Genomic DNA, 72089 nt, shown 5'->3' with positions numbered 1-72089 from the left:
TCTTCCCTCCCAGAATCCAAACAGAGCTTCTCTAAACTTCAAAGCCCATTTTACTGCATTTCTCTGTCTTCACAGGGAATGCCTGGATATTCCATGATTTAAGACCACTCTGAAAGAATTACTATTCGGAATGAATTCCAATTTCCACAATTCAGTCTGTTATTTTTCTAAGCCTGTAACACAGAGGCTGAATTCTTATCTCTTATGAGCTTGCTAACTTTTAACACAGAACAAAAAATTCAAAGCAGACAAACATACACAGACAGACACAGAGCTCTATTTTTCTTAACTTTTAAGCCTCTTTCTCTAAAGCTTTCTTTTGAGATCTTTTATAAAAGCTTATTCTTTAGAGAGTTGGGAACCCATGAATGCGGCAGATGGCATACTCACCATTCCCAGTCTTTTGATTGCTGAAGTAGGGGGGTTTGGCCAGACGGGTACATTCCTTCTCCTCGCCGATCTGCGGGCTGCCACGAATCTTCAGGTCGCTGTTCGAGGGTGCCAATTGACCCGACCTGCGGGTCTCGAACTAGGGGGGTCTGAAGCCGCGTGCCAACCTGTAAGCAAAGCTCGTAAGGCAACAACCTGGGAATGGGTGAAGAAAGCAAGAGGCGGAGACAACTCTGTGCAAGGCAGAATAGCTCATTTATTGAAAGAAAGTACAAGGCTTATATATGTTTCCAGAGTATAGGTTTGAAAAAACAGTTCTGTGACTATGTGACTAGGGGAACGTTTGATGATTAAGGAACATCTGGTGGTAGATATGTGTGACCTTGTGATATTTTATGGCAGGATGCTCTCAGGCTAAGAAAGAATGCTTTATTGCTAACACCTGGGCTTTATGACCTTCAAGGCAGGATGTTCTCATGCTTTCACTGTATTGCTTAATCAGTTCTTGGTATTTGGGGTGTGGGGCAGGGGCTCCAGCAATTAGACATATTTGTTTTACAGAGAAACTTCTCTCTCCTTATTGAAAAGTGGAAGGGGAAAGGCAAAAAGGGAAGGTGTAGGCTAAATAAAAGATAAAGAGAAATAGTAGGGGAAAAGATATAATCCAGGTTGAGGGACTATAAAGGGGAAGACTGCTTGAAAAAGTGGTGCTCATAAGTTAAATACTGGGGAGAAGGGAAAGGGGAAAAAGAAAGAGAAAATAATAATCTGGGGACAATAAAATGGAAAGCAATGGGTAAATGTGAATAGGTTAACTCTCCCATAAAGCAGAAACAGATAGCAGACTGGATTAAAAGTGAGAATCCTACAATATGTTGTTTAAAGGAAACATATTTAAAGCATAGTGATACATACAAAGTAAAGGAAAAAGGCTGGAGCAGACTCTATTATGTTTCAGGTGAACTGAAAAAAAAAAAAAAAGCAAGGACAGTCATCCTGATCTCAGATAAAGGAGAAGTAAAAAACTGATCTAAATAAAAGAGATAAGGAAGGAAACTATATCTTACCAAAGGGTACCATAGATAATAAAGCAATATCAGTGCTAAATATATATGCAACAAGTGGTATAGCATGGAAATTCTTAAAGGAGAAATTAAGAGAAATGCCAGAAGAAATAGACAAAAAACACTATAATAGTGAGAAATTTCAATCTTTCTGTCTCCAAACTGGATAAATCAAACCACAAAATGAATAAGAAAGAAGTGAAAGAGATAAATAGAATACTAGACAAGTTAAATATGATAGATATTTGGAGAAAACTGAAGACAGAAAAGAGTACACTTTACTTCTCAGTACACTTTTGCATACGTTCTCGTGGAACATATACAAAAATTGACAATATATTAGGACATAAAAATCTCAAAATCAAATGCAGAAAGGCAGAAATAGTCAATGATTTTATTCAGATAATGAAGCAATAAAAATTACACTCGATAAAAAACAAGGGGAAAATAGACCAAAAATAATTGGAAACTAAATAATCTCATCTTAAAGAATGAATGGGAGAGGCAGAACCAAGATCATGGAGAAGGCACAGTTGACTTTCTAAGCTCTTCTGATACCCTCATTACCCATTTTGGAAGTACAACAACTCAACAGTCGAAGATAATCTGGAATATCACTAGAAAAGGTTTGTCCTGAGGGGTAGGAAGGACCAGAACAGGCAGGGATAGAATCAGGAGCTTGGGGGGTGGGAGGGTAGGGTTGTCTCCAAGGTTGGAAGATTTACATAGAGTTCTCTGCCATAACCTGACTGCTTTGCTTTGGTCACAGAGTAGTGGACCATCAGAGAAATTTGAGTAGGGTAGAGGGTACTCTGAAGGATGCCAGAGCCTAACAGGGTCTGGCTATACCCACCCAAGACCAGAAGTGACTCAGTGCAGACAATAACACAGCTCTTCAGCTACATTCTGCAGCTAGGGGGTCTTGTTGGGAGGCAGGCACAAACCTGCACAGCAGGAGGCACAGCCCAAGGCAGCCTCTCATCTGCATAGTGCCAGGCTTGGCCTGGGGTAGTGGAATTTCCCCAGCTCAACTAAACTCCCCAGGCAGAGACACTTATGGTGCCTTGAGGTATAGAGCAACTGCTAATTTTCAAAGAAGGCTTTTGTGGGGGGCAGGGATACTTTCCCTGCTTAACCTCTAGCCCCAAGGCAGTTGCTAATCCTCACAATGGGGCAACTCCCAGGGCACATACACAGCCAGGCCTGTGATAGATACCCAGGACTAGTCAGTTCCAGTGTGGGGCTCTTCCCAGAGCACTCCCTAAGAGCAACCATTCCTTGCAGCACATTGAGAGGACAGCCAGTGTCCATATACACATCCTTGCTCTGCAGAGGAAGCTTGTAACCTCCTAGCCCTGAGGGCAGACCCTAAAGGCTTTAAAAATGAGTAAAAAAAAAATCAAAAGGACTATGCATAGCTTCTAAAAAGAAAGACATCAAGTTTTCAACCCCAAGGAGACTAATAGCAAACAACCTCCAGAAAATACCCCAAATAACACTCTACTAGAAGAGACTATGAGGTCCTGGGGCGGAGCCAAGTTGGAGGAGAAGATACACGGCACTGTGTAAGCTCCTTTCTTCCCTCACAACCAACTAGAATTAATCAGCCTCAGAAATAGCGTTGGACTGATAGAATCCACAAGGACTGGAAGCACGACTCACCAGCTGAAGAGAATCTGGAGTTTCAGCAGGAAAGGTCAGCTCCCAGGGGAGGAAAAAGAGAGGCCAGCACAGACGGTGGGGTAGTGGCACACTGCGCCAATCGCGCTGGGGAGGGCTCTGGAATCAGAGAAGCCACTGAGATAGAAGAATCTGGCACAGACTGTTAGCTCTTCTCTGCTTATAAAACAGCAGTTCAGAGGAGAAATATAAGCCACTTTAAAATTTAAAACTAGATTGGATCTTCCCGGATCCCAGGGGTGACTCAGCAGATCTCTGCACCAGTGGTGTGGCCAACATAGGCAATCCAGGCTTTTACCTCGGGGTAGTTAAGAGATTGAAGAGTGGGCGGGGCGGTAACTCATAGTGCCTGGCTCGGCTGGCTGGAGGCTGTGGAACGGAAGTCCCAGAGAAGCGGAACCTTTGAACTAGGGACCGCGGTTCCTGGCAGACACTTCCAGTTTGAGCACAGGGGCTTTTCACGTCACCTGCTACAGACATCCACGCCCCACCAGGACACATAGGCTAGGCTTTGAGTCGCCTTTACTGTTCAGTCTCAACCTCAGGGAAGCCGCTAAAATACAGAGCCCTCAGGGCACAGCAGTGCTGATCACCTCTGAGGCACTTCCAGGGAGGGGGTGGGGAACTCTCTCCCAGAGCTCTCTCTTAGCTCAGGTGCAGGGGCCGCTGCACCATCCAGTCTGGGAGGAATCTGGTAGAGAAATAAATAAATAATTTCCTACCCGAGGGACAGACCCCAAAAGATTTTTTAAGTATGAATAAAAAGCAAAGGAAAATGATCGACTCCTTCTACACAGAGAAAGAGCGGGTATCCAACCCCGAGGAAGTTAACAGCAGAGAGTCAACAGATAACAACCTAAAGGGGAACGATTCCTGCCCCCCATCACATAACTCTCTCCTTGAAGAGACTATTAAAAAGTTAAGAGAATTTGAAGAAAAATGGGTCAAGGAAAGAGAAGCTATGAAATTGGAGTTGGAAAAAATAAAGAATTCACAGGAGATGCAGGGAAACAAAATTAGTGAATTAGAAAAGGTAAAAAAATCACAGGAAAGTAGGATTTCTGAATTGGAGAAGATAAAAAAGTCCCAAGAAAATAGGATTTCTGAATTGGAAAAAGAAAATAATTCTCAAAAAAAAAAAAAAAAAATTAGGGAAATGGAAAAAAATTCAATAGAGCAAAATAACTCATTTAAAAATGAAATTGGGCATTTACAAAAAGAACTAAAAACTGTGAAAGAAGAAAAGAACTCCTTAAAAGTCAGGATGGAAAAAAGAGAAATGAATGACTCATTGAGAACCCAAGATTCAGTCAAACAAAACAAAAAAAATAAATAAATAAATAAATAAAAAATGAAAAGCTGGAGAATAACGTCAAATACTTATTGGGAAAATCTATAGACCTGGAAGATAGATCTAGGAGAGATAATCTGCGGATCATTGGACTTCCAGAAAACTATGACCAAAAAAAGAGCCTAGATTTTTTTTTACATGAAATTATCAAAGAGAACTGTCCAGAGATAATAGAAAGAGAGGGGAAAGTAGATGTTGAAAGAATTCATCGAACTGAAATAGACCCTAAAAAAAGAACACCACGGAATATTGTGGTTAAGCTGCAGAATTACCACACAAAGGAGAAAATCCTGCAAGCAGCTAGAAAAAAAAAAAAACAATTTAAATACCAAGGTGCCACAATAAGGGTCACACAAGATCTGGCTGGCTCCACATTAAAAGATAGAAGGGCCTGGAACCTGATATTCTGAAAGGCAAAAGATCAAGGATTGCAACCAAGAATAAACTACCCAGCTAAATTTAGCATATTTCTCCATGGAAGAAGATGGTCATTTAATGAAGGAATTCCATATGTTTCTACGAAAAAAACCAGACTTAAACAAAAAATTTGATCTACATCCACAAGACTGAAGAGAAACAGAAAAAGGTACACAGAACCCTTGAGAACTATATCTCTGTTATGGGTATATAGAAAGTACACATGGATAATTTGATTTTACTGATATAAAAGAAAAAAAAAAGGAGGGGGTGTAGTAAAGGGAAGGGGGTACTATCAGAAAAAGGGGAGGGAGTGATAAAAAGAGGGAAACTACATCCCAGGAAGAGGCATAGAAAATACACCATATCTGAGGGAATTTAGAGAGGGGGAGAATCATTGTGTAAATCTCACTCTCATCAGAAGAGGCTCAAAGAGTAAATAATTGTCATGTTTGTTTTTCAGAGAATTCTCTCTCACCTCATTAAAATGGGGGAGAGGAAAAGGGAAAAGGAAAAGGAGAATAAGGGAAGGGCCTGGAGGGAGGGGGGAGGGATACTAAAAAAAAAAGGGGGAGGGCTGTGCATCACAAGGGGGGGTCTATAAAATGAATATTGGGGATACAAAATAAATCCACATACATCCTCAGCATTTTTATATATCATCAACAAAATGCAACAGCAAGAGATACAAAGAGAAATTCCATTCCAAACAAATGTTGAGAGTATAAAGTATTTGGGAATCCATCTACCAAAGAATAGTCAGGAATTATATGAGAAAAATTACAAAACACTTGCCACAAAAATAAAGTCAGATTTAAATAATTGGAAAGACATTCAGTGCTCTTGGATAGCCCGAGCGAATATAATAAAGATGACAATACTCCCCAAACTAATCTATTTCTTTAGTGCTATACCAATCAGACTCCCAAGAAACTATTTTAATGACCTAGAAAAAATAACAACAAAATTCATATGGAAGAATAAAAGGTCGAGAATTGCAAGGGAACTAATGAAAAAAAAGTCAGAGGAAGGTGGTCTAAGTGAACCTGATCTAAAGCTATATTATATAGCAGCAGTCACCAAAACCATTTGGTACTGGCTAAGAAATAGACCGGTAGATCAGTAGAACAGATTAGATACAAAGGACAAAAAAGGGTACATCTATAGCAAACTAATCTTTGACAAACCTAAAGATACCAACATTAAGGACAAAAATTCATTATTCGGAAGAAACTGTTGGGAAAACTGGAAATTAGTATGGCAGAAATTAGATATGGACCCACACTTAACACCATATACCAAGATAAGATCAAAATGGGTCCAAGATTTAGGCATAAAGAATGAGATCATAAATCGATTAGAGGAACAGAGAATAGTCTACCTCTCAGACTTGTGGAGGAGGAAGGAATTTATGACCAGAGGAGAATTAGAGATTATTATTGATCACAAAATAGAAGATTTTGATTACATCAAACTAAAAAGTTTCTGTACAAACAATACTAATGCAAACACGATTAGAAGGGAATGTTGGAGGGGATGTGGGAAAACTGGGACACTGATACATTGTTGGTGGAGTTGTGAAAGAATCCAGCCATTCTGGAGAGAAATTTGGAACTATTCCCAAAAAGTTGTCAAACTGTGCATACCCTTTGACCCAGCATTGCTGTTATTGGGATTATATCCCAAAGAAATACTAAAGTGTGGAAAGGGACCTGTATGTGCCAAAATGTTTGTGGCAGCTCTTTTTGTTGTAGCTAGAAACTGGAAGTTGAATGGATGTCCATCAATTGGAGAATGGTTGGGTAAATTGTGGTATATGAAGGTTATGGAATATTATTGCTCTGTAAGAAATGACCAGCAGGAGGAATACAGAGAGGCTTGGAGAGACTTAAATCAACTGTTGCTGAGTGAAATGTACACAACCAGAAGATCACTATACACTTCAACAACAATACTGTATGAGGATGTATTCTGATCGAAGTGGAAATCTTCAACATAAAGAAGATCCAACTCATTTCCAGTTGATCAATGATGGACAGAAATAACTATACCCAGAGAAGGAACACTGGGAAGCGAATTTAAATTGTTAGCACTACTGTCTATCAACCCAGGTTACTTATACCTTCGGAAGCTAATAATTAATGTGCAACAAGAAAATGGTATTTACACACCTATATTGTATCTAGGTTATATTGTAACACATGTAAAATGTATGGGATTACCTGCCATCAGGGGGAGGGAGTGGAGGGAGGGAGGGGATAATTTGGAAAAATGAATGAAAAATAAAAAAAAAGAAGAGACTATGAAAAATCTCAAAAGAGAGTTATAAGACAAATGGGGAAACAAAAGAGAAGATATGCAAAATAGTAACAACCTCCTGAAATGTGAATGGGAAAAGGGAAAGAATTCCCAGGAAGTGCAGGGAAACAGAATTAGTGAATTTGAAAAGGTGAAGAGGGGCAGCTAGGTGGCACAATGGATAGAGCACCAGCCCTGAATTCAGGAGGACCGAAGTTCAAATCTGGTCTCAGACACTTAACACTTCCTAGCTGTGTGTGACCCTGGGCAAGTCACTTAACCCTAGCCTCAGGGAAAAAAAAAGAAAAGAAAAGAAAGAAAGAAAAGGTAAAGAAATCACAGGAAAGTAGGATTTCTGAATTGGAGAAGATAAAAAAGTCCCAAGAAAATAGCATTTGTGAATTGGAAAAAGAAAATAACTCACTAAAAAAAATGGTGAAATGGGAAAAAAAATAGTGCAAAGCAATTCATTTAAAAATTAAATTGAATATATACAAAAAGAAGTAAAAAAAAAAGGTAATGAAGAAAATAACATTAAAAATCAGAACTGAACAAATAAAAATGAATGATTCATTGATACATCAAGAATCAGTTAAGCAAAACCAAAAAAAAAAAAAAAATGAAAAACTAGAAAAAAGTTAAATATTTACTAGGAAAAATGACAGACCTGCAAAACAGATCTAGGAGAGATAACCTGAGGATTATTGGACTTCCCACAATTATGATGAAAAAAAAAGAAGTTAGATGCTATTTTATAGGAAACCATTCAAGAGAAATGCCTAGATATAATAGAATCAGAAGGTAAAATAGGCATTGAAAGAATTCATTGAACACCTTCTGAAAAAGATCCTAAAATAAAAAACTCCTAGAAATATTGTGGCCAAATTTAAGAACTATCAGACTAAGGGAAAAAAATATATTACAAGCATCCAGAAAAAAAAAAAAAAAAAAATCATGGTGCCACAATAAGGATCACAGGATCACTCAAGATCTGGCTGCCTCCACATTAAAGGATCGAAGGGCGTGGAATCTGATATTCTCAAAGGCAAAAGAAATTTGAATGCAGCCAAGAATAAACTAACCAGCTAAGCTGAGCATTTTCTTCCATGGAAGAATATGGACATTTAATGAAACAGATAAATTCCAATTGGTTCTTAAGAAAAAATCAGATCTGAACAAAAATTTTGAACTCCAACCAAGATCTCTCAAGAAAAGCAGAAAAGGTAAAAGGAATTCTGGAGAACTATATTTCTGTTGTGGATATACATAATGACTACATGTATAATTTGATTTTACTGATATAACATAAAAAGGGAAGTAGAAATGGAAAGGGGATAGTGTTAAAAAAAAAAAAAAAGGGAAAGGGGGAATAACAAGAGGGAAACTACATCCCATGAACAGTCAAAGGAAAACTGTCATATCTGAGGTAATTTAGAGGAGAGGAGGAACATGGTGTGAATCATACTCTTATCAGAGTTGGCTCAAAGAGTAAAATTTAATATATTTGTTTTACAGAGAATTTTCTCTCACCTGATTAAAAAGGGGAAGAGAAAAATGGAAAAGGAAAAGAGTAATGAGGGAAGGGTACAAGAAAGGGGAAGAGATTTACAGGAGAAGGGAAAGACCCCAAAGAGGGCCCACACAAGTGGGGCCCATAAATTTAATACTGGGAAAGAGGGTTAGGGGGGGAAAGAAATAGAAAAAGGATAATAAGGGGATAATAAGATGGCAGGAAATTCAGAATTACTAATTTTAACCATGAATGTGAATGGAATGAACTCTCCCATCAAGCAGAGCTGGACAGCAGACTGCATCAAAAGTCAGCACCCTACAATATGTTGTCTACAGGAAACACATTTAATCCAGGGAGATACTTACAAAGTAAAGGTAAAAGGCTGGAGCAAAATCTATTATGCTTCAGGTGAAGTCAAAGGTGCAGCCATCCTTATCTTAGATCAAGCAAAAGAAAAATATGATCTAATCAAAAGAGATAAGGAAGGAAACCATATCTTGCTAAAGGGTAGCATAGATAATAAAGCAATATCATTACTAAATATATATGCACCAAGTGGCATACCATCTAACTTCCTAAAGAAGAAGTTAAGAGAGTTGCAAGAAGAAATAGAAAAGAAAACTATAATCGTGGGAGATCTCAAACTTTTCACTCTCAGAATTAGATAAATCAAACCACAAAACAAATAAGAAAGAAATTAAAGAGATAAATGGAATATTAGAAAAATTAGGTATGATAGATCTTTGGAGAACACTGAATGGTGACAGAAAAGACATTCTTCTCAGCAGTTCATGGAACCTATACAAAAACTGACCATATATTAGGACATAAAGATCTCAAAATTAAAGGCAGGAAGGCAGAAATATTAAATGCTTTCTTGTCAGATCACAATGCAATAAAAACCACATTCCACAAAAATTTAGGGATAAATAGATCAAAAAGAAATTGGAAACTAAATAATCTCATCTTAAAGAATGATTGGGTGAAACAGCAATTTATAGACGCAATTAATAATTTCACTCAAGATAATGAGACAGTATACCAAAATATGTTTAATTCAACTAAAGTGGTAATAAGGCTTACTTAAATAAAATAGAGAAAGAGAAGATCAATGAATTGGTCTTGCAACTAAATAAATTAGCAAAACATAGGATATTTTACCTCTCAGACCTGTGGAGGAGGAGGAAATTTATTACCAAAGAGAACTAACGATCATTACTGAACACAAAATAGAACATTTTGATTATGACAAATTTAAAAGTTTTTGTACAAACAAAACTAATGCAGATAATATTAGAAGGGAAACAATAAACTGGGAAAACATTTTTACAGTCTAAAGTTCTGATAAAGGCTTCATTTCAAAAATATATAGAGAATTGACTCTAATTTATAAGAAACCAAGCCATTCTCCAATTGATAAATGGTCAAAGGAAATGAACAGACATTCTCAGCAGAAGAAATTGAAACTATTTCTAGCCATATGAAAAGGTGTCCCAAGTCATTAATCAGAGAAATGCAAATTAAGAACTCTGAGATACCACTACATACCTGTCAGATTGGCTAGAATGACAGGGAAAGATAATGTGCAATGTTGGAGAGAATGTGGGAAAACAGGGACACTGATGCATTGTTGGTGGAATTGTGAATACATCCACCCATTTTGGAGAACAATTTGGAACTATGCTCAAAAAGTTATCAAATTGTGCATACTCTTTGAGCCAGCAGTGTTACTACTGGGCTTATATCCCAAAGATATTTTAAAGAAGGGAAAGAGACCTGTATGTACAAGATTGTTTGTGGCAGCCCTCTTTGTAGTATCCAGAAACTGGAAACTGAGTGGATGCCCATTATTTGTAGAAGGGCTGAATAAATTGTGATATATGAATATTATGGAATAAATTGTTCTGTAAGAATTGACCAACAGGATGATTTCAAAAAGGCCTGGAGAGACTTACATAAACTGATGCTGAGTAAAATGAGAAAGACCAGGAGATCATTATATACTTCACCAACAATACTATAGGATGATCAATTCTGATGGATGTTGCCATCTTCAACAATGTGATGAACAAAATAATTTCCAATAGAGCAGTAATGGACTGACCCAGCTTACACCCAGTGAAAGAATTTTGTGAGATAATTATGAACCACTACATAGAATTCCCAATCCCTCTATTTTCTTTCTGGCTGTATTTTTTATTTCCTTCACAAGTTAATTGTACACTATTTCAAAGTCTGATTCTTTTTGTGCAGCAAAATAATTGTTTGGACCTGTATATGTACATTGTATTTAATTTATACTTTAACATATTTAACATGCATTGGTCAACCTTCCATCTGGGGGAGAGGGTGGGTGGAGGAGGGGAAAAATTGGAACAAAAGATTTGGCAATTGTCAATGCTGTAAAATTACCCATGCATATATCTGGTAAATGAAAATATGATTAATAATAAATAAGAAAGAATGGGTCAGACAGTAAAAGATAGACACAATTAATAATATCATCCAAGAGAATGACAATAATGAGATAACATATGAAAATTTGTGGTATGCAGCCAAAGTGGTAATAAATGGAAATTTTTTATCTCTAGATCTAAAGTACAGGTTAGCTTCCTGGAGGGCCTCGAAGTCAGCCAGAGTCAGGATATTTTTTTTTTTTTTTTTTGCTTTTTACTTACAATATATATGCATGGGTAATTTTTCAGCAATGACAATTGCAAAACCTTTTGTACCAATTTTCCCCTCCTTCCTCCCACCCCCAACTGGGTAAGACATAGACTAGTTGATCAGTGGAATAAGTTAGATCCATAAGACCAAATAGTTAATAACAACAGTAATCTAGCATTTGATAAACCAAAAGACCCCAGGGATTTTTGGATAAGAATTCAGTTTTTGGAAAAAAACTGCTGGAAAAATTGAAAATTAGTATGGCAGAAACTAGGCTTTAGCCCATACTTAATGCCATACAGCAAAATGAGATTAAAATAGGTACATGATTTAGGCATAAAGAATGAGATTATAAATAAATTAGAAGAAAATAGGATAACTTACCACTCAGACCTTTAGAGGAGGAAAGACTTTTTCACCAAAGAATAACTAAAGATCATTTTTGGTCACAAAATAGATAATTGTGATTATATTTTAAAATTAATTTTATTATTATAATTTTTTGACAGTACATATGCATGAGTAATTATTTTTTACAACATTATCCCTTGTATTCACTTTTCCAAATTTTCCCCTCCCTCCCTCTACTCCCTCCCCTAGATGACAATCAATACAACATTGATCAACTGGAATTGAACTGGATTTTCTCTATGTTGAAGATATCCACTTCAATTAGAATATATCTTCATGCAATATCGTTGTTGAAGTGCATAGTGATATGTACCGTATACCATAATTTACCCAACCATTTGATTATATTAAATTAACAAGTTTTTTGTACAAACAGAACTAATGCAGACAAGATTAGAAAGAAAACAATAAACTGGGAAAATATTTTTGCATCCAAAGGCTCTGATGAAGTCCTCATTTCCAAAATATGTATAGCTAATTGACTCAAATTTATAAGAAATCAAGCCATTCCGCAGTTGATAAATGCTCAAAGAATATGAACACACAATTTTCAGATGAAGAAACTGAAACTATTTCTAGTCATATGAAAAGGTGCTCCAAATGACTATTGATTGGAGAAATGCAAATTAAAACAACCACTATTCACCTCTGAGATTGGCTAAGATGACAGAAAAAGATAAAGATGATGTTACAGGGGAAGTGGGAAAACTGGGACCCTGATACGTTTTTAGTTAAACTGTGAAAGAATCCAACCTTTATGGAGAGCAATTTGGAACTATCCTCAAACATTATCAAACTATGCATACTCTTTGTCCCAAAGGTGTCATTACTGGACTTCTATCTCAATAGATCTTAAAGTAGGGTTAGGGGCCCAAATGTGCAAAAATGTTTCTGCCTGTCCTTTTTTTAGTAGCTAGAAACTGGAAACTGAATGGATGCCCATCAATTCAAGAATGGGTGAATAAATTACGATATATGAATGTTATGGAATATTATTGTTCTGTAAGAAACGACCAACAGCATGACTTCAGAGAGGGTTGGAGAGAATGTTGTGTTGTGATGTTAAATGAAATGGGCAGAGCCAGGAGATCATTACACATGGCAACAATAAATCTATATGATGATTAATTCTGATGGACATTGCTCTCTTCAAAAATGAGTTGATTCAATCCGGTTACCATTGTTCAGTGATGAAGAGAGCCATCAATATCTAGAGAGAGGACTATTGGGGATTGAATGTGGACCAAAACATAGTATTTTCATTCTTTCTGTTATTGTTTGCTTGCATTTTTGTTTTCCTTCTCAGGTTTTCTATTTTTCTTTCTAGATCTGATTTTTCTTGTGCATCAAGATAACTGTATAAATATGTATACATATATTGGATTTAACATATAATTTAACATATTTAACAAGTATTGAACTACCTGCCATGTAGGACAGGGGTGTGGGGAAGGAGGGGAAAATTTGGAACAGAAAGGTTTTCAAGGGTCAATGTTGAAACAAATTACCCATGCATACATTTTGTAAATAAAATGATGTAAAATTAAAAACAGTAAAAAATACTTCAACCTGCATTCAGATACCATCAGCTCTTTTTCTGAGGATGGATAGCATTTTCCATCATAACTCTTTTGGTGTAGTCTTGAATCATTGTATTGCTGAGAATAGATAATTTACACAACTAATCATCTTACAAAAACTGTTGTTACTTTATAAAAAATACATTTTACTTTGCATCAGCTCATGGAAATCTTTCTATTTTTTTTTCTGAGAGCATCATGTTCATCGTTTCTTACACTATAATAATATTTTGTAATCACTACATAGGACAATTGTTTAACCATTCCCAAATTAATGGGGTATCTCCTCAGTTTCTCATTCTTTGTCACCAGAAAGGAATATTTAAGTATATATGACTACTTTTCCTTTTTCTTTTTTAATCTATTTTTTGTACACATTTCTGATAATGGCATAGGTAGATCAAAGGTATGCATGAATATATAGTTATTTGGGGATAATTACAAATTTCTTTATAACATAATTGAACCAGTTCAGAACTCTACCAACAATTAATTTATGTCTCATTTTTTCTTATATCCCTTCTAAGATTTTCCTTTTCTGACATAGTAACCAATCTAATAGGAATAAGGTATTACTACAAATTTGTTTTAAGTTGCATTTCTTCAATCAATGGTCATTTAGGGCACTTTTTTCATATGGTTATCAATTATTTATCAGAAAACTGCCTCTATCTTTTGATCATAAGTTCTTAAGTTTATAAATTGGAATCAAATGTCTATGTATTTGAGAAATGAAAAATTTATCAGAGTAACTTCTTTCAAAAATTTTTCCCACTTTTTATGACTTATATAATCATTTCTCTCTCTTTTCACTGTCACACCTCTAAATTGTATTGCTTCTCTGAATCCTCTGCATTCTGCCATCAATTATGTCTATTTCCCTTTTTCACTTTTCTCTACTGCTTTTCTGTAGGGTAAGATAGATTTCTACACTCAACTGAGTATGCAAAATATTTACTCTTTTTTAAACAATTCTGATGAAAATAGGGTTCATTCACATTAGAAAAACTAGGTATGATAGACCTTTGGAGAAAACTGAATGGCAATAGAAAGGAATATACTTTCTTCTCAGCAGTTCATGGATCCTATACAAAAATAGACCATATATTAGGACATAAAGATCTCAAAATTAAATGTAGGAAGGCAGAAATAATAAATGCATTCTTCTCAGATCACAATGCAATAAAAGCTACATTCAGTAAAAAGTTAGGGGTAAATAGATCAAAAAGTAATTGGAAAATGAACAATCTCATCTTAAAGAATGACTGGGTGAAACAGCAAATTATAGAAACAATTAATAATTTCACCCAAGATAATGTCAATGATGAGACATCATACCAAAATATGTGGGATACAGTTAAAGCAGTAATAAGGGGAAATTTTATATCTTTAGAGGCTTATTTGAAGAAAATAGAGAAAGAGAAGATTAACGAATTGGGTTGGCAACTTAAAAAGCTAGAAAAAGACCAAATTAAAAACCCCCAACCAAAAATTAAACTTGAAATACAAAAATTAAAAGGAGAAATCAATGATATTGAAAGTAAAAAAAAAACTATTGAATTAATAAATAAAACCAAGAGTTGGTTTTATGAAAAACCCAATAAAATAGATAAACCTTTGGTAAATTTGATCAGAAAAAAGAAAGAGGAAAATCAAATTGTTAGTCTTACAAATGAAAAGGGGGAATCTTTCCACCAATGAAGAGGAAATTAGAGAAATAATAAGGAGTTACTTTGCCCAACTTTATGCCAATAAATTTGATAACTTAAGTTAAATGGATGACTTCCTCCAAAAATATAGGCTCCCTAGATTAACAGAGGAGGAGATAAATTGCTTAAATAGTCCCATTTCAGAAAAAAGAAATAGAACAAGCTATTAATCAACTCCCCAGGAAAAAATCCCCAGGACCAGATGGATTCACATGTGAATTCTACCAAACATTTAAAGAACAATTAGCCCTAATGTTATGTAAATTATTTGAAAAAATAGGGGATGAAGGAGTCCTATCAAACTCCTTTTATGACACAGACATAGTAGTGATACCTAAACCAGGTAGAGCGAAAACTGAAAAAGAAAATTATAGACCAATTTCCTTAATGAATATTGATGCTAAAATCTTAAATAAGATATTATCAAAAAGACTTCAGAAAATCATCTCCAGGATAATACACTATGATCAAGTAGGATTTATTCCAGGAATGCAGGGCTGGTTTAATATTAGGAAAACTATTAGTATAATTGACCATATTAATAATCAAATTAATAAGAACCATATGATCATCTCAATAGATGCAGAAAAAGCATTTGACAAAATCCAACATGCATTCCTACTAAAAACTCTTGAGAGTATAGGAATAAATGGACTATTCCTTAGAATAATCAGGAGCATATATTTAGTGCTATACCAATCAGACTCCCAAGAAACTATTTCAATGACCTAGAAAAAATAACAACAAAATTCATATGGAAGAATAAAAGGTCGAGAATTGCAAGGGAACTAATGAAAAAAAAAATCAGAGGAAGGTGGTCTAAGTGTACCTGATCTAAAGCTATATTATATAGCAGCAGTCACCAAAACCATTTGGTATTGGCTAAGAAATAGACCGGTAGATCAGTGGAACAGATTAGATACAAAGGACAAAAAAGGGTACATCTATAGCAATCTAATCTTTGACAAACCCAAAGATACCAACATTAGGGATAAAAATTCATTATTTGGAAAAAACTGTTGGGAAAACTGGAAATTAATATGGCAGAAATTAGATATGGATCCACACTTAACACCATATACCAAGAGAAGATCAAAATGGGTCCATGATTTAGGCATAAAGAATGAGATAATCAATAGATTAGAGGAACAGAGGATAGTCTACCTCTCATACTTGTGGAGGAGGAAGGACTTTATGACCAGAGGAAAACTAGAGATCATTATTGATCACAAAATAGAAGATTTTGTTTACATCAAACTAAAAAGTTTCTGTACAAACAATACTAATGCAAACAAGATTAGAAGGGAAGTAACAAATTGGGAAAACATTTTTAAAAGCAAAGGTTCTGACAAAGGTCTCATTTCCAAAACATATAGAGAACTGACTCTAATTTATAAGAAACCGAACCATTCTCCAATTGATAAATGGTCAAAGGATATGAACAGACAATTCTCAAATAAAGAAATTGAAACTATATCCACTCATATGAAAGAGTGTTCCAAATCACTACTGATCAGAGAAATGCAAATTAAGACAACTCTGAGATACCATTACACACCTCTCAGATTGGCTAAGATGACAGGAACAAATAATGATGAATGTTGGAGGGGATGTGGGAAAACTGGGACACTGATACATTGTTGATGGAGTTGTGAAAGAATCCAGCCATTCTGGAGAGCAATTTGGAACTATGCCCAAAAAGTTATCAAACTGTGCATACCCTTTGACCCAGCAGTACTACTACTGGGCTTATATCCCAAAGAAATACTAAAGAGCGGAAAGAGACATATATGTGCCAAAATGTTTGTGGCAGCTCTTTTTGTTGTAGCTAGAAACTGGAAGATGAATGGATGTCCATCAGTTGGAGAATGGTCAGGTAAATTATGGTATATGAAGTTTATGGAATATTTTTGCTCTGTAAGAAATGACCAGCAAGAGGAATACAGAGAGGCTTGGAGAGACTTACATCAACTGATGCTGAGTGAAACGAGCAGAACTAGAAGATCACTGTACACTGCAACAACAATACTGTATGAGAATGTATTCTGATGGAAGTGGAAACCTTCAATATAAAGAAGAGCCAACTCACTTCCAATTGATCAATGATGGACTGAGGTAGCTACACCCAGAGAAGAAACACTGGGAAGTGAATGTAAAATGTTAGCACTATTATCTTTCTGCCCAGGTTACTTATACCTTAGGAATCTAATGCTTATTGTGCAACAAGAAAATGGTATTTACACACATGTATTGTATCTTTGTTATATTGTAACACATGTAAAATGTATGGGATTGCCTGTCATCGGGGGGAGGGAGTGGAGAAAGGGGGGGTAATTTGGAAAAATGAATAAAAAAAAAAAAGAAAATAGGGTTCATTCATGCTTGTATCACTGTAAAAAAATGTACTACCAATTTTGCATGTCACGGTTTACTCCATTCTATCCCTGCCGTTCCCTTTATTCCAGAGCATTCTTCTTTCCCATGCCTTAATTTTATTTTTATATACAATCTCATCATATTCAACTCACACTTGGATCTAACACTCCTAATAAAAATAAAGTTTTTTTTTTGTTTTTTTATGGATTACAAATATCATCTTCCCAGGTAGGAATGTAAACAAATTAAACATTACAAAATCTCTTATGATTATCTTTTCCTTTCCCTATTTACCTTTATATGATTCCCTTGGATCTGACATTTAAAAGTCAAATTTAATAACAGAGCGGATAAAGAGATGAAATCATTGAGAAATAAAATTAGTGAGCTGGAAAAAAAAAGCAGCTCTCTAAAAAAATAAAATGGATAAAAAGGAAAAAAAATCCATAGAACATAAAAACTCAATTGGACAATTACAAAAAGATATAAAAAAGTGAGTGAAGAAAATGTATCATAGAAAATTAGAATGGAAAAAGTAGAAATGAATGACTCAAAGAGAAACCAAGAAGTCGTCAAGCAAAACCAGAAAAAATGAAACAATTGAAAAGAATGTCAAGTACCTTATTGGAAAGACAGCACACCTGAAAAAAAGATCCAGGAGGGACAATTGAGAATAATCGGACTCCCTAAAAAATGTGAGAAAAATAGAGCCTGGACACTATTTTCCAGGAAATTGTCAAAAAGAACTCCCCAGATGTTTTGGAAACAGAGCGTAAAATAGATATTGAAAAAATTCATCGATCACCTACTAAAATCAAAACACCAAGAAATATACTGGCCCAGTTCAAGAAGCATCAGGCAAAGAAAAAAATATTGGAAGCTTCTAGTATAAAGCAATTCAGTTATGGAGGAGCCACATTAAGGATAACACAGGATCTAGCAGTGTCCACATTAAAAGAAGAAAGGACCTGGAATATGATATTCTGAAAGGTTAAGGAACTTGGCATGCAGCCAAGAATAACTTAGCCAGCAAAAATGAGCATCGTTTTCCAGAGAAGAAGATAGACATTTAACAAAATAAATAAATTCCATTTTTCTCAATGAAGAACCCAGATCTATAAAAAATGTTTGATCTTCAAATACAGAATTCAGGAGTTTTCTAAAAAGGTAAAAAGAAATCATGAGAACTATATTTCTGCCATAAAGATATGTAAAGAACACATGTATAATTTGTCCTAGAAACTAGAGGTGGAAAGGAAATTATATCATAAAATAGGGTAAAGTGGTGGTACTACATCTCATGAAGAGGCAAATGTAACCTGTTATATCTGAGAGAAAGAAAGGAGGGGAATGAACATATTGTGTATCAATACACATATTTGATTTATGGTGAAACTTCTTCCACTTCATTGAAAAGTGAGAGGGAAGGAGTAAGCTAAGGGGAAGGCAATACAGAAATTGTGAGAAAAAGGGGTAAAATAGGAAGAGGAACTTTAAGGTGGGGGAAGGATACTGAAAAGGGAGGCTGTGAAAAGCAAGAAGTGTTCACAAGTTTAATACTAGGTAGGGGGGTAAGAGGGAAGGAAAGGAGAAAAGCATAAGCAGGGGTTAACAGGATGGCAAACAATATAGAATTAGTCTTTCTAATCATAATGTGAATGAGGTAAACTCCCCCATAAAGAGGAAGCAGTTAGCAGACTGGATTAAAAGCCAGAATCCTACTTTATATCGTTTACAGGAAACACACCTGAAACAGGGTAATACATTCAAAATAAAAATAAAAGGGTGGAGCATAATCTACTATGCTTCAGGTGAAGCCAAAAAAGCAGGGGTAGCTATCCTCATCTCAGATCAAGCAAAAGCAAAAATTGATCTAATTAAAAGAGATAAGGAAGAGCATTCAATCTTGCTAAAGGGTAGCATAGATAATGAAGCAGTATCAATATTAAACATATATGCACCAAGTGGTGCAGCATCTAAATTCTTAAAAGAGAAATTAAGAGAGCTGCGAAAAGAAATAGGCAGCAAATCCATAATAGTGGGAGATCTCAACCTTGCACTCTCAGAATTAGATAAATCAAACCACAAAATAAATAAGAAAGAAGTCAAAGAGGTAAATAGAATACTAGAAAAGTTTGATATGATAGATATTTGGCCAAGGCTAAATGGAGACAGAAAGGAGTATACTTTCTTCTCAGCAGTTCATGGAACCTATACAAAAATTGATCATATACTAGGAAATACAAACCTCAAAATCAAATGCAATAAGGCAGAAATAGTAAATGCATCCTTTTCAGACCACAATGCAATGAATATTACATTTAATAAAAAGCCAGGGGAAAATAGAACAAAAAATAATTGGAAACTAAATAATCTCATACTAAAGAATGACTGGTAAAACAGCAAATCATAGACATAATTAATAACTTCGCCCAAGAAAATGACAACAATGAGATATCATACAAAATGTTTGGGATACTGCCAAAGCAGTAACAAGAGGAAGTTTTATATCTCTAGAGGCCTACTTGCATATAAAATAGAGAAAGAGAAGGTCAACAAACTGGGCTTACAACTAAAATTGCAAGAAAAGGAATAAATTTAAAAACCCCAGACAAAAACAGAACTTGAAATTCTAAAAATAAAAGGTGAGATTAATAAAATTGAAAGTAATGCAAAAAAAAACACACTATTGAATTAATCAATAAAACTAAGAGTTGGTTCTATGAAATAACCAACAAAATAGACAAACCCTTAGTAAACCTTATTTAAAAAAGGAAAGAGAAAAAGCAAATTGTTAGTCTTAAAAATGAAAATGGTGAACTCATCACTAATGAAGAGGAAATTACAACAATAGTTAGGAGCTACTTTGTTCAACTTTATGCCAATAAATTCAATAACTTAAATGAAATGGAAGAATACCTTCAAAAATATAGTTTCCCAGTTTAACAGAGGAAGAAGAAAATAGTCTAAATAGTCCCGTTTCAGAAAAAGAAATGGAACAAGCTATTAACCAACTGCCTAAGAAAAAATTCCCAGGACCAGATAAATTTATGTGTGAATTCTACCAAACATTTAAAGAACAAGTAACTCCAAAGGTATATAAAGTATTTTAAAAAATAGGGATTGAAGGAGTCCTATCAAATTCCCTTTATGACACAGACATGGTACTGATATCTAAACCAGGTAGACTGAAAACAGAGAAAGAAAATTATAGACCAATCTCCTTAATGAATATTGATGTTAAAATCTTAAATAAGATATTAGCAACAAGACTACAGCAAATCATCACCAGGATAATACACTATGACCAAGTGGGATTTATACCAGGAATGCAGGCTGGTTCAATATTAGGAAAACTAATTAGCATAAATGACCATATTAACAAATTACCAAATTAACATAAAACATATGATCAATTTGAAAAAATCCAACATCCATTCCTACAAAAAAAACTTGAGAGTATAGCAATAAATGGACTATTCCTTAAAATAATAAGGAGCATATATTTAAAACTGTCAGTAAACATCATATATAATGGCGATAAACTGGAACCTTTCCTTGTAAGATCAGGAGTATAACAAGGTTACCCACTATCACCATTACTATTTAATATTGTTCTAGAAATGCTAGCCTCTGCAATAAGAGGCAAGAAAGAGATTCAAGGGATTAAAGTAGGCAGTGAGGAAATCAAACTTTCACTCTTTGCAGATGACATATTGGTATACTTAGAAAACCCCAAAGATTCTGCTAACAAGGTATTAGAAATAATTCAGAACTTTAGCAGAGTTACAGGATACAAAATAAATCCACATAAATCCTCAGCATTTTTATACATTACCAATACAATCCAACAGCAAGAGATACAAAGAGAAATTCCATTCAAAATAACGGTCGATAGTAATAAAATACTTGGGAATATATCTACCAAAGGAAAGTCAGAAATTATATGAGCAAAATTATAAAACACTTGCCACAAAAATAAAGTCAGATTTAAATAATTGGAAAGATATTAAGTGCTCTTGGATAGGCTAAGGGAATATTATCAATATGACAATACTCCGTAAACTAATCTATTTATTTAGTGCTCTACCAATCAGACTCCCAAGAAACTATTTTAATGACTCAGAAAAAATAACAACAAAATTCATATGGAAGAACAAATGGTCGAGAATTTCAAGGGAACTAATGAAAATAAAATCAAATGAAGGTTGTCTATCTGTACCGGATCTAGAACTATATTATAAAGCAGCAGTCACCAAAAACCATTTGGTATTGGCTAAGAAATAGACTAGTTGATCATTGGAATGCATTAGGTTCACAGGGCAAGATAGTGAATAAAAATAGCAATCTAGTGTTTGAAAAACACAAAGATCCCAACTTCTGGGATAAGAATTCATTATTTGACAAAATCTGCAGGGAAAACTGGAAATCAGTATGGCAGAAATTAGGCATGGACCCACATTTAACACTACATATTAAGATAAGGTCAAAATGGATCAAAGATTTAGGCATAAAGAACGAAATCATAAATAAATTGGAGGAACATGGGATGGTTTACCTCAGTCTTGTGGAGGAGGAAGGAATTTTTGACCAAAGGAGAACTAGAGATCATTATTGATCACAAAATAGAAAATTTTGATTACATCAAATTAAGAAGCATTTGTACAAACAAAACTAATGCAAACAGTATTAGAAGGGAAGTAACAAATTGGGAAAAAATTTTTACAGTTAAAGGTTCTGATAAAGGCCTTATTTCCAAAATATACAGAGAATTGACTCTAATTTATAAGAAATGAAGCCATTGTCCAATTGATAAATGGTCAAAGCATATGAAAATACAATTTTCAGATGATGAAATTGAAACTATTTCCACTCATATGAAATAGTGTTCCAAATCACTATTGATCAGAGAAATGCAAGTTAAGACAACTCTGAGACACCACTACACACCTGTCAGATTGGCTAAGATGACAGGAACAAATAATGATGAATGTTGGAGGGGATGTGGGAAAACTGGGACACTGATACATTGTTGGTGGAGTTGTGAAAGAATCCAGCCATTCTGGAGAGCAATTTGGAACTATGCCCAAAAAGTTGTCAAACTGTGCATACCCTTTGACCCAGCATTGCTGTTATTGGGATTATATCCCGAAGAAATACTAAAGAGTGGAAAGGGACCTGTATGTGCCAAAATGTTTGTGGCAGCTCTTTTTGTAGTGGCTAGAAACTGGAAAATGAACGGATGCCCATCAAGTGGAGAACAGTTGGGTAAATTATGGTATATGAATGTTATGGAATTTCATTGTTCTGTCAGAAATGAGCAACAGGAGGAATACAGAGAGGCTTGGAGAGACTTACATCAACTGATGCTGAGTGAAACCAGCAGGACTAGGAGATCATTACAGACTTCAACAATGATACTATATAAGGATGTATTCTGATGGAAGTGGATATCTTCAACATAGAGATGAGCTAATCCAATTCCAATTGAACAATTATGGACAGAATTATCTACACTCAGAAAATTAACACTGGGAAATGAGTGTAAAAGCATTTTTGTTTTTCTACCCAGATTATTTTTATCTTTCAAATCCAATTCTTCCTTTGCAACCACAACAAAATTCGGTTCTGCACATATATATTGAACTTAGGATATACTATAACATATTTAATATGTATGGCAATGCCTGCCATTTAGAGAAGGGAGTGGAAGGAAGGAGGGGAAAAATTCAGAACAGAAGGGAGTACAAGGGATAATGTTGTAAAAAAAAATTACCTATGCATATGTACTGTCAAAAAAAAAAAAAAAAAAAAGACTTTCTTCCTTTCATTGGATTTGTGTATTTACCATTTTGTCTACTTTGTTTTTAAGGTAAGATTTTTTTTTCAGTTTGTGTATTGGTGCATGTGTGTGTGTGTGTGTATGTGTTTGTATGTGTACGTGTACATATGTTTGTAAAGGTGTCTCCTTTACCAAGGCATTTATCCTTTTTTTTTCACGATTTGCTTCATCACTACCACTTTTCTTTTCAGTTGTTCTTCTACCCCTCTCAAATGATATTCAAAAACCCTTTTTGAACTCTTTTATGATCTGAGTCTAATTCAAATTTTCTTGAAGGCTTTGGATTTTGGACTTTGACTTTACTGTCTAATGAATATGCTCTTTTTTTTCCTTCTCATAATAGTAACTTTATCTAGTTAATTTTTTTCTGCTGTTTGCTCATTTTTCCAGTCTATTTCTTAAATTTTTACTGTATGTTAATATGGTCTCTGTGGAATAAAAAGTCTGGAAGTAACTTATATAGTAATGGAAGAGTCAAAGATAGATTCAAAATTTGAGGATAGTGCCTTTTATTATATCCTGGTTGGGGTCAGAAAGATGGAGCCATAGTGCCAATTGTTTGTTGTTGTTGCTTTATTAGTGATTTCTATATTCCTTAAGTAAAAAATTAAAATGTAAGTGTGTTTGCTTTATTGTTCAACACCTTTCCCTGCATTCTGGCAGAAATTAGGTTCACGAAAACTTGTGAATTGGGATAGGCTTAGATGCATCTATCTCTGAGTCAAAATAGGACTAGACAGTGGGGACAAGAAGATGGAAGCAGGTTTGGACTTGATGCTGATTCATACTGGAGGGAAATGGCCAATTGATATTCAAATATTGACTAGTTCATAATCAAATGCCTCCAAGTGGGAAATGCAGTTTTGTGGGGTCTGCTCCCAATTTCAGTCCGATAATTTGACTGCTTTGGGGGTTCCTTTGTTTACAGATAAAGGGATTTCATATTTTTGTACCTTGGTCTGCTTTGCAAGTGATATGTAGATAAACATACATAAAAACAAAGATCTATCTCTTTATATTTTATATATGTATTTATAAATATGTGTATGCAAAAATGTGTGTGAGATGCACGCATACATATGAACATGTATTCTTTCTCATTAGAACATAAATTTAAAGAAATCAGAGCAATTTTGTTTTAGTATTAATATTTCCAGGGCCTAGAACATTGTTCTGAATCTATTTATTGCTAAAGAAATGTAGTTGCTGGGTTGATTATTTTTTAAAGCAATCCTTGAGGCAAATACTTAAGTTATTATTATGTCAGCTGACAGGTTAAGAAAGAGAATCTCAGAGATAAATTCATAACTATAATTGAGTTCCACTATTGTTACCTAGCCTGAAGTTAGGAAGACTCACTTTCTGAGTTAAATCTGACTTCAGGAATTTACTAGCTGTACATCTGTGCAAGTCACTTAAACCTGGTCAACTCATTTACTCTTCTATAGAACAACTGGGTAAGGAAATGGTTAACCACTCCATTATTGTTCTGAAGCAAACCCCAAATAAGATCATACTTTAAAATGCACAGAAATAAATAAGTGTCATTCAACAATAACTATCAGAATTGACATTTTAACCCAAGCAGGAAAACCTCTTGTAGAACTTTATATCACACTGCCTCTTCTCTACTATGATCTAGTATCCAATCTTGATCATTTTCTAATACTTCTCAGAGTGTTATCTTTTCCTTCTGTGAAAAAAGGAAATAAAGCTGTTTTCATCTTAAATAATTTTAATTTATTTTTCAATGTTATGTAAGATTTGTATAAAACTTTGCTTACTTCTTCTAAATATGACATTTAGGACTTTACATGAATATAAATTACAATAAAATGTTTGTAAACATATTTTACTTTTGTAAAGCATTATTGATAATTGCAAAGCTAGGGTTTTCTAAATGGAATGGATCATGAGATAGTGAATCACATTAATATTTTCAGAAAGTTTTTTGCCTATTACTCAAAAATCTTTTTTTTTCTTTTTTTTAATAATTTTTTATTATATATTTTTTATAATATTATCCCTTGTATTCCTTTTTCCAAATTATCCCCCCCTCCCTCTATTCCCTCCCCCCGATGACAGGCAATCCCATACATTTTACTTGTGTTACAATATAACCTAGATACAATACATGTGTGTAAATACAATTTTCTTGTTGCACAATAAGCATTAGATTCCGAAGGTACATGTAACCTGGCTAGATAGACAGTAGTGCTAAGAATTTACATTCATTTCCCAGTGTTTCTTCTCTGGGTGTAGCTACCTCTGTCCATCATTGATCAACTGGAAGTGAGTTGGCTCTTCTTTATGTTGAAGATTTCCACTTCCATCAGAATACATCCTCATACAGCATTGTTGTTGAAGTGTACAGTGATCTTCTGGTTCTGCTCATTTCACTCAGCAACAGCTGATGTAAGTCTCTCCAAGCCTCTCTGTATTCCTCATGCTGGTCATTTCTTACAGAGCAATAATATTCCATAACCTTCATATACCATAATTTACCCAACCATTCTCCAACTGATGGACATCCATTCATCTTCCAGTTTCTAGCTACAACAAAAAGAGCTGCCACAAACATTTTGACACATATATGTCTCTTTCCGCTCTTTAGTATTTCTTTGGGATATAAGCCCAGTAGTAGCACTGCTGGGTCAAAGGGTATGCACAGTTTGATAACTTTTTGGGCATAGTTCCAAATTGCTCTCCAGAATGGCTGGATTCTTTCACAACTCCACCAGCAATTTATCAGTGTCACAGTTTTCCCACATCCTCTCCAACATTCATCATTATTTGTTCCTGTCATCTTAGCCAATCTGACAGGTGTGTAGTGGTATCTCAGAGTTGTCTTAATTTGCATTTCTCTAATCAGTAGTGATTTGGAACACTCTTTCATGTGAGTGGATATAGTTTCAATTTCTTCATCTGAGAATTGTCTGTTCATAACCTTTGACCATTTATCAATTGGACAATGGTTCAGTATTTTATAAATTAGGGTCAGTTCTCTATATGTTTTGAAAATGAGACCTTTGTCAGAACCTCTGCTTTTAAAAATATTTTCCCAATTTGTTACTTCCCTTCTAATCTTGTTTGCATTAGTATTATCTGTTTAGAAACTTTTGTTTGATGTAATCGAAATCTTCTATTTTGTGATCAATAATGATCTCTAGTTCTCCTCTGGTCATAAATTCCTTCCTCCTCCACAGGTCTGAGAGATAGACTATCCTCTGTTCCTCTAATCTATTTATGATCTCCCTCTTTATGCCTAAATCATGGACCCATTTTGATCTTATCTTGGTATATGGTGTTAAGTGTGGATCCATATCTAATTTCTGCCATATTAATTTCCAGTTTTCCCAACAGTTTTTTCCAAATAATGAATTTTTATCCCTAATGTTGGTATCTTTGGGTTTGTCAAAGATTAGAATGCTATAGATATACCCTTTTTTGTCCTTTGTATCTAATCTGTTCCACTGATCTACCGGTCTATTTCTTAGCCAATACCAAATGGTTTTGGTGACTGCTGCTATATAATATAGCTTTAGATCAGGTACACTTAGACCACCTTCCTCTGAGTTCTTTTTCATTAGTTCCCTTGCAATTCTCGACCTTTTATTCTTCCATATGAATTTTGTTGTTATTTTTTCTAGGTCATTGAAATAGTTTCTTGGGAGTCTGATTGGTATAGCACTAAATAAATAGATTAGTTTGGGGAGTATTGTCATCTTTATTATATTCGCTCGGCCTATCCAAGAGCACTGAATGTCTTTCCAATTATTTAAATCTGACTTTATTTTTTGTGGCAAGTGTTTTGTAATTTTTCTCATATAATTCCTGACTTTTCTTTGGTAGATAGATTCCCAAATACTTTATACTCTCAACATTTGTTTGGAATGGAATTTCTCTTTGTATCTCTTGCTGTTGCATTTTGTTAGTGATATATAAAATTGCTGAGGATTTATGTGGATTTATCTTGTATCCTGCAACTTTGCTGAAATTTTGAATTATTTCTAGTAGCTTTTTAGCTGAGTCTTTGGGGTTCTCTAAGTATACCATCATGTAATCTGCAAAAAGTGATAGTTTGATTTCCTCATTTCCTACTCTAATTCCTTGAATCTCTTTCTCGGCTCTTATTGCCGAGGCTAGCGTTTCTAGTACTATATTGAATAGTAATGGTGATAGTGGGCAACCTTGTTTCACTCCTGATCTTACTGGGAAAGTTTGTAGTTTATTTCTATTGCATATTATGCTTACTGACGGTCTTAAATATATGCTCCTGATTATTCTAAGGAATAGTCCATTTATTCCTATACTCTCAAGAGTTTTTATTAGGAATGGATGTTGGATTCTTATTGATTTGATTATTAATATGGTCAATTATATTAATAGTTTTCCTAATATTAAACCAGCCCTGCATTCCTGGAATAAATCCTACTTGATCATAGTGTATTATCCTGGAGATGATTTTCTGAAGTCTTTTTGCTAATATCTTATTTAAGATTTCAGCATCAATATTCATTAAGAAAATTGGTCTATAATTTTCTTTCTCAGTTTTCGCTCTACCTGGTTTAGGTATCAGTACCATATCTGTGTCATAAAAGGAGTTTGGTAGGACTCCTTCATCCCCTATATTTTCAAATAATTTATATAACATTGGGGCTAATTGTTCTTTAAATGTTTGGTAGAATTCACATGTGAATCCATCTGGTCCTGGGGATATTTTCCTGGGGAGTTGATTAATAGCTTGTTCTATTTCTTTTTCTGTAATGGGACTATTTCAGCAATTTATTTCCTCCTCTGTTAATCTTGGGAGCCTATATTTTTGGAGGAAGTCATCCATTTCACTTAAGTTATCAAATTTATTGGCATAAAGTTGGGCAAAGTAACTCCTTATTATTTCTCTAATTTCCTCTTCATTGGTGGAAAGATCCCCCTTTTCATTTGTAAGACTAACAATTTGATTTTCCTCTTTCTTTTTTCTGATCAGATTTACCAAAGGTTTATCTATTTTATTGGCTTTTTCATAAAACCAACTCTTGGTTTTATTTATTAATTCAATAGTTTTTTTTACTTTCAATATTATTGATTTCTCCTTTTAATTTTTGTATTTCAAGATTAGTATTTGGTTGGGCGTTTTTAATTTGGTCTTTTTCTAGCCTTTTAAGTTGCAAGCCCAATTCATTAATCTTCTCTTTCTCTATTTTCTTCAAATAAGCCTCTAAAGATATAAAATTTCCCCTTATTACTGTTTTATCTGCATCCCACAGATTTTGGTATGATGTCTCATCATTGTCATTATCTTGGGTGAAATTATTAATTGTTTCTATAATTTGCGCTTTCAACCAGTCATTCTTTAAGATGAGATTATTAAGTTTCCAATTACTTTTTGGTCTATTTATCCATAACTTTTTACTGAATGTAGCTTTTATTGCATTGTGGTCTGAGAAGAAGGCATTTATTATTTCTGCCTTCCTACATTTAATTTTGAGATCTTTATGTCCTAATATATGGTCAAGTTTTGTATAGGATCCATGAACTGCTGAGAAGAAAGTATATTCCTTTCTATTGCCATTCAGTTTTCTCCAAAGGTCTATTATACCTAGTTTTTCTAATGTTTTATTTACTTTTTTAATTTCTTTCTTGTTTGTTTTGTGGTTTTATTTGTCTACATCTGAGAGTGCAAGGTTGAGATCTCCCACTATTATAGTTTTACTGTCTATTTCTTCTTGCAACTCTCTTAACTTTTCCTTTAGAAAGTTAGATGCTATACCACTTGGTGCATATATGTTTAGTATTGATATGGCTTCATTATTTATGCTACCTTTCAGCAGGATATAGTTTCCTTCCTTATCTCTTTTAATTAGATCAACTTCTGCTTTTGCTTGATTTGAGATAAGTATAGCTACCCCTGCTTTTTTGGCTTTACCTGAAGCATAATAGATTTTGCTCCAACCTTGTACCTTTACTCTGTATGTATCTCCCTGCTTTAAGTGTGTTTCCTGCAGACAACATATTGTAGGGTTCTGATTTTTGATCCAATCTGCTATCCATCTCCGTTTGATGGGATCGTTCATCCCATTCACATTTACAATTAAAATTACTAATTCTGTATTTCCTGCCATCATATTATCCCAGATTATGCTTTTTCCCTTGACCCCCCTGATCCCCCTCCCCGATATTTAATTTACAGACCCCCCTTGTGACGCGCAACCCTCCCTTTTTTTTAGTATCTCTCCCCCCTCCCTCCAAGTCCCTTCACTTATTCTCCTTTTCCTTTTCCCTTTTTCACTCCCCCCTTTTAATGAGGTGAGAGAAAATTCTCTGAAAAACAAATATGTTAATTATTTACTCTTTGAGCCTCTCCTGATGAGAGTAAGATTCACACAATGATTCTCCCCCTCTCTAAATTCCCTCAGATATGGTGTATTTTCTATGCCTCTTCCTGGGATGTAGTTTCCCTCTTTTTATCATTCCTTCTGCTTTTTCTGAACCGACCTCCTTCCCTTTACTACACCCCCCTTTTTTTCTTTTATATCAGTAAAATCAAATTATTGTTGAGTACTTTTTATATACCCACAAAACAGTTACAGTTCTCAAGGGTTCTGTGTACCTTTTTCTGTTTCTTTTCATTCTTGTGGATGTAGATCAAATTTTTTTGTTTAAGTCTGTTTTTTTTTTTTTTTTTTTCTTAGAAACATATAGAATTCCTCTATTTCATTGAATGACCATCTTCTTCCATGGAAAAAGATGCTAAACTTAGCTGGGTAGTTCATTCTTGGTTGCAGTCCTTGATCTTTTGCCTTACGGAATATCAGGTTCCAGGCCTTTCTGTCTTTTAATGTGGAGGCAGCCAGATCTTGAGTGACCCTTATTGTGGCACCTTGGTATTTAAATTGTTTTTTTTCTAGCTGCTTGCAGGATTTTCTCCTTTGTGTGGTAATTCTGCAGCTTAGCCACTATATTCCGTGGTGTTCTTTTTTTAGGGTCTATTTGAGAAGGAGTTTGATGAATTCTTTCCACATCTACTTTCCCCTCTGTTTCTATTACCTCTGGACAGTTCTCTTTGATAATTTCCTGTAAAATAGAATCTAGGCTCTTTTTTTGGTCATAGTTTTCTGGAAGTCCAATGATCCGCAGATTATCTCTCCTAGATCTATTTTCCATATCTATAGATTTTCCCAGTAAGTATTTGACGTTGTTCTCCAGCTTCTCATTATTTTTTGTTTTGTTTTGTTTGACTGATTCTTGGGTTCTCTGTGAATCATTCATTTCTATTTGTTCCATCCTGACTTTTAAGGAGTTATTTTCTTCTTTCACAGTTTTTAGTTCTTTGTGTAAATGCCCAATTTCATTTTTCAATGAATTATTTTGCTCTATTGAATTTTTTTCCATTTCCCTAATTTTTTTTTGAGAATTATTTTCTTTTTCCAATTCAGAAATTCTATTTTATTGAGACTTTTTTATTTTTTCCAATTCAGAAATCCTACTTTCCTGTGAATTTTTAACCTTTTCTAATTCATAATTTTTTTTTTCCCTGCATCACCTGTGAATTCTTTATTTTTTCCAACTCCAATTTCAGGATGTTGTTATTCTCCATCATAGCTTCCCTTTCCTTTCCCCATTTTTCTTCAAACTCCCTTAACTTTTTAATAGGCTCTTCTAGGAGAGAGTTATGTGATGGGGGGCAGGAATCATTCCCCTTTAGGTTGTTATCTGCTGAATCTTTGCTGTTAACTTCCTCGGGGTTGGATACCCGCTCTATCTCTGTGTAGAAGGAATCTATAGTTTTTCTGGCTTTTTTGTTCATATTTAAAAAATCTTTTGGGGTCTGTCCCTGGGGTAGGAAATTATTTATTTACTTCTTTACCAGCTTCCTCCCAGACCAGATGGATGCAGCGGTTCTTGGGCCTGAGCTAAGATAGAGCTCTGGGATAGATTTCCCCCTCAGAGGTGACTAGCACTGCTGTGCCTTGAGGGCGTTGTGTTCTAGCGGCTTCCCTGATGTTTGAGATTGAAGTAAAGATGGCACAAGGCCCAGCCTATGTGTCCTGGTGGTGTGTGGATGTCTGCAGCAGGTGACGTGAAAAGCCCCTGCGCTCAAGCTGGAAGTGTCTGCCAGAAACAGTGGCCCCTAGTTCAAAGGTTCTGTTTCTCTGGGACTTCCTGGAGCTGAGTTCCACACCCTTCACCTGAGCTAGGCAGTGTGTGTTGCCTTGGGCCGTATCCACCTGTAACGAGCTGTCGTCTCCAGAAGCTGCTGGATCGCTCTCTGGGAAGAGATCTGCTGTGTCTACTCAAATCTCTCAGACAGATTCTTCTTCCTGTAACGAACCGTTGTCTCCAGGCAGTTGCTGTTAACTCTTGTCCTTAGAAGTGACTTCCCTTCCTGCAGAGAGCCCCGTCAAGCCTGATGCAATTCAGAGTCTTCTCTTGAATCCTGGCTCTGAATCTCCTCCAGCTCTTATCCTTCTCCAGGCCGATCTGCTCTCTGCGCCCAGTGCTGTCTCTTTTATCCTCCCAGAGAATGGGCGTGGGATAATGCAAGGGCTTCTGGGAAGAACCACCCCAGCCAATGAGCTTGCCCCCTCTATCAAGTCAACCTGAGTTCTCACCTTGTAACTATCCAGACAACCCGAGTTCTCACTTAGTAATCCTAACATCCACCCACTTGTCAGTCTCTTTAACTAGTCTCAGGTGGGAGCTAGAGGCCACACCCACCATGCCGAGATCTGCTGAGTCACCCCCCAGACCTGGGAAAATCTAATCTATCTGAATTTTTAAAGTGTTTAGATTTCCCTTCTGAACTGCTATATTATAAGCAGAGAAGAGCTAACAGCCTGTGCCAGATTCCTTTATCTCAGTGGCTTCTCTGATCCCAGAGCCCTTCCCAGTGCAATCGGCGCAGTATGCTAGCACCCAGCCGTCTGTGCTGGCCTCTCTTCTTCCTCCCCTGGGAACTGACCTTTTCTGTTGAAACTCCAGATTCTCTTCAGCTGGTAAGTTGTGCTTCCAGTCCTTGTGGTATCTATCAATCCAGAGCTATTTCTGAGGCTATTTATCTAATTGGTTGTGAGGGAGTAAGGACGTTCACAGAGTAGTGTGTTTCTTCTCCGCCATCTTGGCTCCGCCCCTATTACTCAAAAATCTTAAAGGTAAGGTTGCATTTATAAATCAGAGAGTAAAGTAATGAGAAGGTAATTGGAATGAAAAAGCAACAAGATCTCTATCATTTCTCCAACCATTTCCTTCTATCCTCACTGAAAAATAGGAGGAATTTTTTCAGTGTCACATTTTCCATAGATTTTCAATTTTTCACAAGGAGGAATAAAATCATATTGGTATTTTTATATTCCTTAATGTGTATCCTTGGACATAGGAGAGAGCTAATAAATGTGAATGGAAGGGAAAAAAGGAAAACAGAATAAAGGGAAAGGAAGAGGAGAAAAATATGCAGGGAAAAGACAAAGGAGAAGGATGGAAGATTAAAAAATTGGGAACATGAAAGTGTGGTGACTCAAGGTCATCCTAGAGATATAAGCTGAAAACAGCAACAATAGCAACACAACAGCAATAATGATGAAAAACATATTAAATATATGAGAATCTAAATTATTGGTTAGATGTCTAAAGAGTTATTGATAGAATACAACTGAAAATCACAAAATTACATATTACATTTTTAAGTTCAGAAAAAAATGCCTGTTTTTTTTTAATGTAGAGTACTTCAAAGTTCTCAAGAAAATTATTTCCTTTTGAAATATAGCCTTCAAGAGCACTTACCCAGAATACTTGACTTTGTCAAGTGTCACTTTAGGACAAAAAACGGATATCAAAACCAGGTATAAGCAGTTTTTATCTGCTTGATATGTTATGTTATGTTAACCCTACTATTAAATACAAGCTATTATTTGTTGTACAATGTTTTAACAGTGAAAATAAAACTGAGTAATTTGCAGGAAATGCTAACTCAGCTGCAGGAATTCATAACTCTTCTCTTTTGCAAAATATTATTTTCCTTTTTTCTAGGGTCTATTTCAGAAGGAGTTCTATGAATTCTTTCAACATCTACTTTCCCCTCTGTTTCTATTATCTCTGGACAATTCTCTTTGATAATTTCCTGTAAAATAGAATCTAGGCTCTTTTTTTGGTCATAGTTTTCGGGAAGTCCAATGATCCGTAGATTATCTCTCCTAGATCTATTTTCCAGGTCTATAGATTTTCCCAGTAAGTATTTGACGTTGTTCTCCAACTTCACATTTTTTTTGTTTTGTTTGACTGATTCTTGGGTTCTCTGTGAATCATTCATTTCTATTTGTTCCATCCTGACTTTTAAGGAGTTATTTTCTTCTTTCACAGTTTTTAGTTCTTTTTGTAAATGCCCAATTTCATTTTTCAATGAATTATTTTGCTCTATTGAATTTTTTTCCATTTCCCTAATTTTTTTTTGGGGGGGAATTATTTTCTTTTTCCAATTCAGAAATCTTATTTTCTTGGGACTTTTTTATCTTCTCCAATTCAGAAATCCTATTTTCCTGTGATTTTTTTAACCTTTTCTAATTCATAAATTTTGTTTCCCTGCATCTCCTGTGAATTCTTTATTTTTTCCAACTCCAATTTCAGGATGTTGTTATACTCTATCATAGCTTCCCTTTCCTTTCCCCATTTTTCTTCAAACTCTCTTAACTTTTTAAAAGTCTCTTCATGGAGAGAGTTATGTGATGAGGGGCAGGAATCGTTCCCCTTTAGGTTGTTATCTGCTGTCTCTCTGCTGTTAACTTCCTCGGGGTTGGATACCCGCTCTTTCTCTGTGCAGAAGGAATCTATGGTTTTTTTGGGCTTCTTGCTCATACTTAAAAAATCTTTTGGGGTCTGTCCCTGGGGTAGGAAATTATTTATTTATTTCTTTACCAGCTTCCTCCCAGACTGGATGGATGCAGCGGTTCTTGGGCCTGAGCTAAGAGAGAGCTCTGGGAAAGAGTTCCCAACCCACTCCCTGGAAATGCCTCAGAGGTGACCAGCATTGCTGTGCCCTGAGGGCACTGTGTTTTAGCGGCTTCCCTGAGGTTGAGACTGAACAGCAAAGGCAACTCAAAGCCTAGCCTATGTGTCCCGGTGGGGTGTGGATGTCAGCAGCAGGTGACTTGAAAAGCCCCTGTGCTCAAACTGGGAAGTGTCTGCCAGAAACCGCAGTCCCTAGTTCAAAGGTTCTGCTTCTCTGGGACTTCCATTCCACAGCCTCCAGCCGAGCCAGGCACTATGAGTTACCGCCCCGCCCACTCTTCAATCTCTTAAATACCCTGAGGTAAAATCCTGGATTGCCTATGTCGGCCACACCCCTGGTGCAGAGATCTGCTGAGTCACCCCTGGGATCCGGGAAGATCCCATCTAATTTCAAATTTTAAAGTGGCTTATATTTCTCCTCTGATCTGCTGTTTTATAAGCAGAGAAGAGCTAACAGCCTGTGCCAGATTCTTTTATGTCAGTGGATTCTCTGATCCCAGAGCCCTCGCCAGTTCGACCGGCGCAGTGTTCCACTACCCCACCGTCTGCGCTGGCCTCTCTTCTTCCTCCCCTGGGAGCTGACCTTTCCTGCTGAAACTCCAGATTCTCTTCAGCTGGTGAGTCGCGCTTCCAGTCCTTGTGGATTCTATCAGTCCAACGCTATTTCTGAGGCTGATTAAATCTAGTTGGTTGTGAGCGAAGAAAGGAGCTTACACAGGGACGTGTATCTTCTCCGCCATCTTGGCTCTGCCCCCCATTTTCCTCTTTTCTAATGATGTTCTTTCATTGTGATATCCAAAATGGTAACCAATAACTTAGTAGCATTATAGAATCTTGTAGGGGGGGAAGTAGTTAATAAAAGCTGGCACCCATTAGAAAAACCAAGTGGTCTTAAATATAAGAAACTAGGCTTTATACAATTCAAGAATTCAATAAAATGATGTAGAAGGAAAAAAAAATGCTAACATATTTTCCTGCTTCCTCTGAGACAAGCCTAGAATTTGTTAGGAGATTATTTATTATTATCAAATTCATTGCAATTAATGTTTATTGAGTGATATAATTCAAATTAAAAAAAAAATTTCTTCACATAAACTACATGTGGTAGATAATACAAGCATTATTATACTTGCATAATAGAAGTTCTTCCAGAGGGGGGAAATATAGCTCTTGTTTTGCTTTTACTTTTGTCTTCATGTCATCCTCTATTACCATTGCGCCTCACATATTTCAACTGGTTCATATATGTTTTGTTTAAATTAACTGAATTGAATTATTTCTGTTTTACAGATTAGGATACTAAAGCTCAAAGAAATTTTGCCAGACCTATAACTAGATCATATCAGGTTTCCTAATTCCATATGCTAAGAGTTATAGACACTAAAAGGTAAAACATTTTCTATTTTCAAATTGCTCATAATAGAGTAGTCGAGGTAGACATATGTTCATTTAACTATATGATGGTAAGGTACATATAACGTAACATATGATGATACACCAAAGCTTTCTAAAAGCAAAGTTTGGTTTCTTTTTTAGGTATTGAATTTCTCTTAATGCAAAGATAAAAGTAGAGATTTCTAGAAGCTTCATAAAATTAATTACTTGCTTCAATCTTTATTCAGTTGCCATGATTTTTTTTCTCTAACTGTGGACAGCATTTTTCCTCACAAGTTTATTGCCATCATATTAGATCAATTCATTGCTGAGAAGAGCTAACTCTATCATGCTATGACTGTGTACTTTATTCTCCAGGTTCTGGTCACATCATTCAATATCAGATATTGTAAAATTTTCCAGACTTCTGAAATCAGCCTACTCATCATTTTTCATAGAATACTAGTATTCCATTACATTCAACAACTTATTCAGCCATTCCACAATTGATGTGCATTCACTCCACGTTCAATTCCATGCCACCATGAAAAGAGCTACTACATTTTTTACATTCATGGTTCCTTTCCCTTCTTTTATAACCTATCTAATATATAGACTCAGTAGCTGTACTGCTAGATTAAAGTGTATGCTCAGATTGATAGCCCTTTCGGCATAGTTCCAAATTGTTCTTCATAGTGACTAGATTAATTCATAACTTTAACAATGCAATAGCATTCCAATTCTCTCATATTTCCTCCAAGATTTATTGTTTTCTGCTCTTGTCATCTTGACAAATCTGATAATGAGTTTTCTTAATTTGCATTTCTCTAATCAATAATGATTATGAGCATTTTTCAAATGATTATAGATAGCTTTATTTTTCCATCTGATTATTATCATTATTATCTTTGACTACAACTTAAGGAATGACTTGTATTCTGATAAATAGTATTCAGTTTTATATATATACATATATGTATATATATAAAGACCTTTTTCTCTGACAAAGCCTAACTGTGGAAAAAAATCTCCAGCTTTCTGTTCTCCTTATAACCTAGGCTGCATTGGTTTTGTTTATGCAAAGCATTTTAAATTTAATATAATTAAAAACTAACAATTTTGCATTTCACAATATTTTCTAGTTCTGGTTTGCTTGTAAATGCATCTTTTCTTCAAAGATTTGACTGATAAACTACTCCTTAATCACCTAATTTCCTTATAGTATTACCCCATATGTTTATATTCATAAAAATTATCTTGCTATTGGGTATGAGATATTGGTTTGTACATAGTTTCTGCCTTAATGTTTTCTAATGTACTCAGAAATTTCTGTCTAATTGTTAGTTCTTGTCTTACAAGGTGGAGCTTTTGGATTTATCAAAAATCATAGTCACATAAGCATCTAGACGTATAAAATCTTCTTTAATAATTGTTTTGGTAGCATCACATAAGTTTTAGTATGCTATTTCATTATTGCCTTTCTAATTGGATGAAATTATTGATTGTTTCAATGGTTTATGGTTTGACTTATTTATTCTTGGGAATTAGATTATTTATCACCTAATGCATTTTTGATCTTCCTTTCCAAGACCCTTTACTTTTTATTTGCATAAAATTTGATTGCATCATGATCTGGAAAGGATGACTTTAATATTTCTGCTTCTCTACATTTGATTGTGAGGTTTTTATGCCCTAACATATGGTCAATTTTGTGAAGGTGTCATGTACCACTGAGAAAAAGATATATTCTTTAGTATGTCCATTAAGTTTATCTCCAGAGGGCTCTCACACTTAACTTTTCCAAAATTATATTCAGTTCATTTAACTCTTTCAGTTTTTTTGTTTGTTTGTTTTGTTTTGTTTTGTTTTTGCTTTGTCAGTGATCAGGATCACTCTCTAATTTTTTTTTCCTTCTTCAGCTGAAGCACAATAGCCTCTACTTTAGCCTTTTACCTTTATTTTCTGTGTATCTCTTTGCTTCAAAAGCGTTTTTTTGTAAACACCATATTGTTCCTATTTAATAGAATTAGCATCTTTCTTTGGTAGAGTCTAAGTCTTTTATTTATAAATATTCCAATAACACCTACTAAGAGATCACATCACATGTAAAAATTCCACTCGTCTACAGTTTTCAAAAAATAATTCAGATTTTATCTGTTCATTCTTTCATCTTTTCACCTTAGTTTTCAGCTTAGACATTTTTCTTTCTTTTTAGTCTTAATTATAATTGTTTCTGAGTATCTATTCTCCACAATACCATCCTGGGAATCAGCCACCCCATACTTATATAGAAGTTGTTTAACAAATGCATTGAAAAAAATATTTGTTTATTCTGGATTATAGGTCACCATCCAGATTCTAGCTAATATATTTGGATTATAGAGCCTGATCAGTATCCCAACTTTCTCAAATGTATCATTCCAATTATAAGCACTTAATGGAAGTAGTAAGTATGCAACTGTCCCTTCCTTCTCTTTGTTTCCCTGCTTCATTCGCCTCTATATGTTAATAGATTTTAGTGCTTATAATTCATTTATTATCAGAAGTGTCATACTTGTACCAAGCCTTTCTAATTAAACAAAATTTTTTTCTAATCTACTTTTCTAAGATTTTTGTTTGAAAGTTATGTTAACTTCTTTACTCTTTCAGAGGATTATTTTTCTTTCTTGAATCTCTCACTTTTTCACTCATGATGCTTCCTATGTGTTCTTGTGTACATCTATAGCAATTTTTTATACAATATCTTAATCTGCCATCTATGATAAATCTACTCCTTGTCTTACCATGTAGTGTGTGACGCCATGTCTACATAGAGATTCAGTAGTCTGTACAAGGCCTGGTCTCCATGATTTTCTTCACTGTTACATTATTATTTTTCAATGTATGCTTAATCACTTATTCATGTGGATGTATATACACATTGCATGCAAACATACATGTATAGAATTTGCACATTTTGTGTGTATGTATACAATCTTATCCCTAATCTCTCCATTGAGTCCAGCATTAAAAACTGACATTTGAATGTTTGTGTATATTGCAGCCATTTGAAATTCAACAAAACTAAAACTATACTATCATTTTCCTTAAAATACTTTCCCCTTCAAAACTTCCCTATTTATGATAAAAACAAAAATAAAAACAAAAAAACCTTTCCTCTGTGTACTATTTCCAACTCATCTATATAATTTGCATGTATATCTTGTTTGTATATCTGAGATCCATAAAAAAGAGACTGTCTTTTCTTTTTATATCCCCAGAATTTAACAGTGCCTGAACATAATAGTGTTTAATAAATCCCGATAAACTTACTTAAAATAGAGATGATTTAAGCAATATTGTTCAATGATGCCTACTTCATCTATCACATATAAAATTTATTTTTGAATCTTTATGAAAATTAATATTCATTTATATTGTGTTTGCAATCCACCCCAGATTTCATAAGAACTATCACAGACATAGTTCTAACCCCTAAAGATATTTTTAGTGTTTATTTATTCTTCTCACCTGAAAGATTCATAAATTCTATAATTATGTGTTTATTTGAATCCTTAATACAAATCTGAAACAAAACAGGCAACCATGTTAGAGATCACTTTCCATGTCTACATTTTTTTTCAAACAAAGTCTTTATTCTTATCCATGTTTTAATTATTTAAAAAAATATCAACCTAAATCCATCCCAGTTCTGGGGGGAGACTAAATGAACATATGCACCTCTTGGATAAACTTGCATTTATTGGAGAGTCATTTCTACTAACAATAAGCATGGCTGCTTTCCAATTTTCTATGTATTTGTCAAGCAATGAATTATTCATTTTTCCTATAGTATTTTATTTTTCTACATACATGTAAAGATAATTTTCAACATCTATTTTTGTAAAACTTTGTGTTCTGTATTTTTCTCCCTCCCCACCAAATTCTTTTCTTTTCAAGTAAGCAAGAAATATGATAAAGATGTGCAATCCTTGTAAATATATTTCCATATTTGTCATGTTGTGTAAGAAAATTCAGAGTAAAAGGGAATAAAAAAAGCAATCAAAAAGGTGAAAATATATTTCAATCCACATTCAGTCTCCATTGTTCTCTGATATGATTGAAATTTTCTATCTTAAATCTTTTGGATTAGCTTTGCTGAAATTACTAATCTTAATTAGTTTCTAAATCTGATCATCAAATGAAGATCATCCCTATTTTATTCAATATATTATTTAAAACTAATAAATAGCTCATTTCTAGCCTTGGGGTGATATAATGTTCATCTTCTACCTGATTACTTCTTCTTCTGCTTTAGGGAATATAATATTGTTGTAAAGTTATCAATTCAATAACAATCACTGAGAATCAAGTTATGAAAGCCACTAAACTTTAGACAGAGGTTGGGCTCACTTCCTAAATTCACATTCATTTATTTCTCTAGTTAATCAAGTTAACCACTTATAGGTGAGACAAAATTCACTTTACTAGAAACATATTACACTGTAATGGATAGACACTAAAGGGAAGGATGGAGAAAAAAATAATCTTTTTCTTGGAATATCCCTCTATCAATCAGAGTTTTCTTAAGATTGTCTGAAAAGCTGGTGACATCTCCCGATAGCTTCAAAAACTTACTTCAGTATCATCTTTGCTTCTCAGTGGTATTCTAGAATTCCACATTAGCTCCAATATCTGAAATCCATCCTTTTTGAAATTGATAATTTACATATTATTCTTGAAATATTGCAGTTTCCTCACATTAACCCAAACATAATTCTTATTTACTAAAATTTGAGTACTTTTTCTTAACATTTAGTTTAGCTTACATTTTTCTGAAATTTACTGATTAATCATTTTACCACTTATTTTGAATCTAATGGAATTATTTTATCCTAAATTAACATATATTATCTGGATTACTGCAATAGACTTTATTAGTCTCTCTGTCTATGGAATACCCTTAATAATTCATTATCCCCCAAAATCCCAATCTGATATTCATAAATCACAGATCTGACTATTTTAAAATAAAAGCCCCAAAAGTATTTTTGCCATTTTACAAATATAAAACAGCTCCCCAGGATGCCATGTAAAAACATGAATCATGTGATTCCAATAAGCCTTTTCATTCTCAATTCATATTATTCCCCTTTATGCAGCCTCCATTACAATAAAATTGGCTTACTAACTGCTCTTTATATGAGTTTCCATTTCCCTTGTTCTTTAAGATTCCACCAAATCCAGAGTGAACTTCTCTCCTTAGTTTTGTAGAGCTTATAGATCCCTTCAAAGGACTTTTACAAAGCCATCTTCTTCATCAAGCCTTTTCTAATTCTCATCATATTCTCTGTCTTAACATTACTTTTGTAATTACATTGTATATACTTAGAACTTAATTAATCCATCTTTAACCTCAACTACTATAGAATGGAAGTTCCTTTACATGGAGAGTGATTTGTTTTTGTCCTTTTATTCCCAATGCTTTCAGTGTTGCTTTAATTGAATAAAATAAACCTCACTGAACTATATAGTGTACTGAATTAGTAAATAGGAAATTATTTGGCTTTCTCTAAACTTGCAAGCATCTATTATTTAAGGTCTTTCAAAAATCGTTGATAGCAGTTCAGCAAACTACCCAGTTCTTAAAATACTTAAAATTTTAATTCATTTTAATTAATAAGGTTAGGCACTATCTCATCATCTTTCTATTTCTCTTGTCCATCAAATTAGTATTAGTCATTTTCATTCTTTGCCTTTTAGTCCAAATATAATTCTCTTTGACATATCACACAGATGTAAAATAACAGTTGAGAATTTTCAGAGCTGGGGAGACCTTTTGTTTTATTTTTTCCTCTCACCACACTTAAGTACTACTTTCAGCAAAAAAAAAAAAAAAAAAAAAAAAAAAAAAAAAAAAAAAACAAACAAGAAAACAAAATAAAAATAAACAAAAAAAACACGCAAAAAAACCCCCCAAAAAACAAAAAAAAACTATGTACTTACCTCACTATCTTGTACAGCTCTTCTTTTCAGAATGACATTTCACAGCTCTTCATTATTCACCCTGTGATCAAATTAATTAGCTTATTTTCTGTCCCCTGTTTTTCTCTGATTTTTCCCCTATCTGAAAAGTTATTTTTCTTCACTCAAATCTTTCACAATCCCTAGATCCTTTGAAGGCTCAGACTATAAACTTGATTCCAATTTGTTTTAATGTTTATAAAACTCAGAAATGTTCATTAAACTAAGCTTTCTTTATTTATAAGTCATCCAATGGAATAAGATTCTAGAGACCTCTCTCTAGAAGGATTAATTCACATGGATTTGGTCTTCCCTGAGGCTGAGCTGTATTAGTACTATACTTCTTCTGGAAAATACATGATAATGAAATGCCTATGGTTTCATTCACCATTCTGGTTATTATATTACTTTTTAATTTAAAGTATCCTATAGTGCTCAGCAAAGTTACAGGCACTTCTTATTTTAGCACTTTACCATTATGTCATAAAGGTTTTATTCCACTTGTTTTGTTAACAATACTAAAAAAGTTAACATCAAAATATTGTCATTTATATCATATAAGCATGTTGAAATATGTGCAGATTCATCAACAAATTTGGACAATTAATGGAAAATTTGAGCATCATAAAACAAGAGCTTCTTATTTGTTTCTAAAACTTAAGTGTTCATTCCAAAGAGAAATTTACTGTTTTCTTTTTCCATCTAGCATTAAAACTATGTTAATTTTAAATTAAGTTAGCTTCCATCAAGAGATTTTTTTAACTCAAAGTTTAAAAATGAAATAAAAGGATCTTCATCTGTATCACATTGATCATGAAACTTATAATATGATTTTTAATGACACAATGGTCAGAGACTGAGTAAAGGACACTTAAACAATGTACCAGTTTGTTTCAGAATTTTGCAAACATGAAATAGTTTACTAATGGTAATAAAGGGGAAAAACAAATAGGAAAAATCGTAATCTGTTGTATTCAGTGTTGTTCTGGTTCCAAACATTTTTTTGAGAAAATGTGAACTTCTAACAATGTTGACTGAAATCTCCTCTGGTATCGTACTGTATCTATCATCCTACCATTCTAATTGCCAACTTCTCCTAGTAGTAGTTCCTAGAATCACCAAATATTCTATTTTATTTAGATAGGACTTTAGATATTACTGAGCCCAAGGTGAAAACAATAACAAACAAATTAAGTCACTAATTTTCAGAATATGGTCAGTTCACTTCCACTGAAATATATCCCCTCCATAACCACCAGAATAAACCCATTCAACTTTAGGATAGGTATATTATGAACACCAATTTGTAACTCTAGAAGGGACTTTAAAGGTCATTTATTCTAACCCCTTCATTTTATAATAGAGGAAATAGAGGTTTAAAAAGTCAAATGGCTTTGCCAAGGAAATTGGTAAAGAAAATATGCCAGATATGAAGAAGAATTATTTGGTGTCAACCAAATAACATTAGCTCACTTTATATAGTACTTTATCATTTACAAAATCACTTCTTCATAATGCTGATGAGATATAGCCCTCTTCATTTTACAAATAAGTCCCTGAGGACAGAGACTCACATTAATTTACTGGTTTGTTGAAAATATTCTAAGTAAGAAATTCAAGACTGAAATCAAGTAGAAATGGTTAGAAAAACATGTTAACAAAGAAAAGTTTATTATTTCAAATCCACAATCCTAATATTTAGGAAAGGAACCCGGATGACAATAGTTTGTTGGGTAGTTTAGGAAAATAAAAATAAAAGGAAAAATCAGGCAAAGACAAGCAAGTCTTAGGAAAAATACTTTCAAATAGTGGACAGAAGGGTTCAAGTAATGGGGGAAATTGACATAGGATAAATGAGGGAAACTAGAACTAACAGTGGGAAAAAGGAATAAAACTTGCATATTTTCTTCAAAGCCCTTGTGAGGGATGCCTTGCACAGAGTAAATATAAATGCCAAATGATGGAATGAATAAAACTGATGGAAATTGAAGCATATTGAAGAAGAAAAAAAGGCACAAATGGCCAGAAAATAAACTGAATGGAGAGCTTCATTTAAAAGAAGCAACTTCTGCAATTTATTTTAGTGTGAGAATGGTATCATTCTAATACTATGTACTATCCGTAGTTACATTTAGGAAGTACAAATATAAAATTACAACTGATATTGAGTTATTTCAAAATGTGGAACCAATTAAAAATTCAATTGTACTCAATGTCCTATGACATTGTTGTTTCCAAGAAAATAAACCAGAGCATTATAAAGAGCCACAGATTAATTGCAACACTCATTGTCAAATAGAGAAATTTGACTAAACAAAATGAACCATTTTAAAAATCTTTTCTTAAATCAAAATCAAAATTCATAATGTCAGTTCATTACTCTTCTGTTTTCTTGATAGTCTTGTCCAAGATATTATTCCAATGATCATAGTTCTGAAGTACTGTCAACTTCTAGCAAAGTGACTTTTCACTCTCCTAGTAATTCAGAATTATTTGACATTAGTTCAATAAGGTTTGATTAAGTTGTTTTATTCAGCTAAATAAATTTACAAAATAGATCACAATATAATGCAGACTACTATTGTGATAAGGGAGCCACCTGCCAGTGGCTGCTGGAGATCTAACTCAGAAGTGTAGAATGGATCTCTTCATTTAAAAGGATGATGCAGATACAAGGAGACTGAGAAGCAGGTTCATTCTCTGATCTCTCTACTGAGAGGCTGTTGCATGGTCTGACCTCTCCCCTCTTCCCTCTGCCCCCAATTCTTTCATTCCCAATCCACAAGCAACAGCTGGGTCAGTAAAGGCTGCTTTGCCATTTCTTTAGATGTTATAATTCACAGCTGTGGAGACTTGGAGAATTGACCTGCCCCTTCACCTAGTATTTATATTTATATAGTTCTACATAATCCATTATTAAGATGCAAAATCCTTACAGGAAGAAGACAATATTTTCCCAATTTCTTGTATTTACACAGCTTTCAACAATCCCTGACATATTGTAAGAGCTTAATAAATGTCTGCTGATTGTGTGATGGCCTAGTTACTTCATTCAGAAGCATTTATACTGTGGTATTTGAGCACTAAATATACTAAAAGCTTAACTTTCCAGAAACATCAACAAAGGATCCTATTCAAATTATTATATGTTAACTAAAAATATTTTAATTAACATAGATATTTTAGAAATATTTCTGTAAATTCAGTGACCATAGAAACAAAATGCTTAGTAATTTGTGGAATACAACAAGCAATACAATACAAGCTTAGAAAAAACTGAGAGGAAAGTATCCACCCATCTGGTTCAAGTTTCATAACATATCTTTTTTATTATTATTATAGCTTTTTATTTATAAAACATATGCATGGGTAATTTTTTCAACATTGACCATTGCAAAATCTTCTGTTCAAAAATTTACCCTACTTCCCTCTGCTCCCTCACCTAGATGGCAGGATGTCCAATACATGTAAAATATGTTAAATTATATGTTAAATCCAATATATGTATGCATATTAATGCATATTAATGCACAATCAGCAATGCAGTTACCTTGCTGCACAAGAAAAAATCAGAGCTAGAAAGAAAAAAAAAACACATGAGAAGAAAAGCAAAATTGGAAGCAAACAATAACAGAATGAAAATGCTATATTGTAGTCCACACTCACTTCCCATAGGCCTCTCTCTCTCTTCATGACTAAACAATTGGAACTGATCTGAATCATCTCATTGTTAAAGAAAGCTGAGTCCATCAAAATTGATCATCATATAGTCTTGTTGTTGCCATATAAAATCCTACTCCACCAGGCCTCTCTAAAATCATCCTGTTGGTCATTTCTTCCAGAAAAAAAATAATATTCCATAATATTCATACACCATAATTTATTCAGCCATTCTCCAGTTGATGGTCATCCATTCAGTTTCCATTTTCTAGCCACTAAAAAAGGACAGGCAGAAACATTTTTGCACATTTGGGTCCCTAACCCTACTTTAAGATCTCATTGGGATATAAGTCCAGTAGTGATACCATTGGGGCAAAGAGTATGAACAATTTAATAATGTATTGAGGATAGTTCCAAATTGCTCTCCAAAAAGATTGCATTCTTTCACAGTTTAACCAACAATGTATCAGTGTCCCAGTTTTCCCACTTCTCCTGCAACATTCATCATTATCTTTTTCTGTCATCTTAGCCAATCTGAGAAGTATATGGTGGTATCTCAAAGTTGATTTAATTTTCATTTCTCTGATCAATAGTGATTTGGAACACCTTTTCATAAGACTAGACATTTCTTCATCTGAAAATTGTCTGTTCATATTCTTTGACCATTATCAATTGGAGAATAGCTTGATTTTTTATAAAATCTAGTTAATTATCTCTATATTTTGGAAATGAGGTCATCATCAGAAACTTTTTATGGAAAAATATTTTCCCTCTTTATTGCTTAGCTTCTAATCTTGTCTGGATTAATTTTGTTTGTACAAAAACTTTTTAACTTAATATTATGAAAATTATCGATCTTGTGATCAATAATGATCTCTGTTCTTTAATCAAAAATCCCTTCCTCCTCTAAAGGCCTGAGAGGTAAACTATCCTATGTTCTTCTAATTTATTGATAATTCCATTCCTTATATTGAGATCATGAACCCATTTTGACCGTATCTTGATATATGGTGTTAAGTGTGGGTCAATGCCTAGTTTCTGCCACTTATCAACTAGTCTATTTCTTAGCCAGTCACAAATGGTTTTAATGACCATTGCTTTATAACACAGTTTTTGAACGGGTACACCTAGGCCACCTTCATTTGATTTTTTTTTTTTCATTAGTTCCCTTGAAATTCTCCACCTTTTGTTTTTCCAGATGAATTTTGTTATTATTTTTTCTAGATCACTAAAATAGTTTGATGGGAGTTTGAGTGGTATAGCACTAAATAAATAGATTAGTTTAAGTAATATTGTCATCTTTATTATATTCACTCAACCTATCAAAGAGTAGTTGCTACTTTTCTAATTGTTTAGATCTTACTTTATTTGTGTGGAAATTATTTTGTAGTTTTGCTCATATAGTTTCTGACTTTCTGTTGGCATATAGAATGGAATTTCTCTTCATACCTCTTGCTGTTTGATTTCATTAGTAATGCATAAACATATTGACGATTTATGTGGGTTTATTTTGAATCCTGCAACTTAATTAAAGTTGTGAATTATTTCTAACAGTTTTTACTTGATTTTCTGGTGTTCTCTAAATATATCACTATATCACTTGTAAAGAGTGATAATTTGGTTTCCTCATTACCTATTCTCATTCCTTTAATCTCTTTTTCATTGCTTATTGCCAAAGCTAGCATTTCTAATAAAATATTGAAAAATAATGGTGATAGTGGACAACCTTGTTTCTTCCTGATCTTATTGGGAATGGTTTCAGTTTATCCCCATTACTTATGATGTTTACCGCTGCTTTTAAATAGATGCTACAGACTATTTTAGAAAAAGTCCATTAATTCCTATACTTCCTAGTGTTTTTGATAGGAATGGGTATTGGATTTTATCAAATGCTTTTTCTGCATCTATTGAAATAATATTTTTTTGCATTAGGTTATTGATATTGTCACTTATGCTAATAGTTTTCCTAATATTGAAACAGCCCTACATTCCTGGAATAAATTCTTCTTGGTTATGGTGTATTATCCAAGGGGTGATTTTCAGTAATCTCTTTGCTAATATTGTATTTAAGATTTTTTTCATCAATATTCTTTAGGGAGATAGGTAAATACTTTTCTTTCTCTGTTGTTTTCAACCTACCTGGTTTAGGAATAAGTACCATGTCTGTGTCATAAAATGAATTTGGTAGGAGTCCTTCATTCCCTATTTTTAAAAATAGTTTATATATCATTGGAGTTAATTGTTCTTTAAAAGTTTGCTAGAATTCACATGTAAATCCATCTGGTCCTGGAGATTTTTAATTAGGGAGTTTATTGATAGCTTTTTCTATTTCTTTTTCTAAAATGGGACTATTTAAGCAATTTCCTTCCTCCTATGTTAATCTGGACAAAATATTTTTTTTAGCCATTTCTCCTTTTCACTTAGGTTATTAAATTTGTTGGCATGAAGTTGGGCAAGGTAACTCCTAATTATTGCTCTAATTTCCTCGTCATTAGTGGAAAGTTCTCCCTTTTCATTTTTAAGACTAACAATTTAATTTTCCTCTTCCTTTTTTCTAATCAAATTTACTAAAGATTTATCTATTTTGTTGTTTTTTCCCCATAAAACCAACTCTTGGTATTATTTATTAATTTAATAGTATTTTTACTTTCAATTTTATTAATCTCTCCTTTTATTTTTAGAATTTAAAGTTAAGTTTTTCATTGAGGAGTTCTTAATTTGCTATTCTTCTATCTTTTTCAGTTGCTAGCCCGATACATTGATCTTCTCTTTCTCTATTTTATGTAAATAAGCCACTAGAGACATAGAATTTCCCTTTAGTACCACTTTGGCTGCATTCCACAAATGTTGGTACATTGTCTAATTATTGTTATTCTATTGGATGAAATTATTAATTGTGTATATGATTTGATGTTTTACCCATTCATTCTTTAGGATGAGCTTATTTAGTTTCCAATAACTTTTTAATCTATTTTTCCTTGGATTTTTTATTGAATGTAATTTTTAGTGCATCATGATCAGAAAAAAATGCATTTACTTTTTCTACCTTTCTGCATTTGATTTTAGGGTTTTTTTGTCTTAAATATGGGCAGTTTTTGTATAGGTTCCATGAACTGCCAAGAAGAAAGTGTACTACTTTATGTCTCCATTTAGTTTTCTCCAAAGATCTATCATATTTAACTTTTCTAGTATTCTATTTATCTCTTTAACTGCTTTCTTATTTATTTTGTGGTTTTATTTATCTAGTTCTGAGAGAGCAAGATTGAGATCTTTCACTATTATGGATTTGCTGTCTATTTCTTTTTGCAGCTCTCTTAACCTCTTTTTTAGTCATTTCCATGCTATACCACTTGGTGCATATATATTTAGTATTGAGATTGCAAGATATAGTTTCCGTCCTTGTCTCATTTAATTAGATCAGTTTTTCTTTTTGCTTGATCTTAGATCAAGATGGCTACCCCTACTTTTTTTTTTAACTTCACATGAAGCATAATAGATTCTTCTGTAGCCTTTTACCTTTACTCTGTATAGGTTTCTTGTAAACAACATATTATAGGATTCTGGCTTTTAGTCCCGTCTGCTATTTGCTTCTGCTTTATGGGAAAGTTCACCCAATTCATATTAAGTTTAAAACTATTAATTATGTATTTGTTTTCATCTTAATATCCCCAAATTATACTTTTCTCTTTTCATTTTCCTTTACCCTGCTCCCTAGTATTTAACTTATAAGCACCACTTGCCTCAAGCAGCACTCCCCTTTTAGAATCCTTTAGAGTCCCTCCATCTTTCTCATACCTTTGCCATACTATCTATATTCCCTTCTATTTAGTCTACCCCTTCCCTTTTCATCTGTCCCCTCCTACTTTCTCTGTAAACCAAGTATTTCTAATATTTTTATTTGACCCAAATCTGATCAGAGCAATATTCAAACAATATTCATCCTCCTCCCTTCATTCTCTTAAATATAATAGGTTTCCTTTGCCTTTTCAAAATATGGAATTTGCCTTTTTTACCTTCACTTTTCCCTTTTTCTAGTACAATCTCCTTTATACCTTTAGTTTCTTTTTTGTATTATAACAGTAAAATCAAATTATACATGCATTCTCTATGTATACCCATAAAAGAAATACAGTTCTCAAGAATACTTTTTACCTTTTACTCTTTCTCTTGAGTTCTATATTTGGAGGTCATTTTGTTGTTGTTGTTGTGTTGTTGTTGTTGTTCTTGTTGTTGTTCTTGTTGTTTAAGCTCTGGCCTTTTCAGAAATAAATGGAATTCACCTGTTTCAATGAATGGACATCTTCTTCTCTGGAAGAAAATGTTTAGTTTAGGGGGTAGTTTATTCTTGACTGCATTGCAAATTCCCTTGCCTTTCAGAATACTGGATTTCAGGACCTTTGATCCTTTAAGGTGGAAACTGCTAAATCCTGAGTAATCCTTATGGTGGCTCCTCAATATTCGAATTTTTTTTTTCCTCACTGACTATAATATTTTTCCTTGGTGTAATAGTTCTAATATTTAGCCAAAATATTCCTTGGAGTTTTAATTTTAGGGTCTCTTTCAGGAGGAGTTCAGTGAATTCTTTTATTGAGTAATTTACCTTTTGATTCTGTGACATCAGGGTCGTTCTCTTTGATGATTTCCTAAAAAATAATGTCTTGGCTCTTTTTTCATCATGCTTTTCAGGTAGTCCAATAATCTTTAGATTGTTTCCCCTAGATTTACAGGTCAGTTGTTTTCCCAGGTAAGTATTTTACATTTTTTTTAATTTTTATTAATTTTTTGGTTTTGGTTGATTGATTATTGATATTGCATCAAGTCATTCATTTCTAATTGTTCAGTTCTAATTTTTAGTGAATTATTTTCTTCATTTCTTTTTTTTTTCACTTCTTTTTGTATTTATCCAATTGATTTTTAAATGATTTGTTTTGTTCTATGTTTTTTTTTTTCCATTTCACACATTTTGTCTTTTAAGGAGTTCTTAATCTTTTTTTTTTCCATTTCACAAATTCTGTTTTTCAGGGAGTTGTTTTCTTTTTCCATTTTGTCAAATCTATCTTTTAATGAGTTTTATGCCTTTTCCAAATCCTCTTGTAAAGTTTTCCTTTCCTTTCCTCATTTTTCTTCTAGCTGTCTTTTGAGATCCTTTTTAATCTTTTCTAGAAGAGTCATGCATATTGGGGTCACCTTATATTAAATTTGGGGACTTCATCTGAAGACAATCTGCTTTCAGTCTCTTCAAGGTTTGAAGTTTGTTCTTCTCTTTCACTATAGAAAGTATCTATATTTAGAATTATCTTTGCCTTTTTACTCACTTAAAAAAAAATAGGGTCTGTTTTTAGGGCACTTCCTCTACATTCGGCAGCAAAGCAGCTGTGGCTGTTCTGGGTCCATGCTAACTTACTCCTGGTGAAGGTTTTATAACTTCTTTGCCCATCAACTAGTTTGCAACCAGGGCAAGGTGGCCAACACTGGCATAGATTCCTTATTGTAGATTCTCTACAGCATGGAGTCGGCACTGTCCCTTGGAGACTGCACCCACCCGGAGTCTGCACAGTATGAAATGTCCTCTGTGCTCTGCCTGCCTGCCTGGGCCTGGCCACGTCCTTCCATGAACTGAAATAAACACTTTCTGGTGATCTTTGAAATTATCTTCTGCTGGTAATTTGCTGCACTCCCAATATTCATGGATTCTGCCAGTCCAGAGCTAATTTAGAGGCTAGATTTTGTAATTAATGTGAGGGTAGTAGGAGAAGATAAGAAAGAAATGTGTATTCTCTCCACCATCTTGGCTCTGTACCATTTCTTTTGGTTTTATGAATTCTTTGGTTAATTATATCTCTTCAAACTTTTAATCACTTTTAATGGGGACTTTGTTATATTGCTACCTTTTAATCCATGATCATGATTCCATTATCTTTGGAAAAGTTTTAAAAGTAAATAAAGAATAATGAAATATGGAAGCTAAATGCAAATATTCCCTACACCAACTGTAGTTATGTATTTCATTCTTCAGGAAGTAGATTGAGAGAGTCAGCTGAAAAAAAAAAAAAAGGGGGAGGATAGGAGAGAGAGAGAAAGCGAAAGAGAATGAAAGAGAGAAAAAGGAAAATGGAGACAAGAGGAATAAGAAGTTGGAGAGAGACATAGAATAGAGATGGTTTTCAGAATTTCATTACTTTTTTTTTGTGTGTGGATATCTTTGTTCTAATAAAAATTGAAAATGAAGTCATATGTAATTTATGGAGTTGCAAACTTGTAAGGGGAAGGAACAGAAATAAAAAAAAAAGAAATCATATACCTGGTAAGTAGGTATTCCACAATTTTGAACATATATAATGGAACTTTAAAGTCAATGAATAGTATGTGGTACCTTTTGTTTTGATCAATTTATATTTAAGGCAATGTAATATTAACAATGTATTTTAATGTTAAAATAAATAATCTGATTAAGCCCTGAGCTCCTTCCAGTTTACTTTTAAGATATATAAAAGTCTGTCCATAAGTTATGAAATAGATGACTATTTCCCATGTGATAGAAAAAGGAAACATGTTTTGGGTTCTATTATAATCCATTGGCCTGATTTCCATTTGGGGATTTGCCAAAAAAAGTCATAAAAAAACTTGTGGCTGTCAGAATATAATTAGATTTCTATAATTTGTGTTCTCTATACACAATGTAGCTAATCCTAACTGTACTGAATTTATGAATTACAAAAATTGACCAAAATAAAGTTGTACTGATTTAAATAAGTAGCAAAATTTAAGTACAAGATTCACTGTGTACAAAATTTATTGACTCTGACTGGATTGATTGCATATATTAATGGTGATTTACAGAAGTTTCCCACAGGGAAAACAAACAAACAAACAAACAAACAAACAAACAAAAAACAAAAAAAAAAACTTGTTACTTGTAATGCAAAATGAAATTTAAAGAAGGCAATATTAAAATAGGCAATTTTTGAAATAGATTGTTGCCAACAAATTTGAAGTGACTGGGACTATATATTGAATTCTGGTAAATTTGTCAGATGGTAAAGATACATCTATTTAAAGAATTGCTATATGTTTTGTCTTTTTAAAAATATTGTTTATTTTAATACTCATTACATTATGAATCATGTTGGGAGAGAAACATCAGAGCAAAAGGGGAAAAAAAATCGTGGGAGAAAAAAAAATCTAAAAAGGAAGTAAACATAGCATTTGTTGATTTACATTTAATGTTCACAGTTCTTTTCCTGATACAGATGGCATTTTCTGTCCAGCTTCTATTGGGATTTCTTTTGATCATCAAACCATTGAGAAGAACCAAGTCTTTCATAGTAGATAATCACATATTCCTGCTGTCTTTAGTTGCAATGTATTCCTGCTTCTGCTTGTTTCAGCACCAGTTGGTGTAAATCTTTCTAGGCCTATCCAAAATAAGCTTGTTCATCATTTTTAATACAACAATAATTTTACATTACCACAACTTATTCAGCCATTCCCCAACTAATGTATATCTTTATTTTCCAATTCTTTGCTACCACAAAAAGAGCTAATAGATTTTTCACATGTGGGTCCTTTCACTTCTTTTATGATTTCCTTGGGATGTAGATCTAGTAGTGGCACTGCTTGATAATCTTTAGGGCAAAGTTCCAAATTCCTTGCCAGAATGGTTGAATCCATTCATAACTTCACCAACAATGCATTAGTGTCCCAGTTTTCCTACATCCCCTCCAACATTTATCTTTTCCTGTCATTTTAGCCAATCTGAGAGGAAGCCATTAACTCAGAATTGTTTTTAATTTGCATTTCTCTAATGAAAAGCATTTTATAGCATTTTATAGGAGTATAAATGGCTTTAATTTTGTCATCTGAAAATTATCTGCTCATATAATTTGAGCATTTATCAATTGGCAAATGACTTGTTGTCTTATAAATTTGACATAGTCTTCGTATACTGGAGAAATGAGAACTTTATCAGAAACATTAGCTGTAAAGATTTTTCTTAACTATGTACTTCCCTTTTAATCTTGTCTCTGTTGGTTTTGTTTATGCAAAACTCTTTTAATTCAATATAATCAAATCTGTCCATTTTGCCTACCATGATGTTCTTTAGATGTCTGGTCATAAGTTCCTATATTCTCCAAATCTCTGATAGGCTAATTATCCTTGCTCTCCTAATTTGTTTATATTATCATTCTTTTATGCCCAAGTCATGTACCTATTTTGAGCTTAATTTGATTGAGGATGCTGAGATGTAAGTCTATGCTGAGTTTCTGACAATTTTCTACTTTTCTCATCATTTTTTGAAATAATGAGTTTTTATTTCAGAAGCTGGAGTTAGTGGATATATCAAATACTACATTACTATAGGATTTGATTATTTTGTCATGTGTATCTAATCTGTTCAGCTGATCCACCACTATATTACGTAGTACCAAATGCTTTTGATGACTGATACTTATAATACAGTTTTAGGATAGATCACCATACTTTGTATTTTTTTCCCTTTAATTTCCCTGAGTTCTTACCTTTGACTGATTTATATCATTTTTAAAAATTGGTCTTGGGTGTTGGAAGGCCCTTTTTCAATCACAGTTCAGTTACCTATATGTAGTAATTTAGAATTTTCACAAAAGCCTTCCAAATACCTCACAATGTTTCATAAATATTCAGTACAAAAAAGGTATTCTATACAATTGAAAATATGAGAAAAAAATACTCAGTCTTTGCAAAGAAGACCACAAGAAAACTGTATAACATGTTAATTAATCTGTAGAGTAACAGCATTAAAGTAAATATAAAAATTTAGGAAAAATAGAATCTTCCCTTGGAATTTAAGCCAAATTGCTGTGATTGTATGTTTCAAAAGGTTCATAAAACACAGTTCCTAATTACAGCAGAAACACCAGGACAGTAAGATTCTGGAGAATTTTAAGCCAAATTTCACATTAGCTCTCAGATTTATAAATCCACTTGATCTGAAAGGTTCCCACCTGCATGCAGTATGTAATACACCAACACCTGCATAAAGTATGGACAAAAACCATATGTCCTTGTGATATTTTTAGTTATTTTGAGTGGTTGGCCTTTTAAAGTGCCAGGTGCATCTCACCAGTAAAGAGGATTGTATTTTAGAAGAGAATTTTCCCCAATGCCTTTTACCAATCTTTGCCCAAAACATTTTAATCCAGGGCAGACTGGCAATCCTATCTCTATGCATGGACCTTTATCATCCTTGTCTGACAATAACAGGGACCAATATTCAGAATGAAAAATTACTTCACTTGCAATATGTATGCTTAAACAAAATTACTTTCTGTTTTCTGATGTGTGCTTACATTTTCAAATTATAGGTTTTTCTCCAATAATTATAATATATGTACACATACATATATTTATTAATTGAAAATTGCATAAATTTCAAAATTATTTCTTCTAGATCTGTAATTTCATTGGCATAGGGGATCTCTGCAGGGGACCTCCCATTATCAATGAAAATTGGCATCTTCTCTGCTTCCTATATTTGTAGATAATTATTTGATATTTGAGGTTAAATACCTCACTCAGACTCAATTGTATGTCAGAGGTGGGACTGGAGTTGAAGCCTTCCTGCCTCTGAAACCAATTCCCTTACTTTTCTAGTACATTGTTTTCTCCCTCCCTCCCTTCCTTTCTGTCTCTAACACACACACACACACACACACACACACACACACACACACACACACACCTTCTTTTATATCCTAAAGAGGGTGAAATCAATTCTGATGTTTATAGTAGTATAATTTAGTAATGAGAATAAAATTAAATAAAAGAGGAAAAACTATCTTCATTAGATGAGTCCCACAATGAAATCAAAGTTGTGTGTCATTGTTGCTGCTGTTGCTGTCATGAAAAGAAAAAAAAAAATCTATCAATCTACAGAATTCAAATTAGGAATATTTAAGACTGTAAACATTAGATGATAAGATAAATCTGAAACAAATTTGGAGTGAAATTTATTTCAATTTTATCTATTTACATGTTATATTTTATGTAAATTTTGGCACATTGTTTTCCTTTCTAGGCCATGAGCTCCTTGAATGCAAAGATCCTGTTTTTGTCTTGATTTACATCTGTAACATTCAGCTTGGTAACTTATATGAAATAAAAACTGACTGCCTGACTAATTCAACAAAAAGTTAATATTCTTGGTATAAATTTTAAAGTTCTCAATAACATGACTAGTGATTGGCTAAAACTAAGTCACCAACTTAATCTAGATAATAAGATTATCTTTTACTTGAGAATATCTGACAACAGAATTAGCTCTGGATTATTTCTAAACAAAACAAAAATATTTCTTTTGAAGAATATCTTGAAAAATATTTTGCAATTTTCAGTGTCTTCTCTATCAATGTATGAAATGTTTCCTGTTTAATTATTCTCACTCAATAACTTTTACTCATACTTATAGGGTAATAACTTTTTTCCTCTTTGATTTAATCGGGGGTATAAATAGATGATATATAAATAGATGATTCATCTGTTCTTAATTCTCCATTTTCAAAGATAACCAATAACATCATAGGAGATTTCTTCATTTCCACAGGAACAGGAGTTAAGTTGAAGTAGAGCTACACAATATCTTCAGTCTCTCTTCCTGAGTTGTGTGTGTGTGTGTGTGTGTGTGTGTGTGTGTGTTTATGTACAATGTGCATGGAAATTATACTGAATAAAGTCTACTTTACAGAAGCATTTTTTAAACTTTTTTTCACTCAAGATCCCTTTTTACTCCAAAACATTTTACTTGACCCAGGTATATAGTATACAAAATAGGTGTACAAATCAATCATTTACTGATAATGAATCACAATTTCATGTTCCTCAACAATGAGTTTCAAGATTCCTTGTAAGATTATGACATACACTTTAAGAAGGTGGGTCTTACCTCACCTCATAATCTGTTCATTCTCTATTTCACACATATTCTCTCATATCCAGTGACATAGTCCTTCTTGTTTTTCCTTGAATAATATGTTCTATCCCTTTCCTCCTGATACTTTCATTGTTGACCTCTCATGCCTGTAATATACTCTCTTTTCATTTTGCCTCCATAATTTCCTGTTATATCTGAGGGAAAGAAGGTAGGGGGATAAACATAGTCTGAATCTTATTCTCATCAGAATAGGCTCAAAGAGAAAAAAAAATAGACATATTTGGTTTACAGATAAACTTCTCCCACCTTATTGAAAAGTGGGAGGGGAAAAGCAAAAATGGAAGGAGTAGGCTAAGTAGAAGGGATTACAGAAATTGTAAGGGAAAAGGTTTAAGAAAAGGGTAGGAATTCTAAGGAGGAGGGATCAATCCTAAAGTGGAAGGGCTGTGTGAAGCAAGTGGTGCTCATGAGTTTCATAATGGGGAGGGTGGGTAAGGGGGAAAGGAAAGAGAAAGGCATAAACTGGGAATAAAAAGATGGCAGGAAATATAGAATAAGTAATTTCAAACATAAATGTGAATGGGGTAAATTTCTCCATAAATGTTTGTGGCATCCTTTTTCATAGTTCCTAGAAACTGGAAATTGAATGGATGCCCATTAATTGGAGAATGGCTAAGTAAATTGTGGCATATGAATGTTGTGGAATATTATTATTGTGTAAGAACATGACCAGCAGGATGAATACAAAAAGGCCTGGAGAAACTTGCATAAACTGATGGTAAGTGAAATGAGCAAAATCAGGAGCTCATTATACACTTCAACAATAATGCTATATGAAAATCAATTCTGATGGAAGTGGATATCTTTGGCAACAAGAGGATCCAAATCAGTTCCAACTGATCCCTGATGTACAGAACCAGATACACCCTGTGAAAAAACACTGAGAAATGAGTGTGCACCACAACATACCATTTGCACTTTTTCTGTTGTTGTTTGCTTGCATTTTTGTTTTTCTTCCCAGGTTTTTTCTATCTTCTTTCTAAATTTGATGTTTCTTGTGCAACAAGAGAATTGTATAAATATGTATGCATATATTGTATTTAACATATACTTTAACATGTTTAACATGTTATGAACTGCCTGTCATCAGGGGAGGGGGTAGAAGGAAGGACGAAAAAATTGGAACAGAAATCTTTGGAAGGGTCAGTGTTGAAAATTTGTCCATGCATATGTTTTGTCAATAAAAAGCTACAATAATAATAATTTTAAAATCCCTCAATATATAACTACATAGTACAGCAAAATTATTTCCCAAATTGGTCATGTTTGAAAATGTATATTTTATTTAACTTTATAAATATATCATTTTTTTTGTCAGAAAAAAAGCTAAATATTGCCATTTGCCTTTTTTTTTCTGTCTTCAATATCTAACACTGTTCTAGCCACATATAGGTTAATGAATTTCTGTTGACTGATTGATTGTCTGTGTGATTGATGGTGTATGTGATTTATCATGTTAAGGTAAGATGTGCCTTTATAAGAGTCTAACATTTGTTTGAAAATAGCTATTATTTAGAAATAGTGCAGAAGTTCAGTAAAAAGAAAAAGAGAATTGAATGGAAGCCTAAAGTTAGGTTATTTGCCTAATTCTTGTTACCATAGAGTTAGGTGAGATATTATAAAAAGCAAGAAAGATAGACACAAGAGAAATAAGTGAATTTTACTCCCAGGGTCACAAAAGTCAACAATAGTTCTTGATGAAAAAAATTTTATTGTGCCCATTCAAGGAAAAATGAAATTAAATTAAGTTAAATATTGGGGCAACAATTAAGGATGAAACCTAGTGCAATCATCAAATAAACTAAACAATCTAAAGCAGATTGAACCCTAAATGATAATATTTAAAGGTTTAATTTTGTGATCAAAGTATTATAAAAGAAAAAGGGATGTGGAAAGATATGATTGTCTTTAGGTAGAAACATCCTTAAACAAGTTCAGGGGAAAAATATGTTTTCATTTTATTGGCTTTTGAGGAAGAGATGTCAGAATACATTTAAGTATCAAATTCCAATCTTTAAGAAAGCTAACTATAAGGAAATCATACTTTTATATATTTAATACCCGTACTTCCTCAAAAAGACCATTGTGATATACTGAGATGAGAATTACTTTTGCTTCCAGAGCACCTGGCTTCAAGTTCCACACTCATTTATTAACTGTGAACTAGAGTCAGGCATTGAGCATCTCAATTAATCCATTTTTCCCTCTAAATTTGTAAAAGGAATTTAGTATAAACTGGACATTATGGTGCACACTTGTAATTCCTGTTTCCCTGCTGAGGAGATCAAGGATAATAGGTCCTTTGAAATTAGAATTTTTCAGCTAGATTAGATAAAGACAATCAAGGCATTATTCTGAGTCCAGAAGCAATATAGTCAGTCTCTGAGAATGGAGTCCACTAGATTCTATAAGTATAAGCAAATAATTCCAGATCTTAAAGGGAGGAAAGCCACTACTAATGAGTAGTAGGATCAGCTCATTAGTAGCTGCCACACTTTTGACCTGCATGAAAAAAGGAAATGAAGTTTCTGAAAAACTTAATACTACCAATATTTGAGTTCATTCATAGTAAAAACATCAATATCAATGTGTCTAAATTTCTTCAGTAATATATCAACTGATCCTAGGACAAAGATCTTACATTTAGAATAAGGATAGTTTATAACTTATTTCTAATAGAAACCTTATCAGGCTCAATCCTATCAAAGCACTAAGATTTCAATGTTCTGTGCAGAATAGTATCTTCTAGACTAAGGAGTAAAGGATTACTTAGTTTGTTAAGTATTTAGCACAGAGCCTATCATGTAACAGATGCCTAATAAATGCTTGTTCTTTCCTTCTTTTCTTTCTCCTTTCTTTCCTTTCTTTCATGTTCTCTTGTCTGTCTTTATTGTTCAAAAAGATAGTCTGAGAGACTTTGTCATACAAAGTCTCTTTTTTTTTTGAAAAGCAGAATTTCTTTTGTATTTTTTTTAATTTTCTTATTAAAACTTTTTATTTTCAAAACATTTGTATGAATAATTTTCAAAATTCAAACTTGCAAAACATTGGATTCCAAATTTTTCTCCCTCAATTTCTCTCACCCTTTCCTCAAGATAGCAAGTAATCCAATATGTATTAATCATGTGCAATTCTTCAATACATATTTCCACAATTATCATGCTGCACAAGAAAAATCAAATCAAAAAGGAAAAAATAAGATGAAAAAGAAAACAAAAAACAGGCAAACAACAACAAAAAGATTGAAAATACTATGTTGTGACTTCCAGTCAAGATGGCCGCTTGGAGGCAGACAGCTGCTTGAGCTCCTCATTTTCTCTCAGAACTTACTTCATGACAAGCCTCAGACTTAATTCTTGACCCAGAAAGAAATCCACAAATAATCACCAAGAGAAGACATCCTTGAAAGTCGCCAGAAAAGGTCTGTGTTTGCTGGGGGGGCGGGGAGGGGAGGTCGATCAGATTGGGCACAGACTGAGGGCAGGCAAGCCAGAGTGAGACAGGCAGCTCACACAGCTCAGACCTGAGGGGGAGGGGTATGATCTCTGCCCTTTCTGCAAAAAGGCTTTTTCCCCAGAGTGGATACTCTGTCATGGCAGCAAGCCAGGAGCAGCGGAGAGGGTGTAAACACCGGAGGTAAAGATTAAAACCCCAGAAAGCCAGCATCTCTCAGAACCCGGCCACCCCCAACCCCCACCTGGACTGACTCAGTGCATTCTCAGAACCTCGGAGCGCAGACTCAGTACAGTCATTGCTGTTCTGTTAGTGGCTCTCTGCTGCCCTACCCCTAGTCTGTAGAGGAAGCCCATTAACACCATCCAGCCCCATCCCCCCCGAAACAGACCTATTGTTTCTCTTGTCAGTTTGTTTTCTTTGATTCCTACTCTGACAAAATGAACAAAAAGTTCAAAAGGGCTCTAACCATTGACAGCTTTTGTATGGAGAGCAGACGTCAAACACTGAGGAGACTAAAAACAGACTGTCCCCAGATGAATCCCCTAAGAGGGATATGAGCTGCTCCTCAATACAAAAGAACCTCATAGAGGAAATCAAAAAGGCTCTCACAAGAGAGCTGGAAGAGAAATGGGAAAAGGAAAGGGAGGCTTGGCAAGAGAGCCTGGAGAAGTCATCCCATGCATTCAAAGACAGAGTGGATAAAGAAATCAAATCATTGAGAAACAAGATTAGTGAGCTGGAAAAGATAAACAACTCCAAGGAAAACAGGATTAGTGAGCTGGAAAAAGAAAACAGCCCTCTAAAAAATAAAATGGATAAAATGGAAAAAAATTCCATAGAAGATAAAAACTCAATTGGACAATGACAAAGAGATATAAAAAAAGTGAGTGAAGAAAATACATCATTGAAAATTAGACTGGAACAAGTAGAAATGAATGACTCCAGGAGAAACCAAGAGGTAGTCAAGCAAAACCAGAGAAATGAAACAATTGAAAAGAATGTCAAGTACCTTACTAGAAAGACAACAGACATGGAAAACAGATCAAGGAGAGACAATTTGAGAATAATCTGACTCCCTGAAAAATGTTAGGAAAAAAAGAGCTTGGACACCATTTTCGAGGAAATTATCAAAGAGAACTGCCCAGACGTTCTGGAAACAGAGGGTAAAATAGACATTGAAAAAATTCATCGATCACCTACTGAAAGGGACCCTAAAATCAAAACGCCAAGAAATATAGTGGCCAAGTTCAAGAACCATCAGACAGAGGAAAAGATATTGGAAGCTGCTAGAAAAAATCCACAATAAGGATAACCCAGGATCTAGCAGCATCCACATTAAAAGAACGAAGGACCTGGAACATGATATTCCGAATGGCTAAGGAACTTGGTATGCAGCCAAGAATAACTTACCCAGCAAGAATGAGCATTGTTTTCCAGGGAAGAAGATGGAAATTTAACGAAATAAATGAATTCCATCTATTTTTGATGAAAAAACCAGACTTACATAAAAGGTTTGATCTTCAAATACAAAACTCAAGAGATTTCGAAAAAAGGGTAAAAAGAAATCTTGAGAACTATACTTCTGCCAAAAAAAAAAATATGTAAAGAACATATGTACAATTTGTCTTAGAAACTAGAAGTGGAAAGGAAATTATATCATAAAAAAGTGTAAAGTGGTGGTACTATATCTCATGAAGAGGCAAAGGTAACCTATTGTATCTGAGAGAAAGAAAGGAGGGAGATGAACATATTGTGTATCAATACACATATTCGATTTATGGTGACACTTCTTCCACTTCATTAAAAAGTGAAAGGGAAGGAGTAAACTAAGGGGAAGGGAATACAGAAATTTGGAGGAAAAGGGGTAAAATAAGGGGAGGAACTTTAAGGTAGGGGAGGGATCCTAAAAAGGGAGGGCTGTGAAAAGCAAGTGTTGTTTACAAGTTTAATACTGGGTAGGGGGGTAAGAGGGAACGAAAGGGGAAAAGCATAAGCAGGGGTTAATAGGATGGCAAGCAATATAGAATTAGTCCTTCTAACCATAAATGTGAATGGGGCAAACTGCCTCATAAAGAGGAAGCAGTTAGCAGACTGGATTAAAAGTCAGAACCCAACTATATGTTGTTTAGAGGAAACACACCTGAAACAGAGTGAGACATTCAAACTAAAAGTGAAAGGGTGGAGCAGAATCTATTATGCTTCAGGCAAAACCAAAAAAGCAGGAGTAGCCATCCTCATCTCAGATCAAGCAAAAACAAAAATTGATCTAATTAAAAGAGATAAGGAAGGGCATTATATCCTGCTAAAGGGCAGCATCAATAATGAAGCAGTATCAATATTAAACATATAAGCACCAAGTGGTGCAGCATCTAAATTCTTAAAAGAGAAATTAAGAGAGCTGCAAGAGGAAATAGATAGCAAAACTATAATAGTGGGAGACCTCAACCTTGCACTCTCAGAATTAGATAAATCAAACCACAAAATAAATAAGAAATAAGTCAAAGAGGTAAATAGAATACTAGAAAAGTTTGATATGATAGATCTTTGGCGAAAGCTAAATGGAGACAGAAAGGAGTATACTTTCTTCTCAGCAGTTCATGGAACGTATACAAAAATTGATCATATACTAGGGCATAAAAATCTCAAAATCAAATGCAGTAAGGCAGAAATAGCAAATGCATCCTTTTCAGACCATAATGCAATTAAAATTACATTTAATAAAAAGCCAGGTGAAAATAGACCAAAAAATAATTGGAAACTAAATAATCTTATACTAAAGAATGATTGGGTGAAACAGCAAATCATAGACATAATTAATAACTTCACCCAAGAGAATGACAATAATGAGACATAATACCAAAATGTGTGGGATACAGCCAAAGCAGTAATAAGGGGAAGTTTTATATCTCTACAGGCCTACTTGCATAAAATAGAGAGAGGGCCAACGAATTGGGCTTACAACTCAAATTGCTAGAAAAGGAACAAATTAAAAACACCCAGACAAACACAAAACTTGAAAATCAAAAAATAAAAGGTGAGATTAATAAAATTGAAAGTAAAAAAACTATTGAATTAATAAAACTAAGAGTTGGTTCTATGAAAAAACCAACAAAATAGACAAACCTTTAGTAAACCTGATTAAAAAAAGGAAAGAGAAAAAGCAAATTGTTAGTCTTGAAAATGAAAAGGGTGAACTCACCAATAATGAAGAGGAAATTAGAACAATAGTTAGGAGCTACTTTGCTCAACTTTATGCCGATAAATTCGATAACTTAAATGAAATGGAAGAATACCTTCAAAAATATAGCTTGCCCAGATTAACAGAGGAAGAAGTAAGTAGTCTAAATAGTCCCATCTCAGAAAAAGAAATAGATCAAGCTATTAACCAACTCCCTAAGAAAAAGTCCCCAGGACCAGATGGATTTACATGTGAATTCTACCAAACATTTAAAGAACAACTAACTCCAATGCTATGTAAACTGTTTGAAAAAATAGGGATTGAAGGATTCCTACCAAATTCCTTCTATGACACAGATATGGTACTGATATCTAAACCAGGTAGACTGAAAACAGAGAAAGAAAATTATAGACCAATCTCCTTAATGAATATTGATGCTAAAATCTTAAATAAGATATTAGCAAATAGACTTGAGAAAATCATCCCCAGGATAATACACTATGACCAAGTGGGATTTATACCAGGAATGCAGAGCTGCTTTAATATTAGGAAAACTATTAGTATAAATGACCATATTAATAATCAAATTAATAAAAAACATATGATCATCTCAATAGATGCAGAAAAAACATTTGATAAAATCCAACATCCATTCCTACTAAAAACTCTTGAGAGTATAGGAATAAATGGACTATTCCTTAAAATAATAAGGAGCATATATTAAAACCTTCAGTAAACATCATATGTAATGGCGATAAACTGCAACCTTTTCCAGTAAGATCAGGAGTGATACAAGGTTGCCCACTATCACCATTACTTTTCAATATAGTACTAGAAACTCTAGCCTCAGCAATAAGAGCTGAGAAACAGATCCAAGGAATTAGAGTAGGAAATGAGGAAATCAAACTATCACTTTTTGCAGATGACATGATGGTTTACTTAGAGAACCCCAAAGACTCTGTTAAAAAGCTATTAGAAATAATTCAGAATTTTAGCAAAGTGGCAGGATACAAAATAAATCCACATAAATACTCAGCATTTTTATACATTATCAACACAATCCAACAGCAAGAGATACAAAGAGAAATTCCATTCAAAATAACGGTCGATATTATGAAATATTTGGGAATATATCTACCAAAGGAGAGTCAGGAATTATATGAGAAAAATTACAAAACACTTGCCACAAAAATAAAGTCAGATTTAAATAATTGGAAAGACATTCAGTGCTCTTGGATAGGCTGAGCGAATATAATTAAGATGACAATACTCCCTAAACTAATCTATTTATTTAGTGCTATACCAATCAGACTTCTAAGAAACTATTTTAATAACCTAGAAAAAATAACAACCAAATTCATATGGAACAACAAAAGGTCGAGAATTTCAAGGGAAGTAATGAAAAAAAAAAAAATTAACTGAAGGTGTTCTATCAGTACCTGATCTAGAACTGTATTATAAAGCAACAGTTACCAAAACCATTTGGTATTGGCTAAGAAATAGACTAGTTGATCAGTGGCATAGGTTAGGTTCACAGGGTAAGATAGTGAATAAAAATAGCAATCTAGTGTTTGACAAACCCAAAGATCCCAAATTTTGGGATAAGAATTCATTATTTGAAAAAAATTGCTGGGAAAACTGGAAATTAGTATGGCAGAAACTAGGCATGGACCCACATTTAACACCGCATACTAAGATTAGATCAAAATGGGTCCAAGATTTAGGCATAAAGAACGAAATCATCAATAAATTGGAGGAACAGGGGATGGTTTACCTCTCAGACTTGTGGAGGAGGAAGGAGTTTGTGTCCAAGGGAGAACTAGAGACCATTATTGATCACAAAATAGAAAATTTTGATTACACCAAATTAAAAATTTTCTGCCCAAACAAAACTAATGCAAACAAAATTAGAAGGGAACTAACAAATTGGGAAAACATTTTTACAGTTAAAGATTCTGATAAAGGCCTCCTCTCCAAAATATACAGAGATTTGACTATAATTTATAAGAAATGAAGCCATTCTCCAATTGATAAATGGTCAAAGGATATGAACAGACAATTTTCAGATGATGAAATTAAAACTATTACTCATATGAAAGAGTGTTCCAAATCACTATTGATCAGAGAAATGCAAATTAAGACAACTCTGAGATATCATTACACACCTGTCAGATTGGCCAAGATGACAGGAACAAATAATGATGAATGTTGGAGGGGCTGTGGGAAAACTGGGACACTGATGCATTGTTGGTGGAGTTGTGAAAGAATCCCACCATTTCTGTAGAGCAATCTGGAATTATGCCCAAAAAGTTATCAAAATGTGCATACCCTTTGACCCAGCCATACTACTACTGAGCTTATATCCCAAGGAAATACTAAAGAAGGACCTGTATGTGCCAAAATGTTTGTGGCAGCCATTTTCATAGTGGCTAGAAGCTGGAAGATGAATGGATGTCCATCAATTGGAGAATGCTTGGGTAAATTATGGTATATGAATGTTATGGAATATTATTGTTCTGTAAGAAATGACCAACAGGAGAAATACAGAGAGGCTTGGAGAGACTTACATCAACTGATGCTAAGTGAAACGAGCAGAACCAGAAGATCATTATACACTTCAACAATGATACTGTACGAGGATGTATGCTGATGGAAGTGGATATCTTCAACATAGAGAGGAGCTAATCCAATTCCAATTGATTAATGATGGACAGAATCAGCTACATCCAGAAAAGGAACACTGGGAAATGAGTGTAAACTGTTATTTTTACCTTCTGAATCCAATTCTTCCTGTGCAACAAGAAATTTGGTTCTACACACATATATTGTATCTAGAATATATTGTAATATATTTAACATGTATAAGACTGCCTGCCATCTGAGGGAGGGGGTTGGGGGAGGAAGGGAAAAAATCTGAACAGAAGTAAGTGCAAGGGATAATGTTATAAAAAATTACCCATTCATATGTACTGTCAAAAAAAAGTTAAAATTATAAAATAAAATAAAAATTAAATTAAAAAAAAAAGAAAATATTATTTTGTAATCTATACTCAGTTCCCATAGTCCTCTCTCTGGGTGTAGATGGCTCTCTTCATCACAAGACCATTTGAACTGGCCTGGATTATCTCATTGTTGAAAAAGAACCACATCTGTCAAAACTGGTCATTACATAATCTTGCTATTGTGGTGTACAATGATCTTATGATTCTAATCACTTCTCTTAGCATAAGTTCACATAAGTCTCTCCAGGCCTCCCTGAAATCATCCAGCCAATCAATCATTTCTCATAAAATAATAATTAATATTCTATAATATTCACATATCATAACTATTCAGTCATTCTCCAACTGATGGGAAGCCAATAAGTTTCAATTTCCTTGACATTTTAAAAAAGGTTGCCACAAACATTTTTGCAGCTGTAGGTACCTTTTCCTCTTTAAAAGCCATCTCCATTTTCACTTTTTTCTTTAATTCCCTTTTAATACTTGACTTTTTCTTCTTCCAGCTGAACTTTTTTATCATTTTTTTAACTTTGTGAAGCACTTTCTTTGGAGTTTGATTGGTTGGACACTGACTAAGTAGATTATCTGATTAAGTATAGAGTACTGTCATTTTTATTATATTGGCTTGGTCTAATCAATGTTTTCTATGATTTGTTCTTTTACCCATTTATCCTTTAAGGTTAAATTATTTAGTTTCCAATTAATTTTTGGCCTATTTTCCCCATATTTTTTTGCATCACGAGTGACAAAAATGCATTTACTATTTCTTTCTTTCTGCATTTGATTTTGAGGTATACCCTAATACATGGTAAATTTTTGTATAGGTTCCGTGTACCATTGAGAGAAAAAAAAATAGAATTTTCCTGTCTCCATTTATCTCCAAAAGTCTATCATATCTAACTTTTCTTGAATTCTATTTATCTTCTTAACTTTATTATTATTTATTTTGTGGTTCAATTTATCTAGTTCTGGATGAGCAAGGTTGAGATCCCCTACTAGTATGGCATTGTTTTCCAATTCTTGCAATTCTCTGAAATTCTCCTTTGAGAATTTGGATGCTATAACACTTGGTGCATATATGTTTAATATTGATTCATTTTTTATGGTACTCTTTAGCAAGATGTAGTTCCCTTCCTTTTCTCTTTTAATCAGATCCTCTTTTGCTTTTGCTTGATCTGAGATCAGGATTGCTACCCTGGCCTTTTTTTTTTTTTTTTTTTTTTTCAACTTCAGCTGAAGCATAATAGCCTGCTGCAGCCTTTTATATTTTTCTCTGAAGGTATCATTCTAATTTAAAAACATTTCTTGTAAACAACATATCATAGGATTTGGGTTTCTAATCCATATGTTTCTGTTTTATAGGAGAAGTTATCCCATTATTATTCACAGATAAAATTACTAACTCTCTATTTCTTACCATTTTCTTTTCCCCAAGTTACACTTTTCTCTTTCCTTTCCCAATTTTCCTCTTCACCAATATATTGCTTCAAATAGCCCTCAAACAGTCCTCCCTCTTACAGGTTTTCCCCCTTTCTCTTACCTTTTCCTTTCTACTTCTATACTTTCTTTTATTCTCCTCCCCATTTCCTTTCCCCTTCCCTCTCGTACTTCTCTATAAGGCAAGACAAGTTTCTCTGTGAAGATAACTATGTCTCATATTCTCTTTTTGAGGCAAATCTGTTCACAATAAAATTCACACAATGCTCATCCCACTTCCTTTCTTTCCCTCAATTGTAATAAATCATTTTTGCCTCTTCATTACATATAATTTACCCCATTTTAAAAACTCCATTTTGCTCTTCTTCTGGTAGAATGCCCTTTCCTCCTCTATTTTCTTTTTTATATCTTCACAATAAAATTAAATGATACCTGCATACTTTAAGTATACCTATAACAGAGATACAGAACTCAAGAATGAAATATATCCCATATAAGGATATTAGCTGTTTTACTTTTTAAAATATAGTTATTTTTTTCTTTTCTTTTTACCTTTTTGTATTTCTCTTGAGATCTGTATTTAAAGATCAAATTTTCTGTTCATCTGATCATTTTCATCAGAAATAAATGAAATTCACCTGCTTCATTGAATGTTTATCTTTCCCCCTGAAAGATATTGTTTAATTTTGCTGAATATTTGATTCTTGGCTGCAATTCAAGTTCCTTTGCCTTTCAGAATATCAGTTTCTAATCCTTTTGATTTGTTAAAGTGGAAGTTGCTAGGTGCTGAGTAATCCTACTTGTGGGTCCTCAAAATTTAAGTGTTTACTTCTGGACCTTGTAGTATTTTCTCCTTGACTTGATAATTCTGAAATTTAGCTGTGATGTTCCTTGGAGTTTTTATTTTGGAAACTTTTTTCAGGTGATGATCAGTCAGTTTTTTACTGGCTATTTTACCCCCTGGTACTAGGTCATCAGGCCAGTTTTTCTTGATGATTTTCCAAAAGATGATGTCTAGGCTCTTTTTAAAATTTCATAATGGTTTTCAGATAATCCAATTATTCTTAAATTGTTTCTCCTAGATATATTTTTCAGATTAATTGTTTTTCCAATGAGGTATTTTACATTTTCTTCTATTTCTTTCTTTCTTTCTTTCTTTCTTTCTTTCTTTCTTTCTTTCTTTCTTTCTTTCTTTCTTTCTTTCTTTCTTTCTTTCTTTCTTTCTTTCTTTCTTTCTTTCTTTCTTTCTTTCTTTCTTTCCTTCCTTTTCTGGCTTTGTTTGACTGATTCTTGAAATCTTATTGAGTCATACATTTCCATTTTTTCAATTCTAATTTTAGTGAATTTATTCAGTTAGCTTTTTATCTCCTTTTGCATTACTTCAATTGAACTTTTAAATGAAGTGTTTTATTCATTGTATTATTTTTTTTTCTATTTCACAAATTCTTTGTTCCAGCTAATTGGTTTCTTGTTCAAATTTATTTTGCAAGGAGTTATAAGCTTTTTTATTTCATTAAATCTATTTTGTAAGAGTTATATGATTTTTTTTCCATTTCAGTAAATCTATTTTAAGGAGTATTCTTCAGATAATTTTTATGTTTCCTTTTCCAGACATTTTTGCAAAGTTTTCATTTCCTGTACCCATTTTTCTTCTAAATCTCTTTTAAGATCCTTTTTGAATTTTTTTTTTTTCATTTGTAACATGCCCTCCTGGCAGTTACAATTACTAGTCTGCACTAGACCCAACAGAGTACCTTTGACCACTGACCTTTGCAGTGTCAACTCTACCCTGCTCACCTCCTCTGAGGCCCTCAAAGGTCTCTGGCCACGATCTCTTGAATCTATAGTTTAATAACTGGTAGTGCGCTCAAGAACAGCCACGTGTAATCTTAAAAGCCTTTATTATACCTACTCACATAATGTCCTGACTTGATGCCCTGACTTGTTGGACCTTGGAAGCTTGTTCTTGCAGGGGAGCGCAGCTACTCGTATACCCTTGACCGAAGAACGGTACGCCTCTATCGGGGAAGGTCGTTCTTTTCGACTGAGTGCACAGCTTCGGGAAGGACGCACATGGAGCGGTGAGGGAGGAAGGGGACACCCGCCTAGCCAGCCAGATCAGCCGAATCAACCCTGACGATCAATGGGGTGACAGATGTCGCAGCCAGATTGCCCTCACATCTGCCCTGACTTGTTGGAATACCTGGTCAAAAGACCCAGATGTTCACTACCAAAATCCTTACCTCTTTGTAAGCTTTTTCCATTGCCAAATCTATTTTGTAAAGAGTTATATGATTTTTTTTTTCCATTTCAGTAAATCTATTTTAAGGAGTATTCTTCAGATAATTTCTGTGTTTCCTTTTCCAGATATTTTTGCAAAGTTTTCATTTCCTGTACCCATTTTTCTTCTAAGTCTCTTTTAAGATCCTTTTTGAATTTTTTCAAGAGAGCCTTCTGAGATGGGACCAACTTGTTAAGGACCATGTCTAAGTGCAAAACCCAGAAAGCCTGTAAAGGCTAAAGAGTACTGTACCATTAGTGGTGAGTCAGTTCTTTGAAAGCCTCCATGCTGTGAATCATAATGCACATGAAGGAATTGCAAATCAGCCTTTACTGACTCAGATCTTGAATTGGGAATGAACTAAATCAGAAGGAAGAAGGAAGAGGAGAGAGGTCAGATAATGGAACTGTCTCTCAGTCTCCTTGTACTGTTATCACATTCTCACAAGATAGGATTTATTCTGCTGCTGAGAATTAGATCCCTTGCAGCCACTAGCAGGGTGCTCCCATAACACCAACTCATATCACCCTTGGGGGCTTTATATGTATATGATTTGCCTTTAGGATCCTCAGGGTTTGAGATCTGTTGTCTTTATCCATAAAGGCAATCTATGGTCAGAGTTCTTTTTTTCTTTTTTCTTTTTTTACTCCTTTTATTAAAGTTTGATGTCTGCTCTTCTGGCAAAGGAGAGATTGTCCCAAACTTCCTCTACAATCCAAAGCTTTGTGCTGCCCTGGACCAGTGCTGCTGATTTCCTTTTGGTGCTGTGTGGGTGTGGCCAAGCCCCACATGATTCTGGGAGTCAGAGGCTCACTATTTGCCTTTTGTATTTGCATTTAATGTCTCACAGCTAATCTGCTGATCCACTGGCTTGTAACCAGGACGGAGAAGCCAGTGCTGCTTTATTTTGGTTAAGGGTCACTTGTGGATTTCCACCCTTTGGTTCCTACCCTACACTTATACTTGGCTGTCTCCCTCTAGGCCTGATCAAAACAGACCTTTTCTGAAGTTCTTCCAAAATATCTTCTGCTGGATATATGTTACAACTCCAAATATTTTTGGATTTGTGGATTTTCTGTCACTTCAACCCTAGGTTATAGATTTTATCTTGTGCTGATCTAAGGAACACCAGGAAGAATTCAGATAAAGACCTGTCTATTCTCTGCCATTTTGGATTAGAAGCCAATTTGCTAACATCATGGCTAATGTTGACAAATTCCCTGAGTCTATCCATCTATCATGTCATCAAGAAATAGGAATAAGTGATGACCTCTTGATGAATCCAGTTGTCTCTTTGACATATGGTCTTCTTTTCCATATGTTCATAAGCTATTCTTCTAATAATATAATGTAGAAGTTTTTCAAGAACAAAAATGAAGTTAATAGTCTGATAGTTGTAGGATATTTATCATTTGCTATTTCTTCAGTATTTCCAAATATTATAATGATGACAAGTAATGATTCAGTAAGCACATATACTAGTCCATCCAGTTTTCTTGTTATAACTCATTGAGTCCTCATGCCTAAAACTCATCATCTCGTACTATTTTCTCTTTCCACAATCACTTAATAAATCTCACTGGGAGAATAACTCCCTAGATTATGTCCCTCTTTCCTCAACATCCCACCATTGCAACAGTATCCTTTGGAATCATGAACATGCTCATCAGATTGTTTGTTTGTTTGTTTTTGGTTTGTTTTTACCTCCTGGTTCTTCATAGACAATTAAGCTTCCCAGATATTCTTCTATGAAGTAACCATGAGCTTTAAAAAAAAATGTCATTCATTACTTTCAGAGGCAAAGCCAAGATGGTGGAGAGAACATATATTTCTTTCTAATCTTCTGCTCCAGCCCTCAGGCTAATTAGCAAATTAAGCCTCTGAATTAGCTCTGGACCAGCAGAATTTATGAATATTGGGAATGCAACAAATTATGAGCAAAGATACTTTTGAAAATTGACAGAAAAGGTCTGTTTCAATTAAAAATGTGAGGGAGGCAGTCAAAGGCTAGCAGGCTGAGCACAGATGCCAGCACAGATAGCACAGAGTCCCAAGGCAATGCAACCCCATAGAATGGGGTGTAAACTCATTGGAGAGGTGTAGATGCCTCATGGCAGAGAATTTACTGGGGGGAATCCTCAAGAATCTTCAACAGTGTTGGCCACTCTGTGCTGGTTACCAGCAAGCCTGTAGATCAACAGAGAAGTTATAAAACATCAAAGACAAACCAAAAAGGTAAATCCTAAACCCCAAAACTCCAGAACCTCATAGAACCTGATCACATTCACTCAGCATCAAGAGTGAATCAGCACTGACCCAGTGCAACTGCTGCTGCTTATAGAGGAAGCCACTGTGTAAAGGAACCCTTGGAAAACCTCATCTGCCCTAAAAGCAGACATTACCTTTTTTATGAGCAAAAAAGTAAAAGGA

Source organism: Sminthopsis crassicaudata, chromosome 1, assembly GCF_048593235.1.
Source record: "Sminthopsis crassicaudata isolate SCR6 chromosome 1, ASM4859323v1, whole genome shotgun sequence".
NCBI lineage: Eukaryota > Metazoa > Chordata > Mammalia > Dasyuromorphia > Dasyuridae > Sminthopsis > Sminthopsis crassicaudata.
This window is presented reverse-complemented; position numbering follows the sequence as displayed.